The sequence below is a fragment of the Medicago sativa genome, chromosome 8 (genome assembly GCF_051527215.1).
Source record: "Medicago sativa cultivar Bolivia chromosome 8, Bolivia_mono, whole genome shotgun sequence".
Lineage (NCBI taxonomy): Eukaryota > Viridiplantae > Streptophyta > Magnoliopsida > Fabales > Fabaceae > Medicago > Medicago sativa.
The window spans coordinates 72,237,322-72,309,410 of NC_140756.1; the positions used below are offsets into that span (position 1 = coordinate 72,237,322).

Genomic DNA, 72,089 nt, shown 5'->3' on the forward strand with positions numbered 1-72,089 from the left:
ATTTATTTGTCCACTTCCTATTTTTCAGCCACACCTCCTTGAATTGTGGTAAATAGTGCATTGTGATTGGCTACTCTTTATTCTTGAAGAATTCTTGATGTTATTTTTCTAAAGATATAGCATTGCTCTTTTATAAATCTGGTTTTTGGATTTGAATTTTTTACCCAGTAAACCACATCTAGATCGTATCTTCCATGATTAGACAATATAGATTTTAATGCAAATTTTAAAGAGTAAATACTCAACTTAGTCCCTAAATTTTAACGCGTCGGCCAACTTAGTCCCTCAATTATACGAAATTTCTAATTAGTCCCTGAATTTGTAAATTGTCAATCAATTTCGTCCTTCTGTCCAAACGGAGGGTTAACGGGCTGACGTGGCCGTTAACCTCTCACATGTCATACGCCACGTAGGCAGGGACTAATTTGGCCGAAAATAACAAACATTTTTAAGGACTAAATTGATTGATTTGCAGAATTTTTTTTGGCTTCTTCCCAAACAGCTCTTTTCTTCCCCAACGTATATGTCTTCCCCAATTGTATAAAATTGGAACCCTAATTAAACAATATGCAATCTACATTCTAATTAAATGGGAATATGGGAAAAAAACTGTTATTAAAGTCGAGCTTCATCTTCAAGCTCCAACTTTAATGGTGATGAAAAGAGGTTGAAGATGATTCGGAAATGTAACCTTCAAATACATCCCTAAGTAATATTAAAAACCATCAAATAAGTCCCTGAATTTTTTAAACATATATCAAATAGATCCTTGAAATTACAAAACACACAAGTTGAAACTGAAATATTATATAGGCAAAAGTCATAGGTCATAAGTCATAAGTCTGAGAAATTACATAGGCAAAAGCAACCCAATTTTGGGGCATTAACAAGTCATAAGTCTTAAACGGCAAGTTAAGCAAAAAGAAACCCAACTATGGGGCATAATTCAAACAAGCCTAAATATTACAAATCCAAAACATCTATTAAACTCCAGGAAGCATCACTTCTTTGGAAATTCGGGAGTTGGTATAAACTCCATGAATTTAGTAGGTTGAGTCGAACCGGGTGGACCATAGGTAGGATATGGAACCCTAATCATGCCAGCAGGAGGTTGATGAGCTGGTGCAGGACCCCTCATTGGTGTTTGCTTAGGCCTATCAGCTGAAGGAACCGGTCCTCTAAGGCCATACCTCCTTGGTGCAACACTCTGAAATTGCAAAATCAATCAAATTAGTCCCTAAAATCATACATAATCAATCATATCAGTCCTTCAGTTAATATACTAATTGCCAAAACGATCCTTAAAAATTAAGAGTCATACCTGTCCAGCATTTGCAACATTTCCTACAGTTTCTGCATTTCCAGGCACAACATTTTGTGGCACAGAGTATGAAGCATTTCCAGGCACAACATTTTCTGGCACAAAGTTAGGAGCATTTTCTGGCACAACATTTTCTGGCACTTCATTAGGAGCATTTCGAGCATTTTCATCCACAACATCTACAATGCCAGCATCAATCCAGTCCTTTGGTCTTATACTAACACCTTGCTCCATACAACTTCTTGCATTATGACCAACCAATCCACACCTCCCACATTGAGTGTCATTGTAGGTCTTCTTTATCTGACTCCCACAACCAGGTTCCTCATTACCATCCTTTCTTCTGGCCTTCTTTGGTCTTCCTGGAGCCCGTTTAACCTTTGGTGGCACAGGTTTGTCATAAGGAGTTGATTCCCAATATATTTGGGAATTAACTGGCTGAATGAAGTAGTTGTATGTTGCCTTATAAGATCCAAGGGTCAACCAAGCATGACAATGGTCTTCTGGCTTTAAACCTCTCAATGCAAGGGCTGAACATGCATGCATACATGGCATTCCTGTTGCATTCAAATCCAACATGTTCCAGTTCAAATCCAAAACACCAGAATAAAACATGTTCAACTATTGAAATCCAAACCAACACAAAAGTATAAAAATAAAACACTTACCAGTTAATTGCCAAAATCTGCAGGTGCAAGTTTGCTTAAATATATCAACATCCACCTTGATTCTGTAGTTGTTTTCTATCTGATACCTTTGCCTTGGATTATAACCACTCCACACTGGTCTCCAATTGTGACTGGCAAGCTTCTCTTTCTCTAGCCTACTTTGCTGCCAAGGACACAGTGGTCCAGCTCTCCCATCAAGTTTCATCTTGTTATGACTTATTTTTCTCATAACATAGCATCTAACATGCTCAGCCAAAGTGAGTATTGGTTTCCCTCTATAGTTCAAGATCTTTGAATTGAAAACCTCACAAGCATTGTTCACTATGTTATCTGCCTTGCAATTTTCACTAAAATAAGCTTTAGTCCATGCTTCCTTTGGCCATTTATTAAGATACTCCCATGCCTTCTCATTAATCCTCTTCACCCTCTCCATAATACTGTTGAATTTAGTGGGAGTTGTTGCCCTTGCACACTCCCATACCACTCCTCTCAATTCCTTTTCCTTCCATTGTTTTGTGAAGTTCCTCCATAGATGCATCACACAATATCTATGTGGCACCCCTGGCATCACTTCCTGCATGGCTGGAATCAAACCCTTCCAATTTTAACAATCATAGAAACAATTTTCCCTGAATTATATCAATATCCATCAAAATAGTTGTTTTATCTTGGTTTTCGGGTGTCAAACATTGATTACGTTTGAACCTTTCTAACCGGTGATATCTTATTTTTTCTTGGGAAGGGAAAAAGTAAGCAAAACCCTTGAGAATCGAGGTCCGGGAGTTGTTTTCGCTACGGGAAGGTGTTAGGCACCCATAACGACTATAGTAACCTATAGGAACCGTCTTTAATTTCTACGCGCGCGCTTTATTTTTAAATGCTATTTTGAAATGCTATTTACACCTAAAATTTGCTAAATGAAGAATTGGAGGGAGAAGAATGTGTTTGAATTTTTATTTTAGTTGAATTGAAGGAATTTTGTTCCTTGCCTACGTACCCGTTTAAGGGATCAAATCCACCGTAGTTCTCTCTCAAAAAATGTTTTTGTTTTTGTTGGTTGATTTTAAGTTTGAAAATGGATTTTTGGAGAATAGAAAGAGGCCTCAAGGGCATGAGATTAGGAAATAGTGAGGTTGAATTAGTGAATTGCAAAAGAAGTCAAAGTTTGATTATTTTCATTGAAATTTGATTAAGAAAATGGAAAAGAAAATACAATGGGATATTGGATCCCAAGGTTTATTTGGAAAAGGTTTGAGTGAAGTTGTTCACATTTGTTTGGAAAATTGGTTTTTTCTAAGTATAAGTCCTAGGCATTCATCTAAGCATACAATCCTAAACATACATCTAAACATGCATATTCTAGCTATTTATCTAAGGTGGAGTGTGTGCATGTGTCGGTGCTTGTGTCGGTGTACATCATTAGAGTCCATTGTCCTTTACATCATACCCTAGATACATTCTATGGCCTCTTTGCCAAGAGATTAAAAGCATGAAAGTAAAATATTACAAAAGCTCCTAAACCTTTACATTCTAAGTCTTGGTACAAATTAAATTGCAAGAAATTAAACCAAAATGGAAGAATGAAGTATGCTTATGAAACATGAAACAAAAGGGTTAGTAGTACCAATGATATAGAAACAAAATGACAAGAGCATGGTAAAACAACTATAGCTTGCAAGTGAAGTAAACTAACAATTTTAGTAAAAAGTGACAAAAGGACTTGAAATTCAATATACTTCTAAAGCAAGTTTGAGACCCAAATTCTCACAACATTGGAAATTTTAGGTGACTTATTTCAAGGAAAGAAATATGAGAATCAAGGAAAACCGACATGCCAAAGATTATAAAATTTTCAAATCCTTTACGCACTTTATTTCACAAGAGCATTTCACATTATTTACAACACAAAGTCCACAAAAATCTAACTCAAAACAGCAAGCATATATCACATTTAATAGACAAAATCACTCCAAGAAATCACATGTTCAAAGCCACAATTATGTAACAAAATTTCAAGTTCAAAATCACATCAAAACTTTACAAAAATGTTAATAAAAAAGTGAGCAACAAGAATATATCCTACATGTTTTTTGAAATGGATTTTTTACATGTAACTTTATTCCAAAGGGCAGTCCTCAAACACCAAAATTGTTTACAAGAAAAGTCCACAAGGTCTTCGAGGGTTTTTACAAGTTTTTTACAAGACTTTATCAAGAATTGAAAGGAAATGAATTCACAATCAAACAAATATTTTTCATACATTTTTCATAGTCTTTAATCATGCAATGAACCTCAAAAATATAGGGGAAAAAGTTGAAGCACATGTAGAAAATTATTTGAGACTTTTATCGTGAAAATATAGCGCAGCAGGGGGTACGAACAGCAAAAATAGCAAGAAACACGCAGGGATGGGGGGTGCGTAAAGCGAAACTGGACAAAGAGAAAAAAACATTGGGCTTGGAGCGGGTATGGGGCGGTTTATGGGTCAAACCCATGGGTCAACACCTTCTTCTTCCTTATTTCTTTCTTTCAACCGTAAAACTCACAGACATGAACATCCACACTTTTTCTCTCCCAAACTGCTACGGTTCCCTCTCTCTTTCATCTTCCATCAATTCTCTCCTTCTAACACACTCAAACACGCAAGCATGAACTACTACACAGCTTAATTCGACGCAAAAAAAAATGGAGAAGCAACAAGATCACACATGAATCAGCAGCAAATCAGGATTACGACGTGATTACCGGCGAAGTGCGAAACGTAGACAGACGAGAGAAGGAAAACGGCGGTACCTGAAGTGATATCAGAGAACGGAAGAGTTTGATACGGAAAACTTCGACGAGATTCCGATCCAGCACACATCTTCGCCGATCTGGACAATCTTCTTCTTGCTGATTCTCTCTGTTTCCGTTCTGCCACTGCTTCTTTTCACTCCATCTGGTTCCATTTGTTTCTTCACGCTTCTGATCCGTTCGAATCAAGCTTTGTGCGACTTCTTTCTCCGTTTTGATTTCGCGAGCTTTTGTGAAGGATTTCGAAACCTAGCCAATTGTTGTTGGTGGATTCGAGTTTGGATTGCTTCTTCTTTCTTTGATGCCTTCACGCTCTCCTCTGTTGCGTGAGCTCAGTTTTTTGTGTAGCCTCCGTGCTGTTCTTTCGCTTCTTCGACCCGAGGGTGCGGTGCGTGAGTTCTTCGAATTCGTGTTCTTGTGAGGATGACGAATTAGTTTGCAGAATCCGTCAGAATTTTGTGAATTGCTTGGTGATTGAAATCGAAAATAATATTGGGAGGAATTTGTGTTGTGGTTTGTGGGAGAATTGCAATGAATTGGTGGATTTTCGATGAGTATTGCTGGAATTTTGGTTGAATTTGAGAGGTTGATGGTGGAGGAGTGTGGTGGTTAGAGGTGGTTAGAGTGGTGGAGAAAATTGGTTAGGGTGGTTATGGAGGTGGTTAGAGTTTGTTGTGGTGGTGGAATGGGTGGTGGAAGAAGTTAGTTAGGGTGGTGGAAGGTTGTTAGAAGAGAGGGAAAATTGAGAGAAAATAAGTTATGAATTTTTGTGATTTTTGGAATTTGTGAAAAATGATTGGTGATGAAAAATTGACCATGGTTTGACTTATATAGGTGATGTGGTAAGCTTGGACCAATGAAATAATGCCATGTGGCACTTGACTTGTAACAAACTTTTAAGAACCAATAACATTTGGACACATGGCACTTGGACTCTAACAAACTTAAAAGGGATTAAAACGTAAATAACAAAAGTGCGCGGACTAAAAATGAAAATTAAAACTAAAATTGAATTAAAAAAAGTAAATTGAAAAATAACGTAAAGCGAGACGATTAAAAACAACGAAGCAGACAAGAGATTTTACGTGAAATGACCAAAACGCCCCTAGGGACTAAAATGACTAAAAACGACTCAAATGCAATTTTAAAATGATTTTTTAACAAGGGATTAAAGCAAGAGTTTATACAAGCGAACTAAAATACTCAGAGACAATTTTTAGAATTAAACAGGGTCTTAACACATGAAAAGACTAAAATGCCCCTAGGGGCAAAATTGACTCAAAACGACTTCAAATGCAATTTAAAAATGGATTTTGACATAGAATTGAAATGAAAACTTATTCAAACTATTTGAAAGGACTCAACCCAAATTTTAAAAGACTGAAAGAAATTTTAACACAGGAAATGACTAAAATGCCCCTAGGGGCTAAATTGACTAAAAAAATGACTCAACTGATATTTTCTGAAATGAATTTTGACATGATATTAAAACAAGGATTTATACAAACCAATTTAAAAGACTCAAACAATTTTCAAAGATTAAAATGAGTTGAATGCAGGAAATGACTAAAATACCCTTTTACATGAACTTTGCAAATAACATTGAAGTAAAATGCAGAGAAAGATGCAATTGATCAGAGACATATCAGATGACTTATAATGCAAGAAAAGAAAAATTGACTAGTATTTTTAGGTCCAAAATTAGGGTATAACAACTGCCCCTATTTAAGTTTCTTTGTCCGGGGAGTCAAGAGACGAAGTCTTAGAATTGACGGGACGAAGATACTTAAATATTAACATTTGCACTGCTTTTGGACATAAAAATACGCTTTCAGATTTTCAAAAATATGAATGCCATGCAACATTTTGATTATGAATGCAAGACAATCGAACCGGAATCTACGGGCTGTGTCACACCACCAAGGGATTTATAGACATCAAGGTAGAAAGAACGGGCAAAAAATAGACAGGTACAAGCTGTTCTTTGGATCGAACTTGCCACTTGACCAAGAAATACAAACAAGAGACGGGTACAAGCTGTTCTTTGGATCGAACTTGCCACTTGACCGAGAGATACAAACAAGAGACGGGTACAAGCTGTTCTTTGGATCGAACTTGCCACTTGACCGAGAGATACAAACAAGAGACGGGTACAAGCTGTTCTTTGGATCGAACTTGCCACTTGACCGAGGAAATACAAACAAGAAACGGGTACAAGCTGTTCTTTGGATCGAACTTGCCACTTGACCGGAAATATAGACAAAAGGTAGATACAAGCTGTTCTTTGGATCGAACTTGCCACTTGATCAACACCGCAACACGTAAGTAGGTGCAAACTGTTCTTTGGATCGAACTTGCCGTTTGACCGATAACAAAACATAAGCAAAGGGTACAAACTGTTCTTTGGATCGAACTTGCCGTTTGACCGGAAACATAGACATATAAGCAGGTACAAGTGGTTCTTTTTTTGGATAGAACCTGGCACTTGACCAGTAATCAAGACACAAATTGAAAGTCTGGTTTAACAAGATACCAATTGAGGGTAAATTGTCATTGACTTGATTTGTAAGTAGACATGACCATTTTTGTTGGCCCAAGAGTAAATTGACATTGATTTGAATTGAGTTGAAAGTTGAATTTGACATTGACATTGACATTGGCATTGACATTGACATTGACATTGACATTGGCATTGACATTGACATTGGCATTGACATTGACATTGGCATTGACATTGACATTGGCATTTGACATTAACATTGACATTGACATTGACATTTGACATTAACATTGACATTGACATTGACATTGGCATTTGACATTAACATTGACATTGACGTTGGCATTTGACATTAACATTGACATTGGCATTTGACATTGACATTGGCATTGACATTGACATTGGCATTTGACATTAACATTGACATTGACGTTGGCATTTGACATTAACATTGACATTGGCATTTGACATTGACATTGGCATTGACATTGACATTGGCATTTGACATTAACATTGACATTGACATTGACATTTGACATTAACATTGACATTGACATTGACATTGGCATTTGACATTAACATTGACATTGATATTGAATTTGACAGTTGACAGTTGGATATGCAACATGTATGTATGGTATAGCAAGATTATTGGATATATGAGCACATAAAATGCATGATTATGCATGTATGAATGCTTGAAATGCATGATTGGTTTGTAACTTGACAGAGAAAGTTTCACAAAGGCAGACAAGACATTGGAAGATTGGGCACGTAGTGGCTCGTGCTGCGACATATTCACAGGGGAAAACCTCTTTGGAGATACCGTCGCTGAGAGACGTATCGAAACCATGGCTGAAGGCAATAAAACTTGTAAAGGAGGACCCTTGGAAAGTCCTTGGACACAGGTCGCCATTGCTAGGCGTGTCAGTGCTGGGTAAACATTGGATGTTCGCATCTGTGGTCAATGCTTTTATATTCTTTTCATTTTTTCATTTTCAAACCCCACTTTTGCCTGAACCGCCCTTTCAGGTTTTCGATTCACCGGGGAATAAATTCTTTTCATTGCCCCATTTTTGCCTGAATTGCCTTCATAGGTTGTCAATCAGCGGGGTGCTCATTTTTGCCTAAGCCGCCCTTTCGGGTTTTCAACTTAGCGAGCTTTTTATTTTCATTTTTTTCATTTTTTCATTTTCATTCTGTTTTTCATTCTTGCCATTGACCACAGATCATCCTGGGGAGTAATCTGCTTGTAACATGTATTGAAATAGACATTGACATTCATTCATTCATGCATGTTTCACTGAAATGTACCCTATTGCTCAGGTTTGCTTTCAGAATAGACAGAAAAAGATTTTTTAGTTTTCAAAAGATGTTTGTTTCAGACATTGACATTATCAAATAGAAAGAAACTATTTTGTATAAAGCATTGAAAGTAGAAAGAAAAATAGAGTTTCAAACAGTAGAAAGGCTCAAATTGATGTAGAAGAGTGAAAGTCAGCCAAAGGCATGACTTCACGGATTTACAAAGCTTGGAAAATGGTAATTTTATTGGTTGGTGATACATTGAACACGATGACCGCTACATTTCATAGAAATTTTGAATTCACAGGTACAGAAGCTTCTGATGAAGATGATCATTGACAGTTGCAGATGCCCCAAGGGGTGATGGTGATTTGCCAGATATAGTTACTTGTCTTTTATCAACCTCATTTTTGCATGAACCGCCCTTTCGGGTTTTCGGCTCATCGAGGCGCTCATTCTTGCCTGAGTTGCGTACAATCTCAGCGAGCTCTTTCATATTCATTTTTTGTCCCTAACTTTTGCCTGGATCGCCCTTTCGGGTTTTCGATCCACCGGGAAGCGCATTTTTGCCTAGGCCGCCCTTTCGGGTTTTCGACCTACCACGCTGTTCTTTTCTTTTTAGACAAAGTATTTCTTGACTATATCGGCATTAACAGGATTTGGAAGTTCAACACCATCCATGTGTGTAAGAATCAAAGCACCACCAGAGAAAGCCTTCTTGACAACATAAGGACCTTCATAGTTAGGTGTCCATTTGCCCCTTGGGTCGGGTTGCTGATTTATTCTTCTTTTCAATACAAGTTTGCCTTCCTTGAATTCTCGAGGTCGGACTTTCTTGTCAAAAGCATTCTTCATCCGCACTTGATACAACTGTCCATGAGTCATAGCATCCATACGCTTTTCTTCAATCAAATTCAATTGATCATACCGACTTTGACACCATTCAGCCTCAGTTAACTTTGCTTCCATGATTACTCGAAGAGATGGAATCTCCACTTCCAGAGGGAGAACTGCTTCCATGCCATACACAAGAGAGAAGGGAGTTGCCCCGGTTGAACTGCGTACCGTAGTATGGTAACCATGCAAGGCAAATGGGAGCATCTCATGCCAGTCTTTGTAAGTAGTGACCATCTTCTGAACAATCTTCTTGATGTTCTTGTTAGCGGCCTCAACTGCACCATTCATCTGAGGCCTATACGGAGAAGAGTTGTGATGTTCAATTTTGAATTCTTCACATAAGGCTTGCATCATGCTATTGTTCAGATTGGAACCATTGTCAGTGATAATTTTGTTAGGAACACCATATCGACAGATGATGTTATTCTTGATGAACTTCACAACCACTTGCTTGGTCACATTTGCATAGGAGGCAGCTTCAACCCACTTGGTGAAATAATCCATTGCCACTAGAATGAAACGATGTCCATTGGAAGCTTTTGGTTCAATTCTTCCGATCATGTCGATGCCCCACATAGAGAAAGGCCATGGGGAAGATATAACATTGAGAGCGTGTGGAGGCATATGAATCTTGTCAGCATAAATTTGGCATTTGTGGCATCTTTTAGCATGTTTGTGGCAATCACGCTCCATGGTTATCCAGTAATAGCCGGCTCTTAACAGTTTCCTTGACATGGTGTGACCCGAAGCATGGGTCCCAAAAGTACCGTCATGTACATCATGCATCAATTTCTCAGCTTCTTGTTTGTTAACACATCTCAATAAGACCATGTCATAGTTCCTCTTGTATAGGATTTCTCCGTCCAGAAGGAATTTGCTAGCCCATCTTCTCAAGGTCTTTTTATCTCTGTTGGAAGCACCAGGTGGATATTCACGATTCTGCAAGAATTGCTTGATGTTGTGATACCAAGGCTTTTTGTCATTCACATCTTTGTCAGCTTGATCTGGCACATTTTCAATAGTAAACACATGAGCGGGTCTATCAAGACGTTGTACTTTGATTACGGGCACGTCATTCCAGTGATTGACACGAAACATGGAAGACAAAGTAGCAAGAGCGTCAGCCATCTGATTCTCATCCCGAGGGATATGGTGCAGCTCAACCTTGGTAAAGTATGTCAACAGACGTCTTGCATAGTCACGGTATGGGATCAGCTTCTCATGATGAGTCTCCCATTCACCCTTTATCTGATTAATAACAAGTGCAGAATCTCCATAGATGTCAAGGTGTTTGATTCTCAGGTCAAGGGCTTCTTCAATGCCCAAGATGCATGCTTCATATTCAGCTATATTGTTCGTGCATTCAAAAGTTATTCGAGCGGTGAAAGGAATGTGGTGCCCCTGCGGAGTTACAATGATGGCTCCAATTCCTTTACCATAAGCATTGACAGCACCATCAAACACCAATCCCCATTTGCTATTGGGGTCCGGCCCTTCATTGATCAGTGGCTCTTCACAGTCTTTTGCTTTCAGATACATGATCTCTTCATCAGGGAAATCAAATTTAATCGGCTGGTAATCATCAAGAGGTTGACAAGCAAGATGCTCAGCAAGGACACTTCGTTTGATTACTTTCTGAGCTTTGTACACAATATCATATTCAGACAACAACATTTGCCAACGTGCAATCTTTCCAGTAACAGCAGGCTTTTCAAAGATATACTTGATTGGATCCATTCGGGATATCAACCAAGTTGTATGATTCACCATATAATGACGCAGGCGTTTGGCAGCCCAAGCTAAAGCACAACAGGTCTTTTCAAGCATCGTATACCGAGTCTCGCAGTCGGTGAACTTCTTGCTCAGATAGTAGATAGCATGCTCTTTCTTACCAGTCTCATCTTGTTGACCGAGAACACAACCCACTGAATCATCTAACACTGACAGATACATGATCAAAGGCCTTCCTTCCACTGGCGGGACAAGGATAGGTGGCTCCAACAGGTATTCTTTGATGCTATCAAAAGCTTCTTGACATTCATCATTCCATACAACAGGCTGATTCTTTCTGAGCAATTTGAAAATTGGCCCACAGGTGGTAGTCATGTGAGATATGAATCTTGAAATGTAATTCAGACGTCCGAGGAAACCTCTGACTTGCTTTTCGGTTTGAGGGGCCGGCATCTCTCTGATGGCTCGGACTTTGTCAGGATCAACTTCAATGCCTCTTTGACTGACAATGAAGCCTAGCAACTTTCCGGATCGTACACCGAATGTGCACTTGTTAGGATTCAACCGCAGCTTGTACTTTCTCAGTCTTTCAAACATCTTTTTCAAATACACAATATGCTGCTCTTCATCACTTGACTTCACAATCATATCATCAACATATACTTCAATCTCTTTGTGAATCATATCATGAAACAGAGTTGTCATCCCTCTTTGATAGGTGGCACCAGCATTTATCAAGCCAAACGGCATCACTTTATAACAGAACGTTCCCCACGGAGTGATGAAGGACGTCTTTTCTCTATCTTCAGGAGACATTCGTATCTGATTATAACCAGAGAAACCATCCATGAAAGAGAACACTTTAGATTGAGCAGTACTGTCAACAAGCACATCAATATGAGGCAATGGGAAGTTATCTTTCGGACAGGCTTTGTTCAGATCTCTGTAATCAACACACATTCGGACTTTCCCATCTTTCTTTGGCACTGGTACAATGTTGGCAATCCACTCAGGGTATTCAGCTGTCATGAGGAAACCCGCATCAATTTGCTTCTGTACTTCAGCCTTGATCTTAAGAGCCATGTCTGGACGAGACCTTCTCAATTTCTGTTTGACGGGAGGACATTCAGGTCTTGTCGGTATCCGATGTTCCACAATCTTGGGATCTAGACCCGGCATATCTTCATAGGACCATGCAAAGACATCTGGATAATCACGGAGAAGCTGAATGATCTTCTTTTTTACTTCTGGCTCAAGTGCAGCACCAATCTTGATCTCTCGCTTGTTCTCTTCGGTACCCAGGTTGATGAGTTCAATCTCTTCCTGGTGAGGCTGAATGGCTCTTCTTTCTTGCTCAAGCAGTCGAGTGATCTCATATGGTACCTCTTCATAATCATCATCCTCATCTTCAGCTTCATATACAGGGGATTCAAAATTTGGATGAACCATAGGGTCACTGTGTTCAACGGGTTTATTATGGTTCAATCTGCATAATATGATTGGGATGATTTTTAGAAAAAGTTTTTCATGCAGATTTTTGAAATTAATAAGAAAAATACAGATGTTTTGGTTTTTTCTGGCATTACCATTATTTCCAAGAAAAAGGCACTAAAAAGTAAAAAAAACAAAGAGTCGTGAGAAAAACGACAACTTTTATTGATAACGGCAATGCCGAAACAAACACGCCCTTACAATGATATCACTTTCGCCTTGGGCAGAGCGAAAGGATTGTTATTTTGAAAACAAAAGACATGAGCAACAAAACACATTACATGGAAGCATGCATGACTAAAGGAACATCAATGGCTTCCCAATTTCTCACAGTGCCTCCTGGTATAACAAAAGTGGGCACGTAACTACTCCCAGCAGCACCTTCAGTAATAGCATTGATGAACCCAGCACTGTAGGAAGTTCCCTTTGAAACACCAGAGGTTGGGGAGAATCCAAGGCCCTCTTTACGCTTGTTTTCCAAAATCTGAATCACTTTGCCCCAGCCAGCAGCTTGCCCTTCTTGACCCGGAGAATCCTGAAGCACCGGCACAATCACACATACATCACTGACGGTCAAGTGTTTGTCATCCATCAGACTCTGGATATCATCTTGCACCACACGACAGCCCATGGGATTTTGCAGACATTCTGAACAAGAATCATGATCATGTTTGAACAAAGAGGCCTGGCAGAGCTTGACATGTAATGGCACCAAGGGAGTAACGACATTGCGGACATCCAACATGGGATCCTCTTGAGGAGCGGGAATCCTTTCAAAAGCCTCAATCATATTGACAGCAGCATGGTCTGGAAGTGGATTGCCGAGGACATGAGGAGCATTATTCTCAAAAGTCAACCGTCCCTTTTCTATTAGGTCTTTCACAATATACTTCAGAGCAAGGCAACCCTCAACATCATGGCCTTGAGCACCCTGATGAAATTCACATGTTAGATCCTGTCGGAACCTGGGAGGCAATGGATTAGGCGGAGGCTTGCCTGGTCTAGTGACACAGTGTCCCTTGGCCAGTAGAGTTGGGAGCAGCTCACCATACCGCATTGGTATTGGTGGAAAAGAAGGTCTGGGTCGGGGACCCTGTTGTTGCTGCTGCTGTTGAGCAGGAGGCTGTTGTTGCACTTGCTGAGCGATGGCATTGACGGGCACTGGTGGTTGGCCCGGTGGCAGAGGATATTGCTGATAAAATGGTGGGAAGAAAGGGTGTTGAGAGTATTGCATGTAGTGATAAGGCAGGGGTAATTGCATGGCTGCTGCAGACGGGTTACCAGACACCATCCCTACGTCAGATTCTTTCCTCTTGTGATGTCCGTTACCGTACTTCTTTGGTGCACTGTTGGAAGATTCGCCCTTCTCAAGGACAATAATACCATCTCGGACAGCCTCTTCTAGACGGGTTCCCATTGTGACCATATCAGAGAAGTTGTTTGGGGCAGAGACTATCATTCTCTCCTTATATTCCTTCTTCAGAGTCTTCAGGAATGTCTGCGTTAATTCTTCCTCATCAAGTCGAGGAGAAACACGAGCAGCTGCCCCTCTCCACCTCTGAGCATATTCTCGGAAGGTTTCATCTGATTTCTGAGATAGGGCTTTAAGAGAGTCCCTGTTTGGCCTTAGACGGGTATTGAATTCATATTGACCTTCGAAAGCAGCAGCGAGTTCCTCAAAAGTATGAATGTTGTCTTTGCTCAGACTAGTGTACCAATCTGCTGCATCATCTGTCAAGCTACTCTGGAAGCAGTGGATCATCAGTGCATCATTGTCGGCATAGTTAGCCATCTTTCGGACATACCGGATAACATGGTTATGTGGGCAAGAAGTCCCATTGTATTTATCAAATTCTGGCTCTTTGAATTTCTTAGGAACCTCAAATCGGGATACCAAGCACAGATCACGAGCTTTAGCAGGAGCACCATTGTTTCCTCGGCTAGCCTTGACCTCACGGAGTTCTCCAGCCAACTCCCTTAACTGTCTCTTCATAGCTTCCATTGCGGGATCTTGTCCACGCGGAGTATCAACATCAATTACCTGTTGCACAGTGTGTACAATAGGGTCGGTAACAACAGTAGTTACTTGAGGCATAGCAGTAGACACAGGAATTTGTCCTTGACCAGCAAAACCAGAGACACCAGCAGCAATATTAGGAGAGTAGTAAGCTGAGAGGCCATAAGGACGGCCGTTGGGCATAACAAAACGAGCATCAGTAGCCACAGTAGATAGTGGGATAGAGGGAATCACCTCAGCTGTGACTGGAATAGAAGTGGCTGGCTGTTCTTGTGAAGCCATCATAGCGGACATAGCGTCATGAGCCTTGGCCAAGTCTTCTTTCATAGCAGCCAATTCGGCACGGAGCTGAGCATTTTCTTCTTCAAAGTTAGCCATTATCCTTCTCTTGTGAAATCTTGTCTGATGAATTCTATCTGGTTGGTAAACCTTGCGAACACGAGCCACTTTTCAGACTGCGGCGGACAAAACCAGGAGGCAATGAGCACGAGAAGTTTTTTTTTTTTTTTTGTGACCAATGAATGATGCATATGATGCATGATATGCAAATGCGAAAAGACTCTTTTTTGTCAGAGGACTTTGTCAAAGTGGTTGTGAACATCACAGAGAAACACGGTTTTATTTGAAGATCTTGAGCAAAACTAGAAGTTTAGTTGAGATGGTATCACTGGGTGTTCACATCCGTGATGTTCAAAAGATGACTTGTCTAAGTCCTCCGATAAATGCATGGAAAAAAAGTTTATGCATGTATGCACGTATGCATGAATGCATGATTATGTTCAAGTTCGGAGAAAACATGGTGGGTTGAAGTTCAAAGTCGAGGAGTCATGGGTGGACACGGTGTCCGGTGAAACTAAGGCTTTAGGATAATAGTAACCGGGTTCTAAAAAGGTTCCCAAGTTGCAACCTCTCCGACGTATCTCATGGTGTCACGAGTCAACACTCGCTCCATGATTATACGTGGAAGGTCTAACTTGAGTGTAGTATCGCGTGACGACTAAAACTCGAGACGACACCCGGTTTAGCCTCCGCACTACATCCTAGAAAATGGCCATGGATGGGTTTGGTTATCTACGGTTCATAGCGTCATAGAACAATTAGAAGCAAAGTGCCTAAACGCGACAACTCGCGCCGACAACATCACCTCCAAAATGCCTCAGCTATGTGGGATTGATCGCATAATCCAAAACACGAGGCAACCCCCGGAATGAATTGTCGATTATATTCCTCCTAAATCCTAAGTTCACTCAGCCCGGGTGCAGGACTTTTGATATTCTCACCCCACACGTTTGCAAGAAATTAAACATTTATTCACATAGGAAAGCAAGTAAAAGAAGCAAGTAAAAAACACAAGCGCAAGCGTGGAAATAAAGACTAGGCGTAACTCTCGAATCTCCCCAGTGAAGTCGCCAGCTGTTTTATCTTGGTTTTCGGGTGTCAAACATTGATTACGTTTGAACCTTTCTAACCGGTGATATCTTATTTTTTCTTGGGAAGGGAAAAAGTAAGCAAAACCCTTGAGAATCGAGGTCCGGGAGTTGTTTTCGCTACGGGAAGGTGTTAGGCACCCATAACGACTATAGTAACCTATAGGAACCGTCTTTAATTTCTACGCGCGCGCTTTATTTTTAAATGCTATTTTGAAATGCTATTTACACCTAAAATTTGCTAAATGAAGAATTGGAGGGAGAAGAATGTGTTTGAATTTTTATTTTAGTTGAATTGAAGGAATTTTGTTCCTTGCCTACGTACCCGTTTAAGGGATCAAATCCACCGTAGTTCTCTCTCAAAAAATGTTTTTGTTTTTGTTGGTTGATTTTAAGTTTGAAAATGGATTTTTGGAGAATAGAAAGAGGCCTCAAGGGCATGAGATTAGGAAATAGTGAGGTTGAATTAGTGAATTGCAAAAGAAGTCAAAGTTTGATTATTTTCATTGAAATTTGATTAAGAAAATGGAAAAGAAAATACAATGGGATATTGGATCCCAAGGTTTATTTGGAAAAGGTTTGAGTGAAGTTGTTCACATTTGTTTGGAAAATTGGTTTTTTCTAAGTATAAGTCCTAGGCATTCATCTAAGCATACAATCCTAAACATACATCTAAACATGCATATTCTAGCTATTTATCTAAGGTGGAGTGTGTGCATGTGTCGGTGCTTGTGTCGGTGTACATCATTAGAGTCCATTGTCCTTTACATCATACCCTAGATACATTCTATGGCCTCTTTGCCAAGAGATTAAAAGCATGAAAGTAAAATATTACAAAAGCTCCTAAACCTTTACATTCTAAGTCTTGGTACAAATTAAATTGCAAGAAATTAAACCAAAATGGAAGAATGAAGTATGCTTATGAAACATGAAACAAAAGGGTTAGTAGTACCAATGATATAGAAACAAAATGACAAGAGCATGGTAAAACAACTATAGCTTGCAAGTGAAGTAAACTAACAATTTTAGTAAAAAGTGACAAAAGGACTTGAAATTCAATATACTTCTAAAGCAAGTTTGAGACCCAAATTCTCACAACATTGGAAATTTTAGGTGACTTATTTCAAGGAAAGAAATATGAGAATCAAGGAAAACCGACATGCCAAAGATTATAAAATTTTCAAATCCTTTACACACTTTATTTCACAAGAGCATTTCACATTATTTACAACACAAAGTCCACAAAAATCTAACTCAAAACAGCAAGCATATATCACATTTAATAGACAAAATCACTCCAAGAAATCACATGTTCAAAGCCACAATTATGTAACAAAATTTCAAGTTCAAAATCACATCAAAACTTTACAAAAATGTTAATAAAAAAGTGAGCAACAAGAATATATCCTACATGTTTTTTGAAATGGATTTTTTACATGTAACTTTATTCCAAAGGGCAGTCCTCAAACACCAAAATTGTTTACAAGAAAAGTCCACAAGGTCTTCGAGGGTTTTTACAAGTTTTTTACAAGACTTTATCAAGAATTGAAAGGAAATGAATTCACAATCAAACAAATATTTTTCATACATTTTTCATAGTCTTTAATCATGCAATGAACCTCAAAAATATAGGGGAAAAAGTTGAAGCACATGTAGAAAATTATTTGAGACTTTTATCGTGAAAATATAGCGCAGCAGGGGGTACGAACAGCAAAAATAGCAAGAAACACGCAGGGATGGGGGGTGCGTAAAGCGAAACTGGACAAAGAGAAAAAAACATTGGGCTTGGAGCGGGTATGGGGCGGTTTATGGGTCAAACCCATGGGTCAACACCTTCTTCTTCCTTATTTCTTTCTTTCAACCGTAAAACTCACAGACATGAACATCCACACTTTTTCTCTCCCAAACTGCTACGGTTCCCTCTCTCTTTCATCTTCCATCAATTCTCTCCTTCTAACACACTCAAACACGCAAGCATGAACTACTACACAGCTTAATTCGACGCAAAAAAAAATGGAGAAGCAACAAGATCACACATGAATCAGCAGCAAATCAGGATTACGACGTGATTACCGGCGAAGTGCGAAACGTAGACAGACGAGAGAAGGAAAACGGCGGTACCTGAAGTGATATCAGAGAACGGAAGAGTTTGATACGGAAAACTTCGACGAGATTCCGATCCAGCACACATCTTCGCCGATCTGGACAATCTTCTTCTTGCTGATTCTCTCTGTTTCCGTTCTGCCACTGCTTCTTTTCACTCCATCTGGTTCCATTTGTTTCTTCACGCTTCTGATCCGTTCGAATCAAGCTTTGTGCGACTTCTTTCTCCGTTTTGATTTCGCGAGCTTTTGTGAAGGATTTCGAAACCTAGCCAATTGTTGTTGGTGGATTCGAGTTTGGATTGCTTCTTCTTTCTTTGATGCCTTCACGCTCTCCTCTGTTGCGTGAGCTCAGTTTTTTGTGTAGCCTCCGTGCTGTTCTTTCGCTTCTTCGACCCGAGGGTGCGGTGCGTGAGTTCTTCGAATTCGTGTTCTTGTGAGGATGACGAATTAGTTTGCAGAATCCGTCAGAATTTTGTGAATTGCTTGGTGATTGAAATCGAAAATAATATTGGGAGGAATTTGTGTTGTGGTTTGTGGGAGAATTGCAATGAATTGGTGGATTTTCGATGAGTATTGCTGGAATTTTGGTTGAATTTGAGAGGTTGATGGTGGAGGAGTGTGGTGGTTAGAGGTGGTTAGAGTGGTGGAGAAAATTGGTTAGGGTGGTTATGGAGGTGGTTAGAGTTTGTTGTGGTGGTGGAATGGGTGGTGGAAGAAGTTAGTTAGGGTGGTGGAAGGTTGTTAGAAGAGAGGGAAAATTGAGAGAAAATAAGTTATGAATTTTTGTGATTTTTGGAATTTGTGAAAAATGATTGGTGATGAAAAATTGACCATGGTTTGACTTATATAGGTGATGTGGTAAGCTTGGACCAATGAAATAATGCCATGTGGCACTTGACTTGTAACAAACTTTTAAGAACCAATAACATTTGGACACATGGCACTTGGACTCTAACAAACTTAAAAGGGATTAAAACGTAAATAACAAAAGTGCGCGGACTAAAAATGAAAATTAAAACTAAAATTGAATTAAAAAAAGTAAATTGAAAAATAACGTAAAGCGAGACGATTAAAAACAACGAAGCAGACAAGAGATTTTACGTGAAATGACCAAAACGCCCCTAGGGACTAAAATGACTAAAAACGACTCAAATGCAATTTTAAAATGATTTTTTAACAAGGGATTAAAGCAAGAGTTTATACAAGCGAACTAAAATACTCAGAGACAATTTTTAGAATTAAACAGGGTCTTAACACATGAAAAGACTAAAATGCCCCTAGGGGCAAAATTGACTCAAAACGACTTCAAATGCAATTTAAAAATGGATTTTGACATAGAATTGAAATGAAAACTTATTCAAACTATTTGAAAGGACTCAACCCAAATTTTAAAAGACTGAAAGAAATTTTAACACAGGAAATGACTAAAATGCCCCTAGGGGCTAAATTGACTAAAAAAATGACTCAACTGATATTTTCTGAAATGAATTTTGACATGATATTAAAACAAGGATTTATACAAACCAATTTAAAAGACTCAAACAATTTTCAAAGATTAAAATGAGTTGAATGCAGGAAATGACTAAAATACCCTTTTACATGAACTTTGCAAATAACATTGAAGTAAAATGCAGAGAAAGATGCAATTGATCAGAGACATATCAGATGACTTATAATGCAAGAAAAGAAAAATTGACTAGTATTTTTAGGTCCAAAATTAGGGTATAACAATAGTCCCTGAATTATTTTACTTACTATCAAAATAGTCCCTGAATTATTTTACTTACTATCAAAATAGTCCCTGAATTATTTTACTTACTATCAAAATAGTCCCTGCATTATTTTACTTACTATAACATCAGTTCTAAAACTATAACATTTTCAGCTATTACTATACATCAGTATGCATGCAAAAAAGGGACATAACTTGAATGAGAAAAAGACTAAGATGGTTATTCATACCTTTTGCATGTCTGAGATGAAGTTCCATCCATTATGCTCATAATTTCCAAGATCTTTATGTAATAATTCCAAAAACCATTTCCAATTATCTTTATTCTCCACATCCATTTCCAAAAGCAAGATGATCCAAACTTAAAACGAAAAATCCTAAAAACGGACATAAACAGGGTCAAAACGAACACAAAATCTTGATGAACAACAGGAAATGCATTACCTTCAGTCTAGCAGAGGAACTTCAAAAACGTCAGAATCGCCGGAGATGATGATGATTTTGGAGGGGTGAGAATGGAGAAATTTTTAGTGGGAAGGAGTAGGTTCAAGGATGTGTTTGATGGTTCAGACTGAAATGTGAAGAAGGAGGAATATGTAATGCATGGGCAAAATGGGAAAAGCAGAAAAAAAAATAAACTGAAAAGTGAAAAATGAACTTTTTCCAAATCAATCAAATTAGTCCCTGAGCACGTGGCTTCCTTCTTGCCACGCGTACAAGACAACACAGCATGCAGGGCGACATGTCAGCATGGCTAACGGAGCACTTTGACGGAGGGACCTTTTTGATCGACGTTTCACAAATTCAGGGACTAATTAGAAATTTCGTATAATTGAGGGACTAAATTGGCCGACGCGTGAAAATTCAGGGACTAATTTGATGGTTTAGTCAAATTTTAAAACATGTATAGACTGTTGATCTTTGATCGGACTATCTACCTTTTTTCTATACTCACTTTTATACAATTATTCCTTTGTAAAAAATTCAAATACCCTAATTGGTTTCACTATTCATTCCAACCTTTGATTAATAATAATATAGTCCTAGTAATCATATCCACACCCACCCACCCACCCAAATGACCCCACAAAAAGTCTCATTCATTTTCTTTCCCACAATTTACTCTCTCAAAACTTTATATAAACACACCATCATCTAATCATCCCACTCTTCCCTTACCTTTCTTCTCTTCTCTTCCCTTCCTTTCACAAAACAAAAACACCTTATTATCAATCTCTCTCTCTTGAGTTATCTTGATGGGTCTTAATAATCAAGATGCTAGTAACAACTCAGGCCTTCAACTTATTCTAGGCTTAGCTCTTACTCTTACCAAACAAGATACACCACCATCCAACAACAACGTTACAAAGCCTTATTCCTCAAGTAATCATAACAACTATGAAGCTGAACCATCTTTAACGTTGGGTTTATCCACCAAGAGTTACTATGAAGAACCTCTTGATTTTTCTACACAAACAAACTCACCTCATCACAGCGTTGTTTCCTCTTTCTCTAGTGGGAGGGTGAAGAGAGAAAGAGATGTTAGCAGTGAATTAGAAATGGAAACAACGGAGATGGAGAGAGTTTCTTCGAGAATCAGCGATGAAGATGAAGACGGTGCCACTGCAGCTAGGAAGAAGCTTAGACTTACCAAAGATCAATCTGCTATGCTTGAAGAAAGTTTCAAAGAACACAGCACTCTCAATCCTGTAATCATAATCATAATCTCTTTCTATAGTTACATATCTTATTATTTTCATTTTTTCTCATTTATTTATCAAATTTTTGTGATGGATTTACAGAAACAGAAGCAAGCTTTAGCCAGAGAGTTAAATCTAACACCTCGACAAGTTGAGGTCTGGTTCCAGAACCGTAGAGCCAGGTACCTATACATACATATATGCATAATATATTTAATTTATTAAATTAAATTAAACTCAACTATGGTTTTAAATTGCGGTTGCAGTTACCATTACATAATCTTCATATTGGTAGAAACTGCAACGACCGCACTGTAATTGTGATGTCGTTGCAGAAACCTCAAAAACAGTTATATTCGCAATTGCCTGCGTACTGCAATTTAAGTACTACAGCCAATGAAATATTATCTTCAAATTAATTCAGGGTACCACGTAAATATCATATATCACCTATACATATACTATTGTAAATGGATGGCCCAGAATAACTTCAATTGAAAAAAAAAAATTAATCATTATTCATGTATTTACGTACACATATTATAAATGTGTAGACAAAAAAAATTATGGGTTTGATAAATATATATTAAATATATGTAATATTAAGATTATTTTTGGTTTGGATTTTGGGTGTAACAGAACAAAGCTGAAGCAAACAGAAGTGGATTGTGAGTTCCTAAAGAAATGTTGTGAAACATTAACAGAAGAGAATAGGAGGCTACAAAAGGAGGTGCAAGAATTAAAGGCACTAAAACTAGCACAACCCTTGTATATGCCTATGCCTGCTGCTACCCTTACTATGTGCCCTTCATGTGAGAGACTAGGTGGTGGTGGTGTTAATGGTGGTTCTTCCAATAAGAGCAATTTCTCTAAGCCTCACTTTTACAATCCCTTCACAAATTCTTCAGCAGCATGTTGATTTGTTACTAAGAAAAAATATATGATAAAAGAAGAAAACAACTAGAGTACTTTCCCACACAACCTTTGTATTTTTTTGGTTGAAGGGAAATGTATGTGAACTATGAAAGGGTTAAGGGTGTAATTAATTAATACTGTGTAGAAATTAGTAATTGATGATGATCAATATTACTTTTTGTTCTTTTGTTTTCCTATATTCTATGTTTGTAAATTACTATATAGTGAACATGGATCTATGAAGGTATAACTATTTTTTTTTATATCAATTGTTCATTTTTGTTGTGAGTATATTTTTTTTTAGATCGGATATTGCAATTCTTAAGTCACGTAGAATTGAATAAGCAACAAAACTCTCTTTCAAAATCTCTTAAATAAACTCTCTTTAAGATAATTTAAGGCTTTTATGTATGCATGGTTCGGGTACTCCAAACATATTGTTAAAAACGAGACTCGTTCATTTTGCTCTTGAATTATGTATGTAATTTTGTGTTTGGAATCTTTCATTATTTTTATTCTTTATCAAATAGTTTAGTGATTATAAATTATAAATAAATGAGCTCTTGGTTCGAATCCCGTCTTTGAATATCATAATATCTCTATCAACTGAACTATACTCTTGAGGTGATAATCTTCCATTATAAGTCCAAATCTATGTCACTTAAAGAAAAATATATGAATTTGTGAAATAGTAGAAGGTGCATGCCTTAATTTTTAGCAAGCAAAAGCAAACATGGATTTGATCTAAGCGCGTTTGTCTACTACATATAAAATGATATCTCTAAAAACTAAGCTTTCTTTCAAAATTAAATTATTATTTTAATTTGAAAAACATTATTATTTTCACGTGTTTCTGTCTACAAATTAGTTGCTAAAGGAGTAACTGAATTAGAAAGAGAGTAGTTAGAAAAAACGATGACTAAGCTTGTGTGAAAAGAAAGGATTAATGGAATATTAGCAAACAAACGACAAGGTAATTCACATTTCTTTTTTCACAAGTTACTTATTTTATTTGATGATAAAAAATTACTTGTTTTTTTTGTTGAACAAAAATTTATTTATTTGATGTAATTCACATATATTATTGAAGTAAAAAGTTTTATACTATAAATCAACGATTATCGTTAATTGTTAAAATACTTGATTTAAATTATAGTTATTTTTAAAATACTTAGACACATCCTTTCAAAAAAAAAAATACTTATATACATAATTGATTGTAGTTTATTAACAATATAAAATACTTTATATTAATAATGTGTCAAAATTTATTCAATATTCTTTTATGTATGATGCTAACATCTGCTTTAAGAATACACCCTAAAGAACTACATATTCAATCTTAAAAAACGTATTTTATTCAATGTCAAATTTTTATTTCAAATTTTTAATATATGCCTTTATTATTTTAAGTTTTGAATATGTGCCCTTAAAATTCTTTTAGGAAAGAGCATAGCAAGAGCCATTTCTTTTATTAGTAGATTTTGTTCGTATATACGTACATGGTTGTCTCGTGATATGCTTTACTTTTAAGGTGACTGGTAGGTCACACCTCCACGTGAAGGACCCAATGGCTATGGGTCTCTCTCAAAATCTTAACATGGGATTTTCCTTGAAGGTCATCATGTCTTCTATCTTTCTTTTTCCCAACCCTTTTTGCCTGAATTAATTGCCCCAAACATGTACGGCACACACAGTTATTTGATTGAGTTGTATATGGTTGGTTGTTATGGAAATTCCTATACATAATTATAGTATCTATACATAATTATAGTAATTCAAACAAATAAACTTTACTAGTTTTTTTACAAAATCTTAGTACATACGAATTCAATCATATATCACTATAGAATTCAATTAACTTAACATCTCCTAAGTGTAACTCAAATATTAAAAAGGAGAATGTCTAAGGTTCAAACTTCAACCCTTACATACAACAATACATTGTCCGAGCTATACTCACCACGAATTAAATAATACCTTTTTAAGTGTATCGTTTTGTCATCCTAAATTTTTTGTTATAAAAAAAAGGAAAATGCTACTTCTCAAGAAAAATAGCTTCAAGAATTTTTCAAGACACAGTTGCCAAATTTTAATTGGATGATTTATTTGTCGACTTCCTATTTTTCAGCCACACCTCCTTGAATTGTGGCAAATAGTGCATTGTAATTGGCTACTCTTTATTCTTGAAGAATTCTTGATGTTATTTTTCTAGAGATATAGCATTATATAGAATTTCATTTTTTTACGGAAAACACGGGTTGGTGGTGCTTTGACGAAATCAATTTCCTAATAATTAAAAAAAATTCAGTCAATTTATATTATCTAATCCAAAAAAACCATCATTTTCCACCCCACATATAATTTGTGTTTCCCAACTGCTCAAAACGAATGGCAAAGATCTCGTGTCTGATGTTTCTATACTATACACATACGTTTTAGCCACGCTTCCATGATTGAAAAATGAGATGGGACCGTATCATCATATATATACACCCTCCGGTCACTATTATTATAAGAAAAAAACAATATTGTAGGTTCATTTATTTAATAATGTATGTGGTCTTTATTATAGACCACATGCATCATTAAATGAATGAATCCAAAATGTTGATTTTTGCTTATAATAGTGACCGGAGGGTGTAACAACAAATTAAATTATAGTAGTATATTTATTTATACTAGTAGATAATTAGCATTGAATTAATTCCACTCACCAATCATAATGGGGTGGACCAATAAATATCATGAGAGGGACTTTCTAAAGGAGACAACTTCCTGGAAACTACTACTAGTTATATGAGTCATTCTCATCACTTTCGTACACCATTTTTAACGTCCATCGCTATCATAATCACTAAAACACCCTCCTTTATACTCCAACTCCACAAATATGTGATTGCCAGAGGACCCAAATTGTGTGTGAAAGCTAAGTAACAAATAAAGAAACACCCCCACTAATTAGGTATTTTTGCTTGTTAGTTGTAACTTGTAAACCAAATATTCATAATAATAGAATTAGTCATAAGTCAATGCATGTGTTTGTTTCATCAATCGTCAATCCGACCAAGACAATCTTAAAAAAATTATAGTTTATAAAACATATGTATTTTTTTTTTTAAATTTAAATTTGATGGAACAGTATAATTGAGATTAATAGTTGTTAAGAGTACCACATCAGATAGGAGATAGTCTGATAATATGTTTATATGAGGGGGCAATCCTCACCTCACAAACTGGTTTTGTGGGGTTGTGTTAGGCCGAACCACCATTTCCAAGAATAGTTTGCTAAGTGTGTGTTTGGTTCAGCTTTGGATATAATTGATTCTAATATAATTGATTATGATAGAATTGATTCTGACAGAGTTGATTTTGAGAGAATTGATTTATGTTTGGATACAATGATGCAGAATTGATTAAACAAACTGAATGTTGTTTGGATAGTTTTTATCAAAATTGCTTTTGAATGTATAATTACTAAAATGGACATAGCTAAATTCAAGTAAATGTGCTTAGTCGAATGTATATGTAGATCAATACTAAATGTAGATATATTATTTAATTTAAATAAATAAATTTTCTATATATTAATTTAAAACATAATAAATACGATCATTAAACTAATTTTATTTACAAAATATTTGTTCATATATTTTATATTTTTTGATAAAATATATTTAAGTTAAATAATACTAGAGTTAGTTGCCAAAAATGATAAAATATAGCGTAAAAGAAATGTAAAAGAAAAAATACAGTAAATTTGAATGGGGACACCGTAAAGAAAAATTCAAAATTTGGTAAGTCATGATCATAAACATTTTTAGGGGGCTAATTTGGTTCGTTAAGTTTTCTAATTTAATTTGGTTCATCAAATTAAATTACAAAGCAAAAAGAAGGAGAATTGATAAAGGACAATAAAGGAAAATAATAGATTGTAATAATCAAAATAAAAAATTTAATGTAGAATTGATTCTGGAATAGCTAGAAGTTAGGATTTGTAGCTATAAGGATAATTGTTTTTGGAGGATAGAATCAATTCTTAAAAGCCAAATCAAACACCATTAAAAACTCAATTTTTCACTTTTGAAGGTTGTAGAATCACTTCTTGGTGTTGAAAAGCCAAACCAAATAGGCTCCATTCAAAACTAGTATTTATATGTTTGCTAAACTATATAGGAAGATGATAAACTTAAGGAGCAAGTTTTCCCCAACTTAGAAAGATATAAGGAAATTGAAAGCAAAATATGGATCATGATTTTTTTTCTTTTTCCATTTGACGAAAATTCAGGTCATATGTAGGTAAAGGATCAAAACATTTCTTGTCATGGGATAGTTTTGTGTTGATTTTGGTATTATATGACTATATGATACGTGTGCGCACAAGTAATAGTCTTTGCTTAGTCTACGGATAAGCAAAAGACATATGTCTTGTGTTGGATACTTTGTCGGACTATAATTGTATTAATCAATTGTTTTTTGAAGAGGTGTATTAATCAAATTATTATAAAACATGAATACTAGTACTTGTTAATTGTTATATGTTACTATGTCATCTCATGATTTGGGCACTAGCTGCAATCAATACAAACAAATCAGTTGCACGTTACAACGTTACAAGATGAGAAAGCAATGGAAATAAAAGACAAAATCCAGAAACCAACAAATGAAGGAAGCATAAAACTAAATTAACAGCCACAGCTGACAGAAATTAACAAAGACGTAGGTGTATAAGTATAACAGAAACACAGCTGGGGCCATATTCAGTGTAGGAAGACAAGAACCAACAGAAACATGAACAAATGGATTACCTAACTTATAATTATCGTCCATTAATTATATTATAGACGTTTCCACAAATTCAGCCATACATCAACTACCACTTTTTGCTAAATTGATGGATGCAACGATATTATTATTATTACTACTATTATTCTTATTATCAGTTTTTTAAGGATTATTATAATTCTCGAGTATTGGTTAAGCAATTAAAATAGTAAGTTTTTATAAAATGGTAGTGTAGTTATTACTTCATCAAAAATAAAAACTTACATTTTTAATGTAAAATTTTTATTTAAGGATTCTTTAACCAATGCTCATAGAACACCGGTTAGCAAGACCTTTATTTATTATTACTATTGAATATTGATGAATGCAACGAAAGGAGTGTTTTTTATTATTCTTTTTTTTTTTGTTTGAAAAAGCCAATATGAAATATATATTAATCCAAGCAAACTAGTCCTCTAAGGACAAGATGTGTTAGAAGAAATTTTATAAGAGTTCACATCATTACATCCACGGGTGGGAATAAGTTAGGTCGAGCTAGGTTTTGTAAGGCTTAATCTTGACCTGTCAAATTTTTTAAGGCCTAAATCTGGCATGCGACATGTTATAGGCTTACTTTTTAGACTCGAGCATGGTATTCTGAATGTTTGATACGACCTGCTAGCTTGTTTAAAAGCCTATATCAATTAACATATTTAAATAAACAATGTGATCTAAGTTTAAATAGACTAGCGAACTAATAGATCAATTAGATTAAACTCTCTTTTGATAATCAACACGAGTTTTTAAGAAATTCGACTATATATTGTATCATATTTCAATTCTAGTTTATAATAATACATTTAAATACGTAAAAAAAAATTATGTATACTAATAAACTTAAATTACTGAAAAAGTGATGGTTTTATTGGTACTCTAACTGCTTCTATCTCTAAAAAAAACAATTCTCTGCCCTCTCTCTATAACAAAACCGACTTTCCCTCCCCCTTTCCAAACTTCCAGATCGCGATGTAGATTCCGGCCATGGTGGTGCGACGAGACCCTTTCTCCGCACCACCGTTTCACCCCTTTGGAGTTCTTTTGAACCATTTCTCTTCCGGTGCTATGCTTTTCAGTGCGGTTTCGCGTGTTTGCCGTCGTGTTGAAGGAGGTAGGTGGTGGTTGTGTGGCCTTGCCTCTGTTTTCTGATTCTATATCCACAGATCTGTTGAGATTTGCAGTAACAGAGGTTTGGGTCGTCGCCACCGTTTCGGTGGTTTTGTGGTTCGATTGGTTCCGGCATTCTCGTGCTTCATTCTATTTCAAGTTTCTCAGTGTGAGCTTCATTTTGGTGCTTGTTGTTGGTTTGCGTCGAAGATTTGGAGCTGTTTCAGTTTCGGATGCCGATTTTGTTTGGTGTTTGTTGTTTCTTTGTTTGTACTGTACCTTTTGCGTTGTTTGTTTTTGTATTGTGTTTATGTTGTTTGTTTAGAGATTGGGTGGATGGCAGGCGTGGTCCCTCTTGCGGTGGCTCTGTTTCGATAACCCGAAAGGGTCTGGTTCTATTTACCTGAAAGGGTTGGTTCGTTTAACCCGAAAGGGTCTGGTTACCGACGTATTGGACTCATCCCTCGATATGAGTTCTTACACGTTGCTTGCTCGAAAGAGCTTTTTATGCTTGCTGTTGATCAGGGAGCTGTTGGCACTTGGATTTGATACCGTGTTGGCGGTCGATCCATTCACCATTTTTAAACTCTAACTATTATGTGCATTTTTTTCACTTTTCATGTTTTTTTTAACCTGGTTTCGTGCTCGTACGCGGGTTTGCTGGGTTGCGCCTGTGATGTGAATTTTTGTTATGATAGACTAGAGTAGATCCACTTGGACTGATTTATCACGATGTATTCCCGTTCGGGTTTTTCCTGGGTCAGGCCTAATGTCCCCCCAGTCTTTGTATCTCTTTCGTTCTTTTTAATATATTTTATATTTTGCTAAAAAAAAATTACTGAAAAAGTTAACAAATTTACATTTTAATTCAAAATACAAAATAAACATAATAATAAATAATATTATTCATTTTGTAATATATATATATATATATATATATATAATATTATTCATATTTACTTAAATAGGCCGGCCTAATAGGTTTAAGAGGCTTTTTGAATGGTATGTGGTTTGACCTTCTAAACTAAATAAGCTTATAAAAAAGCCTAGGTTACCAGATTAAAAAACAAAAGCTAAACATTAGAGAGGATTAAACCTCTAATACGGATAATAAAAACAAAAGGAATATATCTCGCTTTCAACCACCAATACGATGAGAGCTTAATTTTTTCAGACAAGGTTAGAAGATTTTCCTCCACATGCTGAAAAATGTGCATGTCAATCGAGTATGCTTAAAGAAGCCACCTAAATATGAGAAATAATAAATATGATCTGAAACGGTACCTGAATTAGCAGTATCAAAGCCTAACCATTTTGTAACAAATGACCAAATTCTACCAACAAACTTCCTTTCATTTAATCCAAGTAGGAGGTTTAAGGAAGCCATGACCCACCACTTGACCTAAATTATCAACCAACTAGCTCCACTCCCCTAATCATACCTAGTTATGAAACAAATTAAAGTTCTTCCACCAAACTGACCCTACTCCCGGACTATAACATAACCACCCACCCTCCTCACCATAACACGACAACAAACATGCTACACCATAAACTATCTTGCTTCTCCAACACCACTTATTAAGAAAAACCATATCAAACTCCTTAAACCTCATAACCCTCAACCTTCATTTCTCCTTATTCAAACATATTGTATTCCATTTAATCCGAGTAATTTTCCTAATTTTCTCCCCCACCCCACCCAAAAGTATATATTTAAAAATAGATTCAAGAGAAGATATGATACTTGTGGGAGCCTTGAAGAAGGAAAGAAATAGACCGGAAAAGAAGACATGACAAACATCAGGAGAACCAAACGACCCCCCCCCCCCCCCCCCCCATATGAAAGGCAATGACTCGTGCAATCCGACAACCTACTTTTCATGCGATTAACCAATGGATACCTAAAACTCAAATTCCGTAAATATCCACCAATAGGCAAGCACAGATATAAAAAAGAAAGTCGTTCAATTTTACAATTCATTATTTTAGACACTTCACGTAACCAAGAGTCGTTTACATTAACGCCCACCAACATACTTTTATGAAAATTAACTTTAAATCCAGATATCGCCTCAAACAATATAAGGACAACCTTCAATGCTCTAACAATGGTCCATGTTTTTCACCCACAAACAACGTATCATCTGCAAACTGTAAACGAGAAATCGAAATCGCATTTTGCACACCAACTCTATAACCAGTGAAAAATCATGCATCCACTAAAGCATTAATCATTACATTTAAACATTCTTCCACTATCAAGAAAAGAAAAGGGGACAAAGGATCACCTTAACTCAACCCCTTTTTAACCTTGAACTCCCTAGTCGGGCTACCATTAACTAAAACCGAAGTCGTAGCCGTTGTTACACATTCCATTATCCATTTTCGCTAAAATGTTGGGAAATTCATTTTTGCCATAACATTTTCCAAATACTTATAGTCCACAAAATCATAAGTTTTTTTCATTGTCCACGTTAAATAATCATAAATTACACTCACAATAACATATCCTAGTTAATTAGCTAGAACCTAAGTCAAAATATTATATAAGTAGTCAACCAAAGAGATAGGCAAAAAATCATTTAGTCGTTAAGGGTTCTCTACCTTCAAAATCAAAGCTATAAATGTGTTGTTAATTCCTTTCAATAATCTTCCATTTCTATGAAACTTTGCGAAAAAATGCATTAAATCACCTTCCTACTCCATCCAAAAATCCTTGATAAACCCGAGGTTTATCTCATCCGGTTCCGAACTATTAAAACTGTCACATTCTCAAACTGCCTGCTTTACCTCCTCCTGATAAAAAGGTTTGATCAAATCTCATTATTCCATCCAATTCAACATTTTAAAATTTAAGTTTCCCTGGGGGCTCGATATTACTTGACCGAAAGTGGGATTCAAAGTGATTGAACACTGCCCCTCGAATATTATCCACACCCTCCACCATAGAAACCATTCACATTAATAGTAATAGTAGAGTTTGACCGTTGCTTGGCAGACATTTTCCCATGAAAAAATTTAGAATTCGTATTTCCCTCTACCAACCAATTCAATCTTGACTTTTGCCATTGCATACAGGAATTTGGATGGGACAAAGAAAACAAATTACTTGAAAGAGAATGAATCTCTTTAAACTATTCCTCGTCCAGAATTATTTACCTTCTCCCTGCCTTTTCAGTTTCTTCTCTTCTCACTACATGTTTTGTTCTTCTCTATTGTTGCTATGTTTCATCTCATCTCATCTCTTTGTCTATGTCTTTGTCTGACAGAAAAAATATCTCTAGGAGAAGAAATTATTACAAGTTCGTTTGTTGTAAATGAATCTCAAAAAGCTTCCTTCAAGTTCTCATCTCGTAGTGGTAATTTTTTCTCTTAAGAATCAATTGAAAATAGATATAATTCAGATCCAAATTTTGGTCAGTGATTCATGAATTTTCTACACCTTTACTCCAAAAGCTTGCTTTAAAGCTTCTTATGCAACCTTGTTCTTCCTCCTACTGTGAGACAAATTGGACTACTTACTCTTTTATCACTTATATGAAAAGAAGTAAAAAGGATCCAAAAAGGGCAGACAATTTAGTTTATGCACTTGATCCGCTTGATGATGTTGGAATTAAATTAGCAGAGTGTCTCGTCATGAACCAAAGTTGGAAGCTACATTATTTCTTGATTACCATATTTATCTCTTGACACAAATTAGTGTTAACTATTAAGTAGTCAACATTAGACAATGATGTTCTTTTTTGATAGTACTAATGATGTTCTCTTCGAACGGTACTAGTGATGTTTAGCTATATTCTAATTTGTGGAGAAAAAATATGTAATTGTCACTTGTTTTCATTTTCATTAACGTGAATGTTTGTTTATTATCATTTTTAGTTATTTTTATACATTGTGCACTTATATTATTAATTTTAAATTTAATTTTTTAATAACATATCGAGGTCATATCATATCGATAATCGTATCCGCACTGTGTGAAGTATCGGGGCTTCATGGGTTTAGAATATGTTAAATTGATTTTTTTTTTGTTAGAAAGAATATGTTGAATTGATGTTATGGCCGGGGTGATTTAAAATTTAAATCAATATTAATATATTCAAACTTTGATATTAGTTTTTGTCTTGAAACTTGTAATTGTATTCCGTATCTTTAACATCTTGTGTTTGGATAATTTTCATCAGTATATACTATCCTTCCAATTCTTAAAACTAAAATCAATACTTCTGAGTTCCACCAGACTCAATTTCAATTATTCGGACAAGAAATGAATAAAAGTTAATCATCTTTCAACTATTAGCACAATTTCAAATGATTTAAAGAAAGAGACTCATCAATATATCTGAATAACGATCTTATTTCTATCACAAGATTATATTCCTCAAAATCTGGAAATATATTATTTGAACAAAGGAAAAATTGAAAGAAAAAAAAGATGAAGACTAAAGTGTAATAGAATAAAGATGGTGCAAAAAGCCATTCCTCTTATTTGCTTGATAAATTATAAATCTGAGCCCAATCTAAATTCCGCGGCAGAGATACAATTAGGGCAATTGCTCTTTAGGCACCCTCAAAAAAGATCAAAAGGTGCTAATTGTCATTCAGACACTTTTTAAATCGGTTGAATCACTTTTAATTTGGTTAGACCTATTTCCTTTAAAAAAAAAGTCAGTTAGACCTATTTAAAAAGTGTTCAAACAACAATTAACTACCGTTCGTGTTCTAAGTTAGATGTATAAATAGCAATCTCTCCTAATTCAGTCCAACAACAAGCCCAGGCGTTAAAACCTTGAAGCATGAAAAATAGATGGAGATTTCACAATTTAAAGACTTATACAGAATCAAGTTCTCAAAAATGAAATATAAATTTTGGAGATATATAGAATATTCTCTCACAAAGATGACATGTTGGTTATCTTATAAAATTAGCAAATATATAAATATTAATAAATAATTTAACAAAGGAAAAAATTCCAATAAAGATAATTATCAAAGAAAATTACTCTCCCTTCCTTCAAAGATAAGATTATTACGATCTACATCATTCATGTTTCAAAACATACACAACCATCCCTTCAAAGATGTTGAATTATATATTTTGATCGGAAATTATATTTTTTCTTTAATTTTCTTTTAATCATTTAAATAATTTTTTATTTTACCAAATTGACATTTTTCTATGCCCTATTCATCTATTGATTTTCTTAGCAATCAAAGGAGTAGTAATGTTTCCCAAGCTTCGAAGTAGGTCTACGTATAATCCATCAAACATTTCAAAGCTTCAAAACAAACATAATAGTAACAAAGTGCACTATCTTTTCAACACGCCTTGTTAAAAATTAAGAGAATATATTAACATCAAACATGACCATGGTTAACTGACGGAATGAACTCACCACAAAGAAATAAGGAAGATGGAATATATGATAGGGATAAAAGATCAGACAAAGAAGGTCATTTTGATAAAATAAAAAATTGTTTAACAAGGTTAAACGAAAATTTACATAAAAATATAAATTCTGATCAAAATACATAATTTTACATCTTTAAGGAGATGGTTGGGTATATTTTGAAACACAAAGAGCGGGGGTTATAATAGCATTGTTTTTTGAAGGGAGAGGGTGTAATTTATTCTAATTATGAATATTGATCGATGCTCCTTAAGATTTTTAAACACATGATACCATATTACAACTCCAAAGTATCAATCTTTTATTGAATAAAATAAATCAATATTATTATTTCTACTTTAAAAAAACAAGTCTAAAATGAGGTGGCATTTACCATGGGAAAGGGTTAATCCTTTCCCACCATGGGAAAAATGCTTTTTACTTACACCAGGCAATCAATCCGGTTGCTATCAGTTTTGTTTGTTTTGCTGGTTTGGACAAACAAATTATTCTGCAATATTAAACTAAAATTTGATTTACACCTCCCCTGTTAAAAAACTTACTTTGTACATTCACCTTATCTATTTGTTCTTCTTGAAAAAGTGTTGCGATGCGATGAAAGCTGTTGCCGATGCTTATTCTAAGCGATCCCATGCTACTGCTGGATCTTCGAAAAGCTTTTTTGAAAGAGGAGTGTTATTTGAACAACCAATTTGGTGACAACTTATTTGACAACCATATTTTACAAAGAAAAAAGTGATATTGGCACGGAAACCATAGCAATAGAGAGATAAAGTAAAAAGTAATGTGAGTATGAGAGAGAAAGTTGTTGCAAAAGTTGTCACTAAATGGATGTTCAAATATCATTTCTCTTTTTGAAATTGAAATCTACTGTATATGTCACAAGATATATTAAATTGTTGCATTGATTTCTATATGAAATGAGCTTTTGAATAACCCAATGAATCTTATCTTTAAAATTTAGGGGCAATAGTCATTTATTATATAATTATATTTTGTATTTAAATTATTTTATATTTTTTATATTATAAAGGGTAAAAAAGAATTTTAGATAAAGTAATAAGGGTAAAAATGGAAGAAAAAATGATAAGTTATAAGACTATATAAGAGTTAACAAACCTCAAGACAGACCAATCAATATAAGACTTATTAAGGAACCATAGGAGAAATCAAATGGGAAACCAATGACTATAAGAGTTACCAAAACCTAATAGAAGCCAATCAATATAAGATTTAAGGAACCATAAGAGAAATCAAAGGAAATTCAATGACTATAACATACCCTAATACAAGCCAATCAATATAAGACTTAAGAACCCTAACGGAAACCAATGATTATAAGAGTTAAGAAACCTTAAAAGAAAGGGTCATGTTAACTTGTGCCCTAAGGGCACATGTTAAGCAACCCAAAAATGGAAACATTTTCTTAAATTTTGTGCATTAAATTATTGAAAAGTAAAAAAAGTTAAAGTCAAATGCATTAATTACAACAGAATATTTCTATTTTGAATCATTAACTTGTGCCTTGAGGGCACAAGTTAACATTTCCCTAAAAGAAACCAACCAATATAACATTTAAGGAACCCTAAGAGAAATCAAAAGGGAAACAATTGATGATAATAGTTAAGCTACCATAAGAGAAACCAATCAATAAAAGACTTACGAACCCTAAATGAAACCAATCAATTAAACAGTGAAACTCCATACTTTCTACAGTTTATCTTAATGAAACAAATCTAAAGAGAACACCAATGCTTAATGAAACTTTTTTTTAACATCCATCATTTCTACAGTTTTTCTTAATGAAACTTTTTAACTGTATCAGATCATATATTTTCTAAAACTAGCCAATGTAAGATTTAAGGAAACACAAAAGAAACCTATCAATGTAAGATTTAAGGAACCTTAATGCTTAATGAAACTTGTTTAACATTTGTGATTTCTACATTTGATCTTAATGAACATTTTTCATTGTACCACATCATATATTTTCTAATAAACTAGTCCAGTTTATTATTTTTTTTTTACAAATTTTTATTCAATTAAGATGTTTCTACCACCACATTCTATATTTTTTCAACATAATTATCTCCTATTAATATGCATCAACGTCTAACAAATTATTTTACCACATTTCAATTAATGTTTTTGATATGCACAATAAGGCAAAACTTTTAGGGTGTGTTAATATAACGTTTTCGTTCAGGCTTCATAAATTTTGGTTTAGATGATACATGCCCTTAACTATTGATCCATAAAAAGCTGATGGCCCATTAAATAAATTAACATTAAACCAACGGTAGGTGGGGTCCGAATTTTTGAAGTATTTGTATAACCAAAAAGTGAACAAAAGGTGTAACAAATCTAAACCATTGAATATTTATATTAATTAATCAATGGCTAAAACACTACTTTCCCATCATAGGAAAGCTTTCCACTTTCCCAACACAAACGCCACCCTAAAGGATGTCCAAATTAAAGTTTAACAACAAACATTCATAATAATAAATTAAATACGCTGTTTCTCAAGTGCTTATAACAACATACATCATGTTACTTTGTTTAAATTCAAGGCACTGTCATGATTAAATGTGAGTGTCTCTTTAGCCGGAATTTAAAAAGTGGATTTTTGTTTATATTAGTGATTGGAGGGTGTATTATGCTTATATCAAATTATTGGAAAACTCATGTTGAGGTGATCGAGAATAATGGAACAAGCTTCAATAACGTTTGTCGAGATGGATGTTGATGGCGGTACCTTCAAATACTCCTACACTAAAGTCAATAAGAGATAGAGCAAAAGGTAAAACGTTTCAGGTGGAAAAAATTGTTACATTGCTTTGTCGTGAATGATGGTTTTAATAGGCATCGATGTTGGAGAGTGAAAGATGATAGTGACAGAGCCACGTTATGGCATAGGTGGGCCATGACCCGTCTATCCAATAAAAAAAAATCTGATGAGAAACTACTAAATACTTATGATTCTTAAAAAAAAAACTACCTTGCGGTCTACCCACTTCTCCATCAGATTACACATTACATTCACACTTCAAGACATTCAAAATGCATCAAGAATTATTTTAAATCTTTAAGATATGTAGTTTAATTTTTTTATGATCAACTTTGTGTTTAATGTTAGTTACAAACAAATTTTATGTTTATATATTATAGTTTATTTCGGTGGTTCATGCAAGTTTTTTTTTTTTTTTTGGCTCCACCACTTACAGAGAGCTCGTTACGAACGACTTCCATCAATGTATGGATCCAATGGCCGTTACTCGTTAGGATGCGTTAGTAGTTGTTGAGGCATTATACGGCATGGAGAATATGAGGCAAGGAAGGATCTCTGTTGAGGTGTTATCCCTATGCATTATTACTTGATTGTCAGAGTGTTGGAAGCTATTTCCCTCAAAAAAAGAGTGTTGGAAGCTACATCACCTCCTCCAATGAGGTGAAGGAGCTGCTGCCAGAGTGTGTCAACCTTAGCAAACCTTTAGCTTTGGATTGTGAATCTCTAGTCCAGCCAGATGAACCACATATATATTATGAGACGAATCTAAAAGAAGATTTTATTTTTCTTTTGAGAACAAAATTATTATTAGGGGCACAATTTTTTTTAGGTCACCAAAATTATTATTTTTATTTAATAATTAATTAGTAGTATAACATATGTTTATTTTTAACTCGTTTTGATTGATTGTATTGGAAATAATTTTTTAGAAAACCTTATTTATGAATGAATCATTTTCAACAAAAGAACATTCGAATAATTAAAAGGGTAAAATATTATTGATTCGCTTAAGACACTAAAAGTTTTAGGATCGGCCTTGGTAGGGCTTGTGATGATTAATTGGTGGTGTATTCTGCGTGGGATTCTTGTGCTATTTTAGGTGTTAAATTATCTCTATGGCATTGTCTTTTTAAAGCTATACCTTTTATTTTGTTTATATTGTTATGCTTTGTTGCATATCTTGTATTTGCGTGTGTTTTAAATATAACTTCATTTGGCCTTTGCAAAAATCACAAAAAATGGTATTTAATCTCCCTCTCTTCAATCTACCACGTACAAGATTAAATACTGTTGATTAGGGTTTGAATATACGAAAAAATATTAGTTATATTTAGTGGTTTTAAATATAATATAAGCCAATCCAACTACTATTTCTGATAATTTAATTCCCAAAGTACCTTTCAATTAATTTAGTTTTATTGTGTATCCTTTTATTAACATAGAACAAGTTCTTATTGTAAGATATTTTTGAGAATACACTTATCTTTTTTATGAAATAAAAAATCAATTACACTTAATTAATTTTTGTGTGTACAAAATCAAAAGAATACTTTATTTTTATTTTTATTTTATTCTTGAGAGCAAAAGAATACTTAAATAGTTAGCTAAACTTTTTGTTTGAAAAGTAACGAAATAGCTGCCAACAAGTCAAACAGGCCAAGACCACCCTGAAATAGACCAAACCATTTTTTTTGTCTCTTTGCTTAGCCAGAAACAAAGGAGAACTTTATTCCACATAAATTGACACTTTGCTATATACCATCAATTCAATAAATTATTTATTATTCATCAATCATTGATCCATCACAATAATGCATACAAGCTTTTTTATAACCAAAAACAATGCTCACAAATAGCCAGATCTAAGGGACTTTCACTTATACAACTTACCTACACCCCTTCTAATATGTGGCTTAAATATTGCTATATATACACACACATTTTTTATAAGACAACAAAAGCATGGTAAATGGATATGACATTGACATGTACATAAAAGTATGTGGCACAAACGTTATGAACCACTGATTGATTTTGCCGACGAGTTGAATTAATGTATATAAATATATATATTTTTTGAGAGAATGTATATAAATATATGTATAGTTTGGTTTTGGACTTTTAAATGCCTGAAAGACACTCATGTGGGGTCATTGGGTACCTTGATTTATCATGACAATAGTCATAGATCACATGGTTCATACGAACCCACCTATACCTTCTAGCTTCAATGGCACTAAGAGCTTGATATTCAACCCCTTCCCACCAATTTTTTGGGTCAGTGGCACATGTAGTTGGTCCTGGAATTGCACATCCTTCAATATCAAAATCCTTGTAATAAGCATAGAAAGGTGCTTTACTCCAATTAATTTTCTCTAATCCACCTCTTGTTGCCCAATTATCAGCTTCCCATAATGTTGAAAATACTCCCATGGCTTGCATTTTTGGGTATGGTATCCCTTTTGCTTCATTGTTCTTGTATACTCTAATAGGAACTTCATCAACGTAGAACCTGCATGTGTATTCAAGGTTTTAAATAAATCATAGAAGCTATGATTAATCAAAATTACACGCATGACCATTTGAAAACTTCCCATAATGTTGAAAATACTCCCATGGTTTGCATCTTTTACGATATGATTTTGTGACAAAAGTGTGACTATAATTAATTAGGTCAAAATATTTGCTAAATTTAGTGAAGAAATTAAAGATGGTTGGATTGGATGTTACATGTTTCTCCTATACATTTCTTTTACTTTTACCTGGTAGTTTAGTAGCTATAAATTTAAGGTGGATATGGGAGGTGTACATAGTTCAAAACCCAACACTGCATGTATTATGTAATCATAGATGTTGAGACTCCTTAATGATCAATTTAACTTCATTTACCATGAATTTAAATGTGGTTAACCATAATAGAGACATGCAAACTTGTACCTTTAGGGTACAAGTTAAGGACCTAAAAATGAAAAAAAAAATGTTGCATTTAAAAAATAATAAATACACAATTTTCAATATTACACTTTTACGTTTCCTTCTTATATTGTGTCATTAGGATACAAGTTAACATTTTCATAATTTAAGTGTTCAGCTACGTGATTTTGCTTAAAAAAAAATAGATAATTTGAACCATATATAGTGAAGATAACAAACCATCTATTTGAACAAAAAAATTGTCTAAAACGTTCTCTAAAAAAGTTTCTAAATTTGATTGTTCAAATAACACAACTGAAATATCAAATATCTCAATGCGACTTTGTGATTTACATTATGCAATTATATTTATTTTTATTAACAGAATCACATCATTATGCTTATATTTTTTTTTTGAAGGAATCATTATGCTTATATTTATTTACTTACACAATATGGTGATGATTCCAAAGAATTGAGTAAGTGTGAAAGTCAGCAGAAGGATCAAACCAAAGATTAACTCTTTGTTCTCTATCACCCTTTCCATGAGCATAAATATTCGTTTGAACAGTATATGGTTGCCCAGTACGGTTCCCCAAGAACTCAAAATCCAACTCATCACGAACAGTGTCAGTGTCAGAGTTCATCTACCACAAAAACAAAAATATATTTAGTGATTTCAGTTTATCTCACTTAATTATCTTTCTAATAAAGAGTAGGGAAATCAATTTGAACTTACATAAAATGCAGTAACAGTACCAGCAGAATCTCCAGGGACAAGTTTAATCTTCATGCTTACACGACCAAACAAGTACTTCACCTTGGAAGCAAACCCGCAACCTTTCCAAAAAGTTAAGTATTTGTGATAGATAAATAGGTAACATGACTTATCCAAATTTTATTAATACAGTATTGATAATTTTATAAGACAAGTATAATAAAGTTTTGAACATTAGGACATGTATATAATATATGTTGCTTACCAGAGCCTTGGTCTAGGGTAAGTTGGATAGTTCTGCCTTGATCAATTTGCTTGATATGGGGTTCAGACCACGTGACATGAAAGTCTTGATTAAAAGTTGCTGGTCGACCCCAAACAAAAACACATGATGATACGAGAATCCAAAATAACAACATAAAAAAGACACCATTGTTTTTAGAAGGGTAAAATATGGCCATGGATGTGTATTACGTAATGTAATATATGGAAGAAAATATTTGATTGTGCAATGTAAATGAGCATAGTGTCCTATATTTATACCTGAGAATTTAGAAAGGAAATTGAGGGAAAGGAAAAAGAAAAAAATAATCAATCAGTTCATTGTCGCATTGAAATGGAAGATGTTAAAACATTTAACATTGCTTTCTATACAGCTAAGTGCTTGCCGTCATTAGGACCTACCTAAGCAGTTTGTCCTCTGCTTGGCACCTTTAATCCTTTGTTTGCCTAATCATTTTCTTGGCGTGTGCTTCATATACATTTTTATAAATAAAATACTCTGAGCAAAAATGAACAGCATTTAATGTGTTGATGGGATAAGTATTTTTTAGATGAATTATCAGTGATTAATTTGTTAGGGTTTAACCTTCTAATTTCAATAAACAGAGTTCAAATTCTTTTAGAAACAATTATAAAATAGTCGGTAATGTCATTTTAATTAATAATAATTTCATCATTCCTAATTTGTTTTGATCAGGTAGTTTAGTGACCATAATTTCATGGTTTGGAGAATTTCGGGTTTGAATCTCAACCCTTGCATATTGTAATGCCGTTGTCAGTTGTGAACCATTCATAATTTAATAAAATAAAAGTTGATTAATATGGTAAGGGAAGAGTTTGTTAGCATTAAATATCTTGAACCTCTCGCATAAAAACATCTTAATTGGTAGTTGAAAGGATTGATACGGAGAGACTGGAGTTTGAACTTCAGATTCTTCACTTCTTTACACTTAAGGCGTGTGAGTCTAGTCATTAAACTATTTGACTAAAAAAAAAATTTAAACCTCAGATAGACATAATATTATTTCGGCATCCAAACTCTTATATTTGGATTACTTATTTCTTAAATTAGTTCTTCCAAGTTTTCTTTTCTTTTTTGCTTTGACATTTTGAAACTTTCACAACTAAACTTCAAATTTTGAATGATATTTGGAAATTGAAATACACAATGTAATTACTATTAGTAGGAAAATTGGTTTGAGATGAACTTATTGGTACGTACATTTCAGCTGAGAGGCCTAACAATGTTACTAATTATGAGCTTTGCTGTTATCTTTAACTTTCCTTTATCTAATTTGAGGCCCCTGTAGCTTAAGCCTTTAAGGTGAGGCCATTAATTCATAATTATTTGATGAGCCATGTACTGTGGACAGCTGAGGGAGGTTGATTGATCACGAACGGGTTGAATTAGCAACTACATCCAACGTGGAACCTACTCATTGGTCCAAGCCAGAATCAGAAACTGTTGCTATTGATTATTGAATAATTTGATTTGACTCCCAATAATGCCAATGAAGTTTCCAACTGGGATTTTCGTGTAATTTCAGTGGGAGAGAAAATCATTCGAATCAACCTTACCGTTTGGATTAAAAAGGTTCTTGGAATCATTATTCACTTTTTTTTGTTTACATAAACATAATCATATGATTTTATGTCTGTTAATAAAAATGATTTTATCGTTAAGAAAATGTGAAATACAAGGAATGCAAAACATAAAAAAAAAAAAAAAAACGTTGATTAGCTAATAATGTGACTTCTAACAACATTTGTTTGTCTTGTAATGAATTTGACTTGAAATGTGGTTATGACATAAAATCCCCCATCAAGCTCTAATAACAATCTAAATTTAACTCGCAGATGTGCAACTCAAGCCATCAACTATCACTTGAGAATCCATTTCCAAAAAAAATGTTTGAAAGACATCCTATTACACCACTTCAACGCCAACAACAAGTCAATTGCCTCTCCCTCCTTGATCAGGATCCGGGAACATGTGTTGTAAGCGGTTAGAATAAACTTTGTTGAAATCATCCAGATGGCCTTGAATGAACCAACCCATTGAAGTAGCTCGCAATTCTTAGTGGAGAGCTGCATTAGTGTTGTAGTGTTCAAAAGGTCCTTGCGAAATAATTTCAAATGTATTGTTAATTATTGACTCGTTGACGAAATCATCCAGATGGCCTCAAATGAACCAACCCATTGAAGTAGCTCGCAATTCTTAGTGGAGAGTTGCATTAGTGTTGTAGTTTTCAAAAGGTCCTTGCGAAATAATTTCAAATATATTGTTAATTATTGACTCAAAAACTGTCAGAAACTTTGTGAGGGAGTTTTTTGCCACACAATTTAATGTTAGATTTTGTTAGAGTTAAGGCGACCACAAATTTTGTTACGAAAATTTGTGAAGACTTTGGTCGTACAAATTTGTGGCTACTTAGATCGCCACAAATTGCTATTTAATTTTCCATATGTATCACACTTTATTCTTCTCATCTTTCTTTATTTCTCATTTCTATCTTCTCTTTAAACTTTTTTCTTTACTTTCTCAATCTCTAAAAAAAATTACTTCTGTCTTCTTGTTTTTTTTTTACTCGTTTTTTATTTTCCAATTTTTTTTCTTCATTATAAGTTACCTAAACTAAGGCAAGGAGAAATTAGAGTTTTTTGTTTTGTTTTGAAGAAACAAGGAGAAAATAGAGATGGTGACCATAGTTTCGTTTGCGTTTATTAAATGCATGCTTATTTATGTGGCTGATTGGGAAATATGGAACTCTTAGGAATTTGCTGGACTTCACTTGTGCCGACAAGAACTTTGGTTTCCCTTAATTAAGTACATAAATCCTCTCTTGGTTTTATGATTGCATTTTTTCTTGAGAAAATTTGTTTTTGTTTATTTATTATTTTCAATATGTTAGTTTTGTATTAGCTATATTTTTTATATTATAATATAAAAGACATTGTAAAAGTAACTAATAGTAATAATTTTTGAGCCAAATATCATCTACGGTCCTTTGAGTTCAAATAAAAACTAGACTATAATTTCTTCGAATAACCTCTTAAATGTCAAATTGGATAACATGATGAGAAATACACAAAGGACTGACTGAGTGCATCTCTAACTATTGATGAACCAATACTTGAGACCATCGAAGACCGAACAATTCCCTAAAATATGATCAACACTCTCATTCATCATGCACCCACCCGAATAAGGAATATCATTTGGTGGTATCACTCGGCGCCGCAATAAATTATCTCTTGTAGGAATATTGTTTTGTAGTAACTTCCACCCAAACAAAGAGACATTTAAAGGAGCCGCTTTATTCCATAAAATGTTGGAAACTTCAGAACGAACAATCTCCTTTCCCTTTGTCAACCTCTCGTAAACCCAACGAACTGTGTACCCCTTGTTAGGATCTATCTGCCAACTTCAAAACAGTTTAGTCCTTTAAATTTTCTTGTTACAAATTGGTCGTTTAAGTTAGAAAATATAAGGACCTTGATTTTATTTTCGTCAAACTTAGTTAAATAGTGTTTATGTGGATGTTTAATGTTAAGTTGGTATGTTCAAATTCATGGCTCTCACAATTAATGTTCAAAGATGCATTACTTAGTCTTGATTTAAAATAAAATTGATCGATTATTTAATTTATAATATTGTTGACGAAATATTTATCTGTAAAATTAGGCATTGAATTCAAAACAAGAAGAAAAAAATGTGCATAAGTAATCATGTTTTATGTCATAAGCACTTTTGGACCTTCCATCATATGGTCTATAATCATTTTTTAACAAAGTCGGTTGAAAATATGGGTAATTGTGTAAATATTTGTGACTTAAATGAAAAATTTGTACAACAAAAAAAATGCATAAAGGACCAACTTGTAACAAAAAAAACTTAAAAGACAAATTTGTTATAAACATCTAACTTAAAAAATAGGAGGAGGTATTTGACCTAATTTTTGCTTTCCCTAAACAAAAAGTAGTAATCTTTGCTGGACCATTTTTCTAAAAAAAATAAAATTATTCTAAATTCGAATAACAAAAATGTGTAGAGCAAATAACAATGACAACCAACAATCAAAGGGTTCTTTACTAAAAAAACAATCAAAGAGTTCATGCAACAATAATTAGTAATCTACAGTTAATCAACAATAATTGAATACTCTTGATTTGTCAATTATTCCCTTTTCTCAATTACTCTTTTTCAATAAAACTAATCGAGGCTATCTATCTGAAAAAGTCAAGTTTTTTTTTTAAATACATTTTTTTTGTTATCTTCAAATTTAAACAAAATTTATTTACCTATAATAACGGTTTCATCAAGAGTTGAAATTCTATAAATAAGATTAGTATCATTGTTAAAAATAAAATCAAGGTCAAAATAAAAGAACAATTCTAATGAAAAAAAATAAAAGAGTTCATGAATGTTCAAAATAGAGAGTGGGTGGAAGACTCATTGAACAAAAAGAATGAGAAGAGGAAGAGTAACTAACAATTGAAAGAGAGAGTGGAAGACTCATTGAACAAAAAGAATGAGAAGAGGAAGAGTAACTAACAATTGTTTTGTCATAAGAGAAAGATAACACATTAAATTTATTGAAAATACAAAATACGTGCAAAAAAATATGAATTTATTAGTGGATTAAAATGAGAGTATAATAGAAATAAAAAGTCCAAAAATATATTTCCTTAATTTCGTGTAACTATTCTAAAACGACGTTTGAAAAGGAACTTATGAAAATACTAAATAATACTTTTAAAACACGCGTATTTTTGTATGAGTCATAAAAATTAATTACACTTAACTAATTTTTTTAATAAATATGGAGTTAAATTATTTTTGCTTTTAATCAATACATGAGTACTTTATTAGCTAGCTGAACTTTTTGTTTGAAAAGTAGATATATAGTTGGCGACAAAGTCAAACAGGCCAAGACTACCCTAGTTTTAGTACAAAATAACCAACTATATTCCTTAAAAAAAAACCCAACTACATATTTTGTCTTTTTGCTTAACATAGGAATATTTTTTGGATAATAGTTACTTTGGTCCCTAAAGGTGTAATAAATAGTTAACATAGTCCTTTAATGTATCAAAATTTTAAAATAGTCTCTAATTGTATACTCTGTTAGTCAAAATAGTTTCTGACATTAAAATGTTTCATTAATCTTAGTGTGAGAGACTGTTTTGACTAACAAAGTGTAAAATCAATTACTATTTTGAAATTTTTATAGTACCTCCGTCCGTAATTATAAGGCTCTTTTAGAAAAATAACGGAAATTAAGAAAATTGAAAATGATAATAAATTTGTTTGTAATTGCTATTGTTTATACAATTTTGTTATTTAAGAGAGAGGTTTAGTGTATGTTTTCAACATAGTACTTAATGCTGATCGAAGAAAAAGATATAAAATAAATAGGATATGTGTTATACCCTAATTTTGGACCTAAAAATACTAATTCAATTCTTTTTTGCATTACATGTCATTTGAACTGTCTCTGATCAATTGCATCTTTCCCTGCATTTTATTTCAATTTTATTTGCAAAATTCACATGGAAGGGTATTTTAGTCATTTCCTATGTCAAAATTTCTTCCAGTCTTCTAAAATTTTGTTTGAGTCCTTTCAAGGAGTTTGAATAAGTCTCTGTTTCATGCTATGTCAAAGTCCATTTCAAAAACTGCATTTTAGTCATTTTGAGTCAATTTTGCCCCTGGGGGCATTTTGGTCTTTTCATGTGTCAAGACTCTGTTTAAACTCTTAAATTTGTCTCTGAGTCTTTTAACTTTGCTTGTATGAGTTTTGCTTTAATCCCTTGTCGAAAATTCATTTTAAAAATTTGCATCTGAGTCATTTTCAGTCGTTTTAGCCCCAGGGGCATTTTGGTCATTTCACACGAAATTTTGGCAGAGAGAGGTTACTTTAAAGTACCTCATTTAGGCCATTGGTTCGTTTTAGTCCGTTTTGTCAAATTTTAATCGTTTCACTTTACGTTTGGTCAAATTTATCATTTTTTTATCCAATTTTATTTCTTTATTTTTATTTTCTTTTAAATCATCAAAATTCCAAAAATTGCATTTTAATCCCTTAAGTCACTTTATTTTCTTTTAGGTCCTTTTCTTTATTCGTTTTTTTTAAAGTCAAACTTTTTAAATCTTTTTGGTCAATTACATTTTAGTCCAGAAACTTAACAATTTTGCAGGTTAGTCCCTTAAAGTCCAGAAATTGCACAAAGGTCCTCAGGCAAATTTTCAGTCCAGTTTCGAATTAGTTACAAGTCCAGAACAGGTGGCAAGCTTTCATTGGCCACCAAGGCCACTTGGCAGCCTATAAAAGGAGCCAATTCATCAATGCAGTATCAGAATCCATACACAACGTGCCAAATCAGCAAAACACACTTTCTCATTTCTCTCTCTTCTCCCAAACAGATCAAAATCATAACCGTTTCTCAAAAACACGAAGAACACAATGAAGAACCCTAGAATTCCAGAACAAAGGATTGGATCAAATTGAAGTGAATTCATTGCAATTCTCAGAGATTCATATTCGAATCTTCATCATCGAATTGAAAAACTGCAATTCAAGCACAATTTCAAAGAAATTGTGCGATCACAGTTCGAAGAAGAGAGAAGAAGGGGAAATTGAAGCAAGATCACAGTTCGAAGAAGAGGAAGATCAAAACACCGATTTATTTTCGGTCTCGAAGCTTACCAGAAGAAGCCGAAGCTTGCTCCAGGATCTTTCGTTCGAATCTCCAAACAAATCCAGGTATATTCAAGAAAAACCTTCTCGTTTTTGCTCATATTCATCATCGAAGGTTTGGAATCAAGAATAAACGGTGAATCGAAGAAAGATTTTGAAAAAGATTCGAAGAAATTCGAACGAAACCCTAGAAATGTGAATCGTCCAAGATTCACCGTTTATTTCATCAATTGAGGTTCAAATCCATAATCAGTGAAGAAAGTAGTTCGAATTAGGGTTTTGCTTCAGAAAAATTCGAAAAGAAAGTTGAAACCCTAAAAAACCGTAAAGATCCAAAATCAAACCTGTGTAAAACACGTAGATCGAAACGTTTTGAGCATCCTTCTTCAAAGAACACATAGATCGAAACGTTTCGAACTCTTTCTCTTCAAAAATGTCAAGATCGAACGGTTTGAACCACTTTCTTCAGAAAGATAGCAAGATCGAAGTGATTCATGTTCATTCAGTGGTAATTTGAGTGTTGATTCATAGTTTATAGTCCAAAAATCATGTTTGATGTGTGAAAATCATGAAAGAGGCCATGAGAGAACGAGAGAGAACGAGAGAGTCTGAAGAGAAGAAAGAGAAACCTAGGTTTAGAATGAAGGTGGACCGGTTCCACCATTTTTATAAGAATGTGAACCAGACCGGTTCACCTGAACCAGTCTGGTTCACTCTCAGACCGGTCCTTCTTTCGTTTCTCATCGTTTGATGTAAGTAGGGATGACGTGGACGGCGTGGATGCATTGTTATGGTGGTCTTGATGTGCCTTATTGTGTGCCTTGCGTCCCTGGCCCTTAGATCTAGGTTTGTGATGGACTTGGATCAATCCAACGCCTCTGAGGCATCTGGATAGTCCAAGATCCATCAAGAACCTTGGGCCTGGGTCACTTTTTACTGGATCCCTCGTTTTTGCTCATTCCTTGCTATGTACACCCCTGGACTTTGCTTCCTGCACCTCCTGTGTATCAAAACTTTTTGCAAAAATTCCAAAATATTTTTCCATGATTTCTTGATGTTTTGGTGTTTTGCTAATACTTTTACACTGGAAAATTTGATAAAAAAAATATATAGACAATTTTAGTGTTATTTCTTGAATTTTAGTGTCAAAAATTGGTGAAAATTGGTTTAATTTTGTTTCTAATTTTTGATGTACACTTGTAATACATGATATGTGTTTCTATAAATTTTTAGCCACTGTTTGAACATGATTTTTTCTACTTGTGTGTGGAATTTAGTTAGTTGCTTGGCTTGCAAGTCACATTTGCGAATAATTTGTGTAAATATGTCTAAATTCACTTAAGAATGTGAGGCTCATCATGTGGTTTCAATTCTCACTCTTTGAAGTAGAATGTATACTTTTAAAATGTATAAGACTATGAGGATTGTGAGCTATATGATATTTGCACTCTATGAGTGAATTCTTAGTCATATTTTGCACTTGGTTTGGTTTATTTTGTGTTAGATTCCATGCTTTTATTATAGTACCTTTCTTGCCTTATTTTTCTCTATATTATCATGTGCTACTAACCATTTTCTTGTGTTTCATGCCTCATACATCATAAGCATACTCCCTATCACACTTTCTCATCCCATTTCTTTACATTTTTTTTTGTCTTTAATTCATTTGTGTGGGATTAAATTCTCACAAGGAAGTAGTGTGTATCTAGGCCAAATGATGTAAAGGACAATGGACTCTAATGATGTACACCGACACAAGCACCGACACATGCACACACATCACTTTAGGTATATAGCTAGAATATGCATGTTTAGATGTATGTTTAGGATTGTATGTTTAGATGAATGCCTAGGATTCATATTTAGAAAAATCAATTTTTCAAAAAAATGTGAACAACATCACTCAAACCCTTTTCTAAATAAACCTTGGGATCAAAATCCCATTGTAATTTTCCCTTTTATTTTCTTAATCAAATTTCAATGAAAAATAATCATACTTGGACCACATTTTGCAAAATGACTAATCAAACCTCACCTTTTCTTAAATTCTCATGCCTTTAAGGCCTCTCAATCTCCATTCTTCAAATTCCAATTTTCAAACTTAAAATCAACCAACAAAAATAAAAAACATTTTTGGAAGAGAACTACGGTGGATTTGATCCCTTAAACGGGTACGTAGGCAAGGAATCAAAATTCCTTCAATTCAACTAAAATAAAAATCCAAAAACATTCTTCTCCCTCCAATTCTTCACTTAGAATACTTTTAGGCTTAATGACATCTTTCAAAATAGCAATAAAAAAATAAAGCGCGCGCGTAGAAATTAAAGACGGTTCCTATAGGATACTATAGTCGTTATAGGTGCCTAACACCTTCCTGTAGCGAAAACAACTCCCGGACCTCGATTCTCAAGGGTTTTGCTTACTTTTTCCCTTCCCAAGAAAAAATAAGATATCACCGGTTTAAAAGGTTCAAACGTAATCAATGTTTGACACCTGAAAACCAAGATAAAACAGCTGGCGACTTCACTGGGGAGATTCGAGAGTTACGCCTAGTCTTTATTTCCACGCTTGCGCTTGTATTTTTACTTGCTTCCTTTACTTGATTTCCTATGTGAATAAATGTTTAAATTCTTGCAAACGTGTGGGGTGAGAATATCAAAAGTCCTGCACCCGGGCTGAGTGAACTTAGGATTTAGGAGGGATATAATCGACAATTCATTCCGGGGGTTGCCTCGTGTTTTGGATTATGCGATCAATCCCACATAGCTGAGGCATTTTGGGGGTGATGTTGTCGGCGCGTGTTGTCGCGTTTAGGCACTTTACTTCTAATTGTTCTATGACGCTATGAACCGTAGATAACCAAACCCATCCATGGCCATTTTCTAGGATGTAGTGCGGAGGCTAAACCGAGTGTCGTCTCGAGTTTTAGTCGTCACGCGATACTACACTCAAGTTAGACCTTCCACGGATAATCATGGAGCGAGTGTTGTCTCGTGACACCATGATATACGTCGGAGAGATTGCAACTTGGGAACTTTTTTAGAACCCGGTTACTATTATCCTAAAGCCCTAGATTCACCGGACGCCGTGTCCACCCATGACTCCTCGACTTTGAACTTCAACCCACCATGTTTTCTCCGAACTTGAACATAATCATGCATTCATGCATACATGCATACATGCATAAACTTTTGTCATGCATTGTTATCGAAGGGCTTAGACAAGTTGAATTTGTAAACATTGTAGGAATGAAGAAGACTAAGTCCTACAAGTTCAAGGAAGTGGATTTGGCTAGTTTGAGAGATTTGGCACTCAAGGTTGAGGATCCGACAGGTTTCCGACGTCGTTACAGGGCTTTACTTACTATTCTCCAGACTAATGTGGACGAGAAGCTTGTGCACACTCTAGTGCAATTCTATGATCCGGAGTGTCGATGCTTTACTTTCCCCGACTTTCAGTTGGTGCCTACTCTAGAGGCTTATTCCTCCTTGATGGGTCTATCTATTGCTAAAGGGGTACCTTTCTCAGGACTTGAGAATCCTCCTACTCCATTGGTTATTGCTAAAGATCTCTATCTCAAGACCACCGATGTCTCCAAGAATCTTGTCACTAAGGCACGCATCCGAGGGTTCACTTCGGAGTATCTTCTTGGAAAAGCCAACCTCAATACTACTTGTCAGGACACTCTTGAGGCTATTCTTGCACTTCTCATCTATGGGCTTATTCTCTTTCCGAATCTTGATGGCTTTGTGGACATGAATGCTATTATGATCTTCCACTCCAAGAATCCGGTTCCCACTTTGCTAGCTGACACATACCATGCTATTCACGATCGTTCCGACAAAGGTCGTGGATACATTCTTTGTTGTGTGCCTCTCCTCTATAGGTGGTTTATTTCGCACCTTCCACAGTCTTTCCACGACAATCCGAGGAATTGGTCTATTTCACAAAGGATTATGGCTCTCACTCCTAATGAAGTGGTTTGGCTCACTCCCGCTTCTAGGGTTAAGGAAATTATCTTTGGCGGTGGAAAGTTTCTTAATGTACCTCTTCTTGGTACCCGGGGTGGAATCAACTATAACCCGGAGCTTGCTTTGCGACAATTTGGTTTTCCGATGAAAGATAAGCCCATCAATCTTGCTACAGCTCCTTACTTCTTTCACTACTCCAATGCCCCCACGGGAATAAAAGAGGATTTCATGGATGTTTGGTCCAAGCTTCGGAAGAAAGAGGTGAAGCACATGGGTGTAAGGTCCGGTGTTGCTCATGAGGCCTATACACAATGGGTAATAAACCAAGCTGAGGAGATTGGTATGCCTTACCCCTCTATGAGATATGTGTCCGCATCTGTTCCTACCATGCCTTTGCCTCTACTCCCACCTACCCAGGAGATGTATCAGGAGCATCTAGCTATGGAAAGTCGGGAGAAGCATCAGTGGAGGGCTAGATACTATGAGGCTGAGAACTTGATCATGACTTTGGATGGAAAGGGTGAGCAGCAGACTCATGAAGTCCTGACACTGAAGAAAGAGTTAGCTAAAGCTAGGAGAGAGATCGAAGAGAAAGATATGTTGCTTATGAGAGACTCTAAGAGGGCCAGGGGTGCCCGTGACTTCTATGCACGATACTGCAGCTATGAGTCTGAGTCTGAGGATGACGCTTCCACTTCCTATGCTTGAGGATTTCTTTTTCCTGTTGTTATTTCCATTTGTTTATGCTGGATTTGTCTTGTAAAACTATATGTTGGTTGTTTGTTTCCCGTTTATGTTAATTGTTGTTTAGTAATGTTTACAAGTTTATAATTTGTCTAAAACCCTTCGGTAACACAAAAAGGAGTCTTTTTGCATACGCATTAACACATTTCATGCATCATATGCATTCATGGGTCACAAAAAAACTTCTCTCGTGCTCATTGCCTCCTGGTTTTGTCCGCCGCAGTCTGAAAAGTGGCTCGTGTTCGCAAAGTCTACCAACCAGATAGAATTCATCAAACAAGATTTCATAAGAGAAGGATGATGGCTAACTTTGAAGAAGAGAATGCTCAGCTCCGTGCCGAATTGGCTGCTATGAAAGAAGACTTGGCTAAGGCTCATGACGCTATGTCCGCTATGATGGTTGCACAAGAACAGCCAGCCACTTCTATTCCAGTTACCGCTGAGGTGATTCCCTCTATCCCACTGTCTACTGTGGCTACTGATGCTCGTTTCGTTATGCCCAACGGCCGTCCCTATGGCCTCTCAGCTTACTACTCTCCTAATACTGCTGCTGGTGTCTCTGGTTTTGCTGGTCAAGGACAGATTCCCGTATCCACTGCTATGCCTCAAGTAACCACCGTTGTTACCGACCCTATTGTACACACTGTGCAACAGGTGATTGATGTTGACACTCCGCGTGGACAAAATCCCGCAATGGAAGCTATGAAGAGACAGTTGAGGGAGTTGGCTGGAGAACTCCGTGAGGTCAAGGCTAGCCGGGGAAACAATGGTGCTCCTGCTAAAGCTCGTGATCTATGCTTGGTATCCCGATTTGAGGTTCCTAAGAAATTCAAAGAGCCAGAATTTGACAAATACAACGGGACTTCTTGCCCACACAACCATGTCATCCGGTATGTCCGAAAGATGGCTAATTACGCAGATAACGATGCACTGATGATCCACTGCTTCCAGAGTAGCTTGACAGATGATGCGGCAGATTGGTACACTAGTTTGAGCAAAGACAACATTCATACTTTTGAGGAACTCGCTGCTGCTTTTGAAGGTCAATATGAATTCAATACCCGTCTGAAGCCAAATAGGGACTCTCTTAAAGCCCTATCTCAGAAATCAGATGAAACCTTCCGCGAATATGCTCAGAGGTGGAGAGGGGCAGCTGCCCGTGTTTCTCCTCGACTTGATGAGGAAGAATTAACACAGACATTCCTGAAGACTCTGAAGAAAGAATATAAGGAAATGATGATAATCTCCGCTCCGAACAACTTCTCTGATATGGTTACAATGGGAACTCGTCTAGAGGAGGCCGTCCGAGAGGGTATTATTGTTCTTGAGAAAGGTGAATCTTCAACCAGTGCACCAAAGAAGTACGGTAATGGCCACCATAAGAGGAAAGAATCTGACGTAGGGATGGTATCTGGTAACCCATCTGCAGCTGCTACACAATTACCTCTGCCTTATCAATACATGCAGTACTCTCAACATCCTTTCTTCCCACCATTCTACCAGCAATATCCTCTGCCACCGGGTCAACCACCAATGCCCGTCAATGCCATTCCTCAGCAAGTACAACAACAGCCTCCTGCTCAACAGCAACGGCAGCAACAACAGGGTCCCCGACCCAAACCTTCTTTTCCACCAATACTAATGCGGTATGGTGAGCTGCTCCCAACTCTACTTGCTAAGGGACACTGCGTCACCAGACCAGGCAAGCCTCCGCCTAATCCATTGCCTCCCAGGTTCCGTCAGGACCTAACATGCGAATTCCATCAGGGTGCTCAAGGCCACGATGTTGAAGGTTGCTTTGCTCTGAAATATATTGTGAAAGACCTGATAGAAAAGGGACGGTTGACGTTTGAGAATAGTGTTCCTCATGTTCTAGACAACCCGCTTCCAAACCATGCTGCTGTTAACATGATCGAGGCCTTCGAAGGAATCCCTGTTCCTCAGGAAGAGCCCATATTGGATGTCCGCAATGTCGTTACTCCCTTGGTACCACTACATACCAAGCTTTGTCAAACTTCTTTGTTTAAACATGATCATACTTCTTGTTCAGAATGTCTTCGAAATCCTATGGGCTGTTGTGTTGTGCAAGATGATATCCAGAGTCTGATGGATGACAAACACTTGACCGTCAGTGATGTATGTGTGATTGTGCCGGTGTTCCATGACTCTCCTGTTAAAAGTGTATCTCAGACAAAGAATGCTGAACCTTTGGTAATCAGGTTACCTGGTCCGGTATCATATACCTCTACCAAAGCAATTCCTTACAAATACAATGCAACCATGGTCGAGAATGGAGTGGAAGTACCTCTGGTATCCCCAGCTACAGTTGACAATGTTGCCGGTGAAATTACAACTCTGAGAAGCGGAAAAGTCCGTCCACCCTTGTTTCAAAAGAAGGTGGTGACACCCATTGCCACAATAACACCACCAGTTGCTCCTCCTGTCGACAAGAACCCCGGCCCATCAGGCCAATCTATTGAAGAGTCTAATCTGGATGAAATTCTGAGGCTTATCAAAAAGAGTGACTATAAAATTGTTGACCAGCTGCTGCAAACCCCGTCAAAGATATCCATCCTGTCTCTGCTCATGAGCTCAGAGGCTCACAGGAAGGTGTTAATGAAGATACTGGAGCAAGCTTATGTTGACCACGAAGTCTCTGTGGATCAGTTTGATGGGATAGTGAGTAATATTACTGCCTGCAACAACTTGGGGTTTGGTGACGATGAACTCCCCGAAGCAGGGAAACACCACAACTTGGCTCTGCATATCTCAGTACATTGTGGATCTGACATGATATCCAACGTGTTGGTGGACACTGGATCGTCTCTGAATGTAATGCCTGAATCCACGCTAAGGCAATTGAGCCATCACGGAATTTCTCTGAGGGGTAGCAGCTATCTGGTTAAAGCTTTTGATGGATCCCGCAAGGATGTTCTCGGGGAGGTAGACTTGCCAATTACCATTGGTCCAGAGACATTCCAAATCACTTTCCAAGTCATGGACATCAATGCTTCGTACAGCTGTCTCCTCGGAAGGCCATGGATTCATGACGCTGGAGCAGTCACTTCTACTTTGCATCAAAAGCTCAAGTTCATGAGGAACGGTAAGATTGTCACTGTACATGGTGAAGAGGCATTTCTGGTTAGCCAAGTATCATCTTTCTCTTGTGTTGAAGCAGGGTCCGCTGAAGGGACGTCGTTTCAAGGCTTGACCGTTGAGGGTGCAGAACCCCGAAGGGCTGGTACTAGCATGGCTTCATTGAAGGATGCCCAGAAGGCTGTTCAAGCAGGGCAAGCTGCTGGCTGGGGCAAAGTAATTCAGATTTTGGAAAACAAGCGCAAAGAAGGCCTTGGATTTTCCCCAACATCGGGCGTTTCAACAGGAACCTTCTACAGTGCTGGGTTCATCAATGCTATTACTGAAGATGCTGCTGAAAGAAGCCATGTGCCTACATTTGTTGTACCAGGAGGCACTGTGAGAAATTGGGAAGCCATTGATGTTCCTTTAGTCATGCATGCTTCCATGTAATGTGTCGTGTTGCTCATGTTTTTTGTTTTCAAAATAACAATCCTTTCGCTCTGCCCAAGGCGAAAGTGATATCATTGTAAGGGCGTGTTTGTTTCGGCATTGCCGTTATCAATAAAAGTTGTCGTTTTTCTCACGACTCTTTGTTTTTTACTCTTTTAGTGCCTTCTTCTTGGAAATAATGGTAATGCCAGAAAAAACCAAAACATCTGTATTTTCTTATTAATTTCAAAAATCTGCATGAAAAAAGCACATTTTTCTAAAAATCATCCCAATCATATTATGCAGATTGAACCATAATAAACCCGTTGAACACAGTGACCCTATGGTTCCTCCAAATTTTGAATTCCCTGTATATGAAGCTGAAGATGAGGATGATGATTATGAAGAGGTACCGTATGAGATCACTCGACTGCTTGAGCAAGAAAGAAGAGCCATTCAGCCTCACCAGGAAGAGATTGAGCTCATCAACCTGGGTACTGAAGAAAACAAGCGAGAGATCAAGATCGGTGCTGCACTAGAGCCAGAAGTGAAAAGGAAGATTATTCAGCTTCTCCATGATTATCCAGATGTCTTTGCATGGTCATATGAAGATATGCCGGGTCTAGATCCCAAGATTGTGGAACATCGGATACCGACAAGACCTGGATGTCCTCCTGTCAAACAGAAATTGAGAAGGTCTCGTCCAGACATGGCTCTTAAGATCAAGGCTGAGGTGCAAAAGCAAACTGATGCGGGTTTCCTCATGACAGCTGAATATCCTGAGTGGATTGCTAACATCGTACCAGTACCAAAGAAAGATGGGAAAGTTCGAATGTGTGTTGATTACAGAGATCTGAACAAAGCCAGTCCAAAAGATAACTTCCCATTGCCTCATATTGATGTGCTTGTTGACAGTACTGCTCAATCCAAAGTGTTCTCTTTCATGGATGGTTTCTCTGGCTATAATCAGATACGAATGTCTCCTGAAGACAGAGAAAAGACGTCCTTCATCACTCCATGGGGAACATTCTGTTATAAAGTGATGCCGTTTGGCTTGATAAATGCCGGTGCTACCTATCAAAGAGGTATGACAACTCTGTTTCATGATATGATTCACAAAGAGATTGAAGTATATGTTGATGATATGATTGTGAAGTTAAGTGATGAAGAGCAGCATGTTGTGTATTTGAAAAAGATGTTTGAAAGATTGAGAAAGTACAAGCTGCGGTTGAACCCTAACAAGTGCACATTCGGTGTAAGATCTGGAAAGTTGCTAGGCTTCATTGTCAGTCAAAGAGGCATTGAGGTGGATCCTGACAAAGTCCGAGCCATCAGAGAGATGCCAGCCCCTCAAACTGAGAAGCAAGTCAGAGGTTTCCTCGGACGTCTGAATTATATTTCAAGATTCATATCTCACATGACTACTACTTGTGGACCAATTTTCAAATTGCTCAGAAAGAATCAGCCTGTTGTATGGAATGATGAATGTCAGGAAGCTTTTGATAGCATTAAAGAATACCTGTTGGAGCCACCTATCCTTGTCCCGCCAGTGGAAGGAAGGCCTTTGATTATGTATCTGTCAGTGTTAGGCGATTCAGTGGGCTGTGTTCTCGGTCAGCAAGATGAGACTGGTAAGAAAGAGCATGCTATCTACTATTTGAGCAAGAAGTTCACCGACTGTGAGACTCGGTATACAATGCTTGAAAAGACTTGTTGTGCCTTAGCTTGGGCTGCCAAACGCCTGCGTCATTATATGGTGAATCATACAACTTGGTTGATATCCCGAATGGATCCGATCAAGTACATCTTTGAAAAGCCTGCTGTTACTGGAAAGATTGCACGTTGGCAAATGCTGTTGTCTGAATATGATATTGTGTACAAAGCTCAGAAAGCAATTAAAGGAAGTATCCTTGCTGAGCACCTTGCTTGTCAACCTCTTGATGATTACCAGCCGATTAAGTTTGATTTCCCTGATGAAGAGATCATGTATTTGAAAGCGAAAGACTGTGAGGAACCACTGATCAATGAAGGGCCGGATCCCAATAGCAAATGGGGATTGGTGTTTGATGGTGCTGTTAATGCTTACGGTAAAGGAATTGGGGCCATCATTGTAACTCCACAGGGGCACCACATTCCTTTCACTGCTCGAATAACTTTTGAATGCACAAACAACATAGCTGAATATGAAGCATGCATCTTGGGCATTGAAGAGGCCCTTGATCTGAGAATTAAGCACCTTGACGTCTATGGAGATTCTGCACTTGTTATTAATCAGATAAAGGGTGAATGGGAGACTCATCATGAGAAGCTGATCCCATATCGTGACTATGCAAGACGTCTGTTGACATACTTTACAAAGGTTGAGCTGCACCACATCCCTCGGGACGAAAATCAGATGGCTGACGCTCTTGCTACTTTGTCTTCCATGTTTCGTGTCAATCACTGGAATGACGTGCCCGTAATCAAAGTACAACATCTTGATAGACCCGCTCATGTGTTTACTATTGAAAATATGCCAGATCAAGCTGATGGAGATGTGAATGGTAAAAAGCCTTGGTATTACAACATCAAGCAATTCATGCAGAATCGTGAATATCCACCTGGTGCTTCCAACAGGGATAAAAAGACTTTGAGACGATGGGCTAGCAGATTCCTTCTGGACGGAGAAATCCTATACAAGAGGAACTATGACATGGTCTTATTGAGATGTGTTGACAAACAAGAAGCTGAGAAATTGATGCATGATGTACATGATGGTACTTTTGGGACCCATGCTTCGGGTCACTATATGTCAAGAAAACTGTTAAGAGCCGGCTATTACTGGATAACCATGGAACGTGATTGCCACAAACATGCTAAGAGATGCCACAAGTGTCAAATTTATGCTGACAAGATCCATGTGCCTCCACACGCTCTCAATGTCATATCTTCCCCATGGCCTTTCTCTATGTGGGGCATTGACATGATCGGAAGAATTGAACCAAAAGCTTCCAACGGACATCGTTTCATTCTAGTGGCAATTGACTACTTCACCAAGTGGGTTGAAGCTGCTTCCTATGCAAATGTGACCAAGCAAGTGGTTGTCAAGTTTATCAAGAATAACATCATCTGTCGATATGGTGTTCCCAACAAGATCATCACTGACAATGGTTCCAATCTGAACAATAGTATGATGCAAGCTTTATGTGAAGAATTCAAAATTGAACATCACAACTCTTCTCCTTATAGACCTCAGATGAATGGTGCAGTTGAGGCCGCTAACAAGAACATCAAGAAGATTGTTCAAAAGATGGTCACTACTTACAAAGACTGGCACGAAATGCTACCTTTTGCCTTGCATGGTTACCGTACTACAGTGCGCAGTTCAACCGGGGCAACTCCTTTCTCTCTTGTATATGGTATGGAAGCAGTTCTCCCTCTGGAAGTGGAGATTCCATCTCTTCGAATAATCATGGAAGCAAAATTAACTGAGGCTGAATGGTGTCAAAGTCGGTACGACCAATTGAACCTGATTGAAGAGAAACGTATGGATGCCATGACTCATGGACAGTTGTATCAAGTGCGGATGAAGAATGCTTTTGACAAGAAAGTCCGACCTCGAGAATTCAAGGAAGGCGAACTTGTATTGAAAAGAAGGATAAGCCAGCAACCCGACCCAAGGGGCAAGTGGAAACCTAACTACGAAGGTCCTTATGTCGTCAAGAAGGCTTTCTCTGGTGGTGCTTTGATTCTTACACACATGGATGGTGTTGAGCTTCCAAATCCTGTTAATGCCGATATAGTCAAGAAATACTTTGCCTAAAAAGAAAAGAACAGCGTGGTAGGTCGAAAACCCGAAAGGGCGGCCTGGGCAAAAATGCGCTTCCCGGTGGATCAAAAACCCGAAAGGGCGATCCAGGCAAAAGTTAGGGACAAAAAATATATGAAAAAGCTCGCTGAGATTGTACGCAACTCAGGCAAGAATGGGCGCCTCGATGAGCCGAAAACCCGAAAGGGCGGTTCATGCAAAAATGAGGTTGACAATAAAAGACAAGTAACTATATCTGGCAAATCACCATCACCCCTTGGGGCATCTACAACTGTCAATGATCATCTTCATCAGAAGCTTCTGTACTTGTGAATTCAAAATTTCTATGAAATGTAGCGGTCATCGTGTTCAATGTATCACCAATCAATAAAATTACCATTTTCCAAGCTTTGTAAATCCGTGAAGTCATGCCTTTGGCTAACTCTCACTCTTCTACATCAATTTGAGCCTGTGCTATTGTTTGAAACTCTATTCTTCTTTCTACTTTCAATGCTATATATACAAAATATTTTCTTTCTATTTGATGATGTCAATGTCTGAAACAAACATCTTTGAAAATTGAAAAATCTTTTTCTGTCTATTTTGAAAGTAAACCTGAGCAACAGGGTACATTTCAATGAAACATGCATGAATGAATGAGTGTCAATGTCTATTTCAATACATGTTACAAGCAGGTTACTCCCCAAGATGATCTGTGGTCAATGGCAAGAATGAAAAAACAGAATAAATTTTTTTTTGAAAAAATACAAATTAAAAGCTCGCTAAGTTGAAAACCCGAAAGGGCGGCTTAGGCAAAAATGAGCACCCCGCTGATTGACAACCTATGAAGGCAATTCAGGCAAAAATGGGGCAATGAAAAGAATGTTACTCCCCGGTGGATCGAAAACCCGAAAGGGCGGTTCAGGCAAAAATGGGATTGAAAAATGAAAGAATGAAATATTGAAAAGCATTGACCACAGATGCGAACATCCAATGTTTACCCAGCACTGACACGCCTAGCAACGGCGACCTGTATCCAAGAATTTTCCAAGGGTCCTTCCTTTACAAGTTTTATTGCCCTCAGCCATGGTTTCGATACGTCTTTCAACGACGGTCTCTCCAAAGAGGTTTTCCCCCTGTGAATATGTTGCAGCACGAGCCACTACGTGCCCAATCTTCCAATGTCTCATCTGCCTTTGTGAAACTTCTCTGTCAAACTACAAACCAATCATGCATTTCAAGCATTCATACATGCATAATCATGCATTTTATGTGCTCATACATCCAATAATCTTGTTATACCATACATACATATTGCATATCCAAATCTCAACTGTCTAGTTCAATCCAATTTCCAATTTCAATCCAATTTCAATCTCAATTCCAATCCAAATTGCAACTGTCAAATTCAATTTCAATTTCAATTTCAATTCCAACTGTCAAATTTAAATTCAACTGTCAAATTCGATGCAATCTCCAATCTCAATTTCAATTTCAATTGTCAAATTCGAAGCAATCTCAATGTCAAATTCAATTCAATTTCAAATTCGAAGCAATTTCAATTCCAATGTTAATGTCAATATCCAATTTCAATGTCAATGTCAATTTCAACTTTCAATTCAATTCCAATCCAACCTCAATGTCAATTGCAACTCTCCAATTCAATGTCAATGTCTACGTCTCAATCCAATTTCAATTTCCAATGTCTCTTTCAATTTCAACTCTCAATCCAATGTCTGATGTCTATGTCTCTGCTCAATCTCAATTCTCAATCTCTTTTTCAATGTCAATTTTCAATCCAATTCAAATCAATGCTAATCCAATCTCAATTTACTCATTGGGCCAACCCAAAATGGTCATGTCTACCCTCAAATCAAGTCAATGACAACTTACCCTCAATTGGTATCTTGTTAAACCAGACTTTCAATCTTGTTACTGGTCAAGTGCCAGGTTCGATCCAAAAAAAAGAACCACTTGTACCTGCTTATATACCCATACTTCCGGACAAACGACAAGTTCAATCCAAAGAACAGTTTGTACCCAGCTTATGCTTTGTTATCGCTCAAACGGCAAGTTCGATCTAAAAGAACAGTTTGCACCTTCCCACATGACGTGGTGATAATCCAACAAACAAGTTCGATCCAAAGAACATTTTGTATCTACCCTCTTGTCTATGTCTCCAGCCAAACAGCCGGTTCGATCTGAAAGAACAGTTTGTGTCTGCCTATCTGTTTGTATCTTCAATTAAGTGTCAAGTTCGATCCAAAGAACAGCTTGTATCTGCCTATATGACTATATTTCCGGTCAAGTGCCAAGTTCAATCCCAAGAACAGCTTGTACCTATCTCTTGTTTCGTATTCCTTGGTCAAGTGGCTAGTTCGACCCAAAGAACACTTGTACCTTATTTTCTACTCCCTGGCTTGTCTACCCTGTCAATGTCCACCGGAATCCCCAGTGACATGACATGTTCCATAGACTCCAGTTGTTTGTCTTGCATTCCTAATCAAAGTATTGCATGGCATTCACATTTTTGAAAATCTGAAAGCGTATTTTTATGTCCAAAAGCAGTGCAAATGCTAATATTTAAGTATCTTCGTCTCGTCAACTCTAAGACTTCGTCTCTTGACTCTCCGGACAAAGAAACTTAAATAGGGGCAGCTGTTATACCCTAATTTTGGACCTAAAAATACTAATTCAATTCTTTTTTGCATTACATGTCATTTGAACTGTCTCTGATCAATTGCATCTTTCCCTGCATTTTATTTCAATTTTATTTGCAAAATTCACATGGAAGGGTATTTTAGTCATTTCCTATGTCAAAATTTCTTCCAGTCTTCTAAAATTTTGTTTGAGTCCTTTCAAGGAGCTTGAATAAGTCTCTGTTTCATGCTATGTCAAAGTCCATTTCAAAAACTGCATTTTAGTCATTTTGAGTCAATTTTGCCCCTGGGGGCATTTTGGTCTTTTCATGTGTCAAGACTCTGTTTAAACTCTTAAATTTGTCTCTGAGTCTTTTAACTTTGCTTGTATGAGTTTTGCTTTAATCCCTTGTCGAAAATTCATTTTAAAAATTTGCATCTGAGTCATTTTCAGTCGTTTTAGCCCCAGGGGCATTTTGGTCATTTCACACGAAATTTTGGCAGAGAGAGGTTACTTTAAAGTACCTCATTTAGGCCATTGGTTCGTTTTAGTCCGTTTTGTCAAATTTTAATCGTTTCACTTTACGTTTGGTCAAATTTATCATTTTTTTATCCAATTTTATTTCTTTATTTTTATTTTCTTTTAAATCATCAAAATTCCAAAAATTGCATTTTAATCCCTTAAGTCACTTTATTTTCTTTTAGGTCCTTTTCTTTATTCGTTTTTTTTAAAGTCAAACTTTTTAAATCTTTTTGGTCAATTACACTTTAGTCCAGAAACTTAACAATTTTGCAGGTTAGTCCCTTAAAGTCCAGAAATTGCACAAAGGTCCTCAGGCAAATTTTCAGTCCAGTTTCGAATTAGTTACAAGTCCAGAACAGGTGGCAAGCTTTCATTGGCCACCAAGGCCACTTGGCAGCCTATAAAAGGAGCCAATTCATCAATGCAGTATCAGAATCCATACACAACGTGCCAAATCAGCAAAAAACACTTTCTCATTTCTCTCTCTTCTCCCAAACAGATCAAAATCATAACCGTTTCTCAAAAACACGAAGAACACAATGAAGAACCCTAGAATTCCAGAACAAAGGATTGGATCAAATTGAAGTGAATTCATTGCAATTCTCAGAGATTCATATTCGAATCTTCATCATCGAATTGAAAAACTGCAATTCAAGCACAATTTCAAAGAAATTGTGCGATCACAGTTCGAAGAAGAGAGAAGAAGGGGAAATTGAAGCAAGATCACAGTTCGAAGAAGAGGAAGATCAAAACACCGATTTATTTTCGGTCTCGAAGCTTACCAGAAGAAGCCGAAGCTTGCTCCAGGATCTTTCGTTCGAATCTCCAAACAAATCCAGGTATATTCAAGAAAAACCTTCTCGTTTTTGCTCATATTCATCATCTAAGGTTTGGAATCAAGAATAAACGGTGAATCGAAGAAAGATTTTGAAAAAGATTCGAAGAAATTAGAACGAAACCCTAGAAATGTGAATCGTCCAAGATTCACCGTTTATTTCATCAATTGAGGTTCAAATCCATAATCAATGAAGAAAGTAGTTCGAATTAGGGTTTTGCTTCAGAAAAATTCGAAAAGAAAGTTGAAACCCTAAAAAACCGTAAAGATCCAAAATCAAACCTGTGTAAAACACGTAGATCGAAACGTTTTGAGCATCCTTCTTCAAAGAACACATAGATCGAAACGTTTCGAACTCTTTCTCTTCAAAAATGTCAAGATCGAACGGTTTGAACCACTTTCTTCAGAAAGATAGCAAGATCGAAGTGATTCATGTTCATTCAGTGGTAATTTGAGTGTTGATTCATAGTTTATAGTCCAAAAATCATGTTTGATGTGTGAAAATCATGAAAGAGGCCATGAGAGAACGAGAGAGAACGAGAGAGTCTGAAGAGAAGAAAGAGAAACCTAGGTTTAGAATGAAGGTGGACCGGTTCCACCATTTTTATAAGAATGTGAACCAGACCGGTTCACCTGAACCAGTCTGGTTCACTCTCAGACCGGTCCTTCTTTCGTTTCTCATCGTTTGATGTAAGTAGGGATGACGTGGACGGCGTGGATGCATTGTTATGGTGGTCTTGATGTGCCTTATTGTGTGCCTTGCGTCCCTGGCCCTTAGATCTAGGTTTGTGATGGACTTGGATCAATCCAACGCCTCTGAGGCATCTGGATAGTCCAAGATCCATCAAGAACCTTGGGCCTGGGTCACTTTTTACTGGATCCCTCGTTTTTGCTCATTCCTTGCTATGTACACCCCTGGACTTTGCTTCCTGCACCTCCTGTGTATCAAAACTTTTTGCAAAAATTCCAAAATATTTTTCCATGATTTCTTGATGTTTTGGTGTTTTGCTAATACTTTTACACTGGAAAATTTGATAAAAAAAATATATAGACAATTTTAGTGTTATTTCTTGAATTTTAGTGTCAAAAATTGGTGAAAATTGGTTTAATTTTGTTTCTAATTTTTGATGTACACTTGTAATACATGATATGTGTTTCTATAAATTTTTAGCCACTGTTTGAACATGATTTTTTCTACTTGTGTGTGGAATTTAGTTAGTTGCTTGGCTTGCAAGTCACATTTGCGAATAATTTGTGTAAATATGTCTAAATTCACTTAAGAATGTGAGGCTCATCATGTGGTTTCAATTCTCACTCTTTGAAGTAGAATGTATACTTTTAAAATGTATAAGACTATGAGGATTGTGAGCTATATGATATTTGCACTCTATGAGTGAATTCTTAGTCATATTTTGCACTTGGTTTGGTTTATTTTGTGTTAGATTCCATGCTTTTATTATAGTACCTTTCTTGCCTTATTTTTCTCTATATTATCATGTGCTACTAACCATTTTCTTGTGTTTCATGCCTCATACATCATAAGCATACTCCCTATCACACTTTCTCATCCCATTTCTTTACATTTTTTTTTTGTCTTTAATTCATTTGTGTGGGATTAAATTCTCACAAGGAAGTAGTGTGTATCTAGGCCAAATGATGTAAAGGACAATGGACTCTAATGATGTACACCGACACAAGCACCGACACATGCACACACATCACTTTAGGTATATAGCTAGAATATGCATGTTTAGATGTATGTTTAGGATTGTATGTTTAGATGAATGCCTAGGATTCATACTTAGAAAAATCAATTTTTCAAAAAAATGTGAACAACATCACTCAAACCCTTTTCTAAATAAACCTTGGGATCAAAATCCCATTGTAATTTTCCCTTTTATTTTCTTAATCAAATTTCAATGAAAAATAATCATACTTGGACCACATTTTGCAAAATGACTAATCAAACCTCACCTTTTCTTAAATTCTCATGCCTTTAAGGCCTCTCAATCTCCATTCTTCAAATTCCAATTTTCAAACTTAAAATCAACCAACAAAAATAAAAAACATTTTTGGAAGAGAACTACGGTGGATTTGATCCCTTAAACGGGTACGTAGGCAAGGAATCAAAATTCCTTCAATTCAACTAAAATAAAAATCCAAAAACATTCTTCTCCCTCCAATTCTTCACTTAGAGTACTTTTAGGCTTAATGACATCTTTCAAAATAGCAATAAAAAAATAAAGCGCGCGCGTAGAAATTAAAGACGGTTCCTATAGGATACTATAGTCGTTATGGGTGCCTAACACCTTCCCGTAGCGAAAACAACTCCCGGACCTCGATTCTCAAGGGTTTTGCTTACTTTTTCCCTTCCCAAGAAAAAATAAGATATCACCGGTTTAAAAGGTTCAAACGTAATCAATGTTTGACACCTGAAAACCAAGATAAAACAATGTGTTGGTAAAGAATTAATTAATGTATTTGAATATACCAAAAGGGTCTTATAAAAAGAGACAATTTTTTTTTTCTCAAAAGTGTCTTATATTTGTGGACGGAGATAGTATATTAAAGACTATTGTTACAACTCATTACACATTCATGAATTAAAATGAGTATTACTCTTTCTGTTGGTTGGACAACAGAGCAAAAATTTATTCCATATAAATTGATACTTGCTATATTACAGTAAATTATTTATTTACATAAAAACACAAATAAATTGTTTATTATTCATCAATTGATCACAATAATGCGTACAAGCTTTCGTAAAACCACATACAATGCCAACAAAAAGCCAGAAGAGGCTTTGACTTATACCCCTTCTAATTATTGGCTTAATTGGCATATATAGTACTATATACACACATTATAAATGGATATCATATGCACATAAAAGTATGTGGCACAAACGTTATGAACCACTGATTTTGCCGACGATTTGAATTAATGTTTATAAATATATGTATAGTTTGGTTTTGGATTTTTAAATGCCTGAAAGACACTCATGTGGGGTCATTGGGTACCTTGATTTATCTTGACAATAATCATAGATCACATGGTTCATACGAACCCACCTATACCTTCTAGCTTCAATGGCACTGAGAGCTTGATATTCAACCCCTTCCCACCAATTTTTTGGGTTAGTGGCACATGTAGTTGGTCCTGGAATTGCACATCCTTCGATATCAAAATCCTTGTAATAAGCATAGAAAGGTGCTTTACTCCAATTAATTTTCTCTAATCCACCTCTTGTTGCCCAATTATCAGCTTCCCATAATGTTGAAAATACTCCCATGGCTTGCATTTTTGGGTATGGTATCCCCTTTGCTTCATTGTTCTTGTATACTCTTATGGGAACTTCATCAACATAGAAGCTGCATGTGTGTAAGGTCTTACGTAAGTCTTAAGTCTTAGAATGCAATTTTGGCCACAAAATCAAAGTATTTTTTTATGATTCATCGACAACATTGTGACTATAAGTAATTGTAGTCTCTGTCGTAAAAAAGGTAATTGTAGACATGTCTTGTATTAAAAATATAGTAAGTGACCAAAATTAGATTATTCTTTTTTTTTTTTTTTTGAAATTAAAGATAGTCGGATTTTACATATTTCTACTATAAATTTCTGTTGTTGCTATTTTTTTTTCTTCTTTCTTATCTAGTATTAGTCAGCCATAATTCTTTGCATTATTAAGTGAAAAGATTTTTGAACAATTAAATTCAAACAACTTTGACAACTAACTCGGTTCAAATGTGGCCAACAACCATTAGTATATGATTAGTAAATATATTATTAGGTGTCTAATTATATTAACTATCAATGTTACTCTACCAACCACAAATTTGGATATGGTTACCATAATTTTCAAGTATTAATTTAACTGCATGTAGGTTTGAACGCTTATGCTTATCTTTATTTACTTACACAATATGGTGATGATTCCAAAGAATGGAGTAAGTGTGAAAGTCAGCAGAAGGATCAAACCAAAGATTAACTCTTTGTTCTCTATCACCCTTTCCGTGAGCATAAATGTTTGTTTGAACTGTGTAAGGTTGTCCCGTACGGTTTCCCAAGAACTCAAAATCCAATTCATCACGAACAGTGTCAGTATCAGAGTTCATCTACCACAAAAAAAAAAAAGATTATATTCAGTTTTTGGCTCATTTAATTATGTTTCAAACAAAAAGTGGAGAAATTAGTTTGAACTTACATAAAATGCAGTAACAGTACCAGCAGAATCTCCAGGGACAAGTTTGATCTTCATGCTAACACGACCAAACAAGTACTTCACCTTGGAAGCAAACCCGCAACCTGTGCAAAAAGTTAAGTAACATGACTTATCCAAATTATAGTATAGTACTATTTGTTATTTATGTTTAATGAACTATAATATATTTTGGACATTAGGAGTGTATAATATAATATATGTTGCTTACCAGAGCCTTGGTCTAGGGTAAGTTGGATAGTTCTGCCTTGATCAATTTGCTTGATATGGGGTTCAGACCACGTGACATGAAAGTCTTGATTAAAGGTTGCTGGTCGTCCCCAAACAAAAACACATGATGACAAGAGAATCCACATCAACAACATAAAAAAGACATTATTGTATTTAAAAGGGTAAAATATGGCCATGGATGTGTATAATGTAATGTATTATATGGAAGAAAATATTTGATTGTGGAATGGAAATGAGAGTAGGGTCTATATTTATACATGAAGTTTTGGAAAGAAAATTAAGGGAAAGGAAAAAGAAGAGAATAATCAATCAGTTCATTGTCCAATTAAAATGGAAGATGTTAAAACATATAACATTGCTTTCTATACAGCTAAGGGTTTGCCGTCATTAGGACCTACCTAAACAGTTTGTCTTGTCCTGTGCTTGGCCACTTTCATCATCCTCTGTTTGCCCAATCATTTTCTGGGCGTGTGCTTCCTATATATTTATATTTATTTATACAAAATAATTTGAGTAAATATGAAATGCATTTAATGTGAGGAATGGGACGGGACACATATTGCTCAACACTATGACCAACTAAAAGTCGAGTCGAATCAAATTCGTTTAGAGATGTTCAAAACCGAATCAGTGCAATAAAAAATCATAAACCGGGCCAACTCAAATCGATAGCCGCAAAACAAAACAAAAACCTGTTTGGTTTCTTTTTGTTCGAGGCACTTTTCACTCAACCACTCATTCAACTCAACAAACTTTGTTCTTCTTCTTTTTCCAATTAACTTTATGTAATCTTTTTCAATTCATTTAAAAAAAAGAAACTAATTTGTATCTTGAAGACCGCCTCTCCTCCAACTCGACCGTCTCTCCTCCATAGTCTTTCTACCTCTATTTGCTTTGGAGTTGAATCTTTATGCTTTTTTTTTTTAAGTTAGGCTATACTTGGATAACCTTTTGTTTATGTTTAATTGTTACAACTTAGTTAATTGTTGCAAATTTTGTAATGGGAGTTAATTGTTGCTAAAAGGTTTAATTTTGAAACTTGTGAAGCTACCTAAACAATGAAAGTTGATCTTCAATAGGGTTGAAAGGTTCATTTTGGGGGTTGATGACGTAATGGTACAACTTGTGGAGCTACCTAAAAATTCTAGTGTAATTGATTTCAAGTGAAAGTTTAAGAAGTCGAATAACATTAGGGGGGGTTGAAGAGTTAAAGGTGAATCTTATGGGGTTACAAATTGTAGTTGGATGCAAGTATAGTCACAAATGACTAGAGAAGAATAATCATACCTAAAACCTTGCAGGAGTTATCAATAGTAGTTGGATGCAAATGGAGATTACTACCTAGGTCAAGGTTCAAGTGGGGTTTGGACTTGACTTGTTTCCTGAAAAGTAGTTCCAAGATGGAGAGAGCAGTATATTTGTTGATGAGCAAATTGTCATCACCACTTATTTGAAAGCAAGATAGAGAATTTTGAATCGTGTCATATAAATCAGGTTTTCGGTATTCTGCCGCTTTGTGCTAGGCGCCAGCCTGTCACAAAAGTAGACATTTCCACGGGCTTCCATTCTTCGTCATAAGCCCACTAGAGAGAGCAAGGTGCAGTTACGTAGGTCTCGTGTATAAACATTAGGTATTTTTTGTATATTATTTTTAAGGGACGACTCTTGGGAAATTTAAGGGCCAAGAGTTGGTGTCTTTTATGTGAGATTCTAGAGTTAAGAAACATATTCTAAACATCTTGAGTAGTGATATTTATTGGAGGAAGGATCAAAACCTTTCTCTGTTTTCATGAGGGGTTTTAAAGTGAGGGATTGCTCTTGGAGAACAATTGCCAATTGGAGATAATTTCTCGTTCACTTTTGTAACTAACCTGTTTTTTAAAAAGAAAGGAAAATGGTAGAAATTATGGTTTTCTTGTAATCTTTTGTAAAGACCCGTTGATCGTAGATTGGAGAGCTATTTTCTATCAGATGTAAGAAAATTTTGGCCAAATTGAATAAACAATTTTGATGTATTGGTTCCTTCTGCATACTCTCGTTAATTTGCTTGTCTTTAGATTTGCATTAGACATAAGTTCTAGATTTGTTCTAGGTTGAATCTATTGTTGCTTAAATTGTTTATGGGAAATGTTAACTTGTGCCCTTAAGGCACAAGTTTAGAAGCCAATTGTAGAAACTAATTCTTGGAAATTGTGCATTCAATGCTTTGAAAGTTTAAAAATTTATTTTTTCAATACAAAACTTATGTTTTATTTCTTTTTTTAGATCCTTAACTTGTGCCCTTAGGGCACAAGTTAACATGACCCATTGTTTAATTTTAATTTTCTCTGTTATTTGTTTCACTTTCTTGTTGAAACCCTTTGACACTTTCAATTACTTTTTCTTATACGTCAACACTTTGAATTACTCGTTCCACTACTTATTTCTTAAATTAATTTTTCCCAGTATGTAAACTTTCAGAGTGTAATTATATTAGTGGGTACATTCACATTGATTTGCGACAATAGTACGTACATTTCAGCTGAGAGGCCTAACAATGTTACGAACTATCTTTGCTGTTATCTTTAATTTTCCTTTACCTAAATTGAGGGTCCTGTAGTTTAAGAGGAGACCATTAATTCATAAATTATTTGATCAACTATATATGTACTGTGGACAGCTGAGAGAGGTTGATTGATCACGAACGGGGTTGAATTAGCAACTACATCCAACGGTGGGACCTACTAATTAGTCCAAGTCAGAATCAAGAAAGTAGTAACACAAATAACAAAAATAACTACTACATTGATTATTGAATAATTTGATTTGACTCCCAATAATGCTAATCAAGTTTCCAACTGGGATTTTCGTGTATTTCAGTGGGTGAGAAAATCATTGAAGACAACTTTACACGTTTGGATTAAAAAGGTTCATGGAATGCCATCATATTCACTTTTTTTCTTACTGAAACATAACCATAGTGTTTCATTGTTAAAAAAGTGTGAGATACAAAGAATGCAAAACATCAAAAATATATAGTGACTAATTAATAATGTGACTCTCAAATCGGAGAACGAGCAACCAAATTCGTTTGTCTTATAACAAACTTTACTAGAAAATTATGATATAAAATCTCCCTATAAAGTTCTTAAAAATTTTCCTTTAAAATTGTGAATCCATCTCCAAAAATGACGTTTGAAAGACATGTTACCACACCACTTCAACGCCAATAAGTTCATCGCATCGCCTCTCCCTCCCTGATCAGGACCATGGGCAAGGACTAGTCGGAATAAATTTTGACGACATAGTTAAAAATGATCTCTAATGAAATAACCCATTTAAGTAGCTCGCAGTTTCGAGTGGAAATAAAAACTAAAACTTTGTACCTCAAGAGAAAGAAAAAAAAAAAAGTGTCCATGAACAAACTATTTAATTAAAAGATAAAAGTATAATCTCATTTAGTCACTTCTTGTATTGTTTATTGTTCACCAAATAAGCAGACTCGTTCTAAGGATTTTGTAGTGCAACGGCTTCTCACAATTTATTGATAGTTGTAGTGCTTATATTGTTGAACTATAGAGTGTTTTGGAGGCTTTGAAGTTTGTTTTTGCGAGTGTGAATCGTAAAATTGAGTTGAAATGTTGAATATCGCTTCTAAGGTGGTTGTTAATGCCTTGAGAAGTAGTAAGGAAGGTAGTGTGATCCGGGTTTGATTAAAAGATTATTGAAGATGGATGGAGAAATAAAGATGTGTCATTTTTTCTTGAGAGGTAGTCGATCATTAGACTGAATATTAAGTTTAAGAATAATAAAAATGAAATGATTCAGTTATTTCTTGAAACTAATGAGCATACAGCAAAAATGAATTTTCATAGGATCTTTGATTCATTACGATGTTCTTCTGTTCAAATTAATTGTTTTCTTTTGGGAATAGGTTGGGCGTTGCTGCTTGCTACTCCTTGCCTAATGGCTCTACATTTAGTTTTCTTTGGGTTTTGACCATTTTTTTCAAGAAAAACAACACTTGACATGTCTATGATTCATGAGGAATATTTCAAGATATTTTGTATGTGGGGATTGGATTGCAAATTTTTATGGTATTGGCTTGGGTATTTACTCTAAAAATAAAGTAAAAAAATTAGAAATAGAAATTTATTTTGTGGCAATTAAAATATATTTAACTCTTGACCAAAAAAATATTTAACTCGATCTTTTTTTTAGATTTAATTTATATACATTAATAATGTACATTATTTATACATCCATTCAATCAAAATCATTACGATACCACTTTTTAAG

The 72,089-nt window shown here is 35.8% G+C and overlaps 4 protein-coding genes across 4 annotated transcripts; 1 reads left to right on the plus strand and 3 right to left on the minus strand.

The window, feature by feature from the left end:
* Window positions 1-830: 830 nt before the first annotated feature.
* Window positions 831-2,581, minus strand: LOC146901228 (uncharacterized). The gene is made up of 3 exons (XM_085731277.1): window positions 1,990-2,581; window positions 1,322-1,878; window positions 831-1,207 (listed from the first exon to the last, which is right to left on the minus strand). The coding sequence occupies exons 1-3, from the start codon at window positions 2,567-2,569 to the stop codon at window positions 1,001-1,003; spliced, it is 1,344 nt and encodes a 447-aa protein (XP_085587403.1). The 5' UTR covers window positions 2,570-2,581; the 3' UTR covers window positions 831-1,000.
* An 18,572-nt stretch (window positions 2,582-21,153) lies between these two features.
* On the plus strand, window positions 21,154-22,866 carry HAT22 (Homeobox-leucine zipper protein family). The gene is made up of 3 exons (XM_085732597.1): window positions 21,154-21,696; window positions 21,790-21,869; window positions 22,327-22,866. The coding sequence occupies exons 1-3, from the start codon at window positions 21,244-21,246 to the stop codon at window positions 22,604-22,606; spliced, it is 813 nt and encodes a 270-aa protein (XP_085588723.1). The 5' UTR covers window positions 21,154-21,243; the 3' UTR covers window positions 22,607-22,866.
* A 15,625-nt stretch (window positions 22,867-38,491) lies between these two features.
* LOC146901230 (putative xyloglucan endotransglucosylase/hydrolase protein 6) lies at window positions 38,492-40,874 on the minus strand. Its single transcript, XM_085731279.1, has 4 exons — window positions 40,632-40,874; window positions 40,388-40,488; window positions 40,099-40,295; window positions 38,492-39,247 (listed from the first exon to the last, which is right to left on the minus strand). Exons 1-4 carry the CDS (start codon window positions 40,825-40,827, stop codon window positions 38,857-38,859), a joined length of 885 nt encoding a protein of 294 aa, XP_085587405.1. The 5' UTR covers window positions 40,828-40,874; the 3' UTR covers window positions 38,492-38,856.
* A 25,174-nt stretch (window positions 40,875-66,048) lies between these two features.
* On the minus strand, window positions 66,049-68,034 carry LOC146901231 (putative xyloglucan endotransglucosylase/hydrolase protein 7). Its single transcript, XM_085731278.1, has 4 exons — window positions 67,792-68,034; window positions 67,566-67,666; window positions 67,280-67,476; window positions 66,049-66,729 (listed from the first exon to the last, which is right to left on the minus strand). The coding sequence occupies exons 1-4, from the start codon at window positions 67,985-67,987 to the stop codon at window positions 66,339-66,341; spliced, it is 885 nt and encodes a 294-aa protein (XP_085587404.1). The 5' UTR covers window positions 67,988-68,034; the 3' UTR covers window positions 66,049-66,338.
* Window positions 68,035-72,089: the final 4,055 nt, after the last annotated feature.

Excerpts from the sequence above, each read along its gene's own strand:
- LOC146901230 (XM_085731279.1), bottom strand. The coding sequence starts at position 40,827 with ATGGCCATATTTTACCCTTCTAAAAACAATGGTGTCTTTTTTATGTTG. Across the intron at positions 40,489-40,631 it reads TACCCTAGACCAAGGCTCTG|GTTGCGGGTTTGCTTCCAAG; the intron begins GTAAGCAACATA and ends CTTTTTGGAAAG. Across the intron at positions 40,296-40,387 it reads GTACTGTTACTGCATTTTAT|ATGAACTCTGACACTGACAC; the intron begins GTAAGTTCAAAT and ends TTTTTGTGGTAG.
- LOC146901228 (XM_085731277.1), bottom strand. The coding sequence starts at position 2,569 with ATGCAGGAAGTGATGCCAGGGGTGCCACATAGATATTGTGTGATGCAT. Across the intron at positions 1,879-1,989 it reads CAGATTTTGGCAATTAACTG|GAATGCCATGTATGCATGCA; the intron begins GTAAGTGTTTTA and ends TGAATGCAACAG. Across the intron at positions 1,208-1,321 it reads ATGTTGCAAATGCTGGACAG|AGTGTTGCACCAAGGAGGTA; the intron begins GTATGACTCTTA and ends TTGCAATTTCAG.
- LOC146901231 (XM_085731278.1), bottom strand. The coding sequence starts at position 67,987 with ATGGCCATATTTTACCCTTTTAAATACAATAATGTCTTTTTTATGTTG. Across the intron at positions 67,667-67,791 it reads TACCCTAGACCAAGGCTCTG|GTTGCGGGTTTGCTTCCAAG; the intron begins GTAAGCAACATA and ends CTTTTTGCACAG. Across the intron at positions 66,730-67,279 it reads TGGAATCATCACCATATTGT|CTTCTATGTTGATGAAGTTC; the intron begins GTAAGTAAATAA and ends ACACACATGCAG.
- HAT22 (XM_085732597.1), top strand. The coding sequence starts at position 21,244 with ATGGGTCTTAATAATCAAGATGCTAGTAACAACTCAGGCCTTCAACTT. Across the intron at positions 21,697-21,789 it reads AACACAGCACTCTCAATCCT|AAACAGAAGCAAGCTTTAGC; the intron begins GTAATCATAATC and ends ATGGATTTACAG. Across the intron at positions 21,870-22,326 it reads TTCCAGAACCGTAGAGCCAG|AACAAAGCTGAAGCAAACAG; the intron begins GTACCTATACAT and ends TGGGTGTAACAG.